This window comes from Callospermophilus lateralis, chromosome 12, assembly GCF_048772815.1.
Source record: "Callospermophilus lateralis isolate mCalLat2 chromosome 12, mCalLat2.hap1, whole genome shotgun sequence".
NCBI lineage: Eukaryota > Metazoa > Chordata > Mammalia > Rodentia > Sciuridae > Callospermophilus > Callospermophilus lateralis.
Window position 1 is genome coordinate 108734429 of NC_135316.1, and position 71657 is coordinate 108806085.

The 71657-nt window shown below is 51.5% G+C and overlaps 1 long non-coding RNA gene across 1 annotated transcript; it reads right to left on the minus strand.

Annotated features, from left to right (window-relative positions):
- Positions 1–34389: 34389 nt before the first annotated feature.
- On the minus strand, positions 34390–35356 carry LOC143411805 (uncharacterized). Its single transcript, XR_013092893.2, has 3 exons — positions 35213–35356; positions 34661–34776; positions 34390–34517 (listed from the first exon to the last, which is right to left on the minus strand). It is a non-coding gene; the product is annotated as an uncharacterized LOC143411805 (long non-coding RNA).
- Between the last annotated feature and the right edge of the window lie 36301 nt (positions 35357–71657).

The following is a 71657-nucleotide window of genomic DNA, read 5'->3' on the forward strand; positions in this document are numbered from 1 at the left end:
GACAGGTTTCTCGACTGTGGCAGTTTGAGGGACCTTGAGCACTTGCTCTTCCTGAGCTTTGCCATGCGTGGTAAGAAATGGTTGGAAAGGTCCGTGGAACCAGCCTAGAAGTCGCTAAATGCCCAGCACAAGGCTGGGACTTGATCCTGTAATAAAGAAAGATGCAACAAATTTATATTTATTCTTTAGAACAATATACTTTAAAAGATAAGTAAAGTCTGCGTTTTCACTTTATGTTAACTTCCAGCAAGCTTCTTTTAAAACATCTGTAAGTGGAGCGTCTACTTACAGGTGAGGCTGCGCTAGCTGGTCTTATTTCCAGCCTGTTTCCCTACCCCATTTTAGCAGAGAACGTTTGTACAGAAAGGAATGGCCACTGACCCTTTTCTTCCTCAGCTAGCAGTAGGATCTTCTGGCCAACAAGGGGCAGTCCTTGCCGGCACTCCTCAGGCTGGTGAGGATTTCCCCCCATGCCCGGCTCCAGCGGCTGGAAGAGTCAGGGAGGCTGCATGGAGGCCCACGTGGAGGCCCACATGAATGCGTGAGAGCCAGTGCCACATCCGGCAGCATGAAGGCACGGACCTCAACCAGGGCAACCTGCAGCCCCAGGAGGTCACACCGCCAGGCTTGACCTCTCCGCTTGTCTGAGCACTGTCTGCCCTTCCGCTTATTTATTGCACGTTGAACTCTGTCCACTCCCCCCCCAAAAAAGGGACTCCCCTCAAGGAGATGTGCTGGGCCTTAGATTCAGCTCTATCTGCAGCTCCCAGAAGAGCGCTTGGCTCCTGGCAACCGTGGCAACACCCCTAGCTGGGAGGCTTGTCCCCTGTGTTTCCTAGTCAGTCCCTCTCGCCAGTGGAGGAAGGTCCTGCTACCTGAGTCAGAGCCCTCCCAACGGGATCACAGGAACCCTGGGCCATGTGGTGTCTGGACACCCGTCCTTGGCTCTCCCAACAGTTGTGTCCATTTCTGTTTACAGCACCTGAAATCGCACAGCCACAACTAGGTCCCTCCAGTGCAACCCCCTGCTCCCTGCCTGTCATCTCCCCACCCTCCCCTCCCTCTTCCACCACCTTTCCATGTCCATATATATATATATTTTGGTACCGGGGATTGAACTCAAGGACACTCAACCACTGAACCACATCCCAGCCCTATTTTATATTTTGTTTAGAGACAGAGTCTCACTGAGTTGCTTAGTGCCTCACCTTTGCGAAGGCTGGCTTTGAACTCGTGATCCTCCTGCCTCAGCCTCCTGAGCCACTGGGATGACAGGCGTGTGGCCTGTGTCCACAGCTTCTGTTGCTCTTTGCCCAACAGTTGGCTGCCCCTTGTTACATTTATCACCTTTTCTGCTGCTGGTTTGAGTCCAGCTCCTGGGCTATGCTCTAAGCTCTTGGCCCCGTGCTGTCTCCAGGGACCTGGCAGGAGTGGCACACAGTGGAAGGAACTGAAAGACAAGGAGCTGTGCATGTGGGGCCGGCTCTACCCCAGGATCCAATGTCCAAGACCAGGTGGTGACGCTCAGGAATTCTTTGGTAGAATGGCCTCCTGGGCTGGTTTTCATTTGGGAAATCATTCGCTTTGCCATGAGAATTCAGGGCGAAGGAAGGAGAAGAGGACAGAAGGACCCTGAGGTGCGAAGGCAGCCCCCAGCTGCCCCTCAACGTTTTCCTCTGCAAATGTGAGCACTTGGCCACAGGTAACCCAGGGGTCTCGTGGACATGCCACTTTCCTTCTGGAAGCGTTGACAGCAGCAGCTTCAGCGGGAGGACACCCCCAAGGTGAGCAAGAAGCCACGGAGGCTCAGGGAGTCCATGTGCTCGTGGGTCTAACCAGGGGCCTGCGTCAACAGAACCCGCGGTTCATAGGCGTATGTATCTTTAATAGCCAAGACCACAGGAAGTGTCTCGTGCGGCTGCTACCAGCGATACCGCCATGCACGCCCTCCAGCTCCTTCTAAAGTCCATGTCTTTTAACCCCTGATGTAAAGGACAGTGGTCTAATTGCCAAGGCAGAATGGTCTAGTTAATCAGGAATTATCAGTCAGGAAAAGAGGTGAGCAAAGCCACTACTTGGCACTCACAATGCAAGGATCAGGTCTTCCAAAGAGCCCTGTTCCTCAGCCCCAGAGGTAGGGCACACAGGCATAGGCAGCTGGGGACACCCAGTCTGCAACGTGAAGGGGACGCAGGGACATGGCGGGTCCATTGGAGTCTATTTTCCTGGAGGTTCAGACCTGAAGGCACAACTGAATTCTTCACTTACAGTCACCCAGTGTCCGCTGTGGGTGGGACACCTGCGGAGGCAGAGAGGGGCATTCCTCAGGTAGGTGAGCAAGGGCTGGGGGTTAGAGGTGAACGGGAATGCTTCCTGCTGCCCGGAGCAGTGAGGACAGGAGGAGGACCCCAGGACGTGTGAGCGGGCACATGAGTTTCCATACACAAGCCCTGGTAGCTACTCAGGGGGCGGGAAACGCTCAGGCAGCAGTCGATGCTGGTCCACAAATGACTGGCTGGGTGGGAGCTGCTTGTGGCATGTCCCTTACTCAACGTGTGGACACTCAGCTGCCTCGTTCCCCTGGGCAAGAGTAAAATAGCCCACGTTCAACACTTTCTCCATAACGAGTCTCCTTTGCAGTTAAAATGCACACTGAGGTCACAGCTGTGTCTACACGGGGCGTCTGCAGTAGGCTTTGGTCCCGCCAAACAGTTCACCCGCTACAGTGTGTGCCCCAAAGCCATCAGTGGTCAGTTTCTGTCCCTCAGAATGCAGCGGGAAACACCCCATCCCAGGACCGTCAGCCTCTGCTTGCCTCTGGGGAGCATCCAGATGCCTCAGTGCTTCAAACGGGACATCCCAGAACAGAACCCCGCTGCCCCTACAGGTCAGTCTCCTCCTGCCCCTCACACACTCCCTGCTTCAGCCAGCCTCCGGGCCTCCAAGCACAATTTCCACATTTCCATAATCCCTGCCCTCTCTCAGGCCTGTTCCAACCCCACCTTCCACGAGGAATCAATTTCTGCACGTCCTTCCTCCTTGAACAAACCGTGCCCATGACGTCCCCCTCCGCTGGATTCCCACAGCAGCCATCATCTAAATAATTTATTCCTCAGTTAATCATGTAGGTATTGCATTAAGATAATTGTCTGCCTGGCTGGGAGCTCATCTCCAACTGCACGTGATCGTGCCCTGCTCTCCTGTTGGAGCCCGAGGTCCTGGCACATCTGATGTGCACCCTGGAATCTGTGAGAGAGGGCAGCTCACGACACGGGCATGGCTCAGCCCTGTGATCTCTTCCAGGTCTAAGGCCCCAGGAGGCTGCCTTTGCTCCAGGCCCGGGGAGGTGCACATTCTCCTGTGCCTCCTTTCTGGTCCTCTTTCTGGCAAGTGTTTGCCGTAGTAACAGACTCGCCTGGAGAAGCTGCATCCTCAGTGATGAGTGCAGACGCAGATTTCTTGGCCGAAGCCGAGATGCATATGACGGTGATGGAAAGGCCATATGTCGGGGAAATACACCAAGCGATTGTTTTCCTTTGTTTTCCTTCTGAACCTTTATTTAAAGGTCTCTTCAAAAAGATAAATGTTGTTACTCACTCGCTTTGTATTTCAAATTGCTTGAGGTTTGATTGTCTTCCTCTGCCTGTGTGGTCTTTTTACACAAGTCCCAGGGCGTTGAACAACGGGGGCTACCATGCTGCCAAGAGCACACCAGGGCTGGAACCGATTCTGTTTTCTCTCTTCCAGATGAGAAGGCCAGGATGGGGGGGGGTGGGGACTGCAGACGGGGGCAGGTCGAGGCTGCCTCGCCTTCTAGGTGAATCTTTGGGTTGGAGTGAGAGGGGTTTTCCTCGCCTCTGCTCCCCAACTCCCAGGGATGGGGCAATGGTGTGTATTTGCTAGGTGGCTAGGTGTCCAACACAGAGCTCCCAGGAAGGATTTCAGAAGGTCCCCCAGGTCTTGGTTGGCCCGTCCCTCAACCCTCTTATTGTGCAGAGAGGCATGCCTTCCTCCACACGGTGAGGCCTCATGGACCCTTGCCTGACCCACCCTGCGGTGGTCAACCACGTGAGCTCCAAGGGCAGCTGGGGAAGCACAGACCCTCCAAGGGACCATCCTTTTATCAGTGCCCCGAGGTCAGTCTCCCTGGGCAGGTATGATCGTTCCCCCAAGAAAGTGTGACTTCCAAAGCCTAAGCTTCCTGCGGGGACTTAGCTACAGAAGGCGGCCCCATTCCTCCTGGCACTGCGCTGGAGGAAGAGAGGAGCGCACGGCCTGGCCAGGCGGTTTCCATCCCGGGAGAGCTCGGCCGTGGAGGAAACCCAGGCTCCACTGCGCCAGCTCTGTCCCCACGTTCCCAGGCATCTGTCACCTGGAGCCTGGGCGGAGAGGAGGGCAGAGTCACTGCCACTCCTGCTGCTCTGCCTCCCCTCCGCAGGCTGTGGGATCGAGTTGGGTTTTCCTTTCCTGCCCATCTCGCTCATTTTTCTTAGCTTTACTGTTTGCAAACTTAGGTTTTGCACATTGTGGATGTTGTTTGTCCAGATGGACTGCCCTTCAGGAGAAACTAAGGCCATGTAGGCAGAAATGAGCACTCTTTTTGTTTGGTTTCCATCAGTGTCTCCCTGTGACCCCCTTTCCCTCCACAGTTACCTTTATTTCAATCGATTTGTTTTTATTGTGCCTACTAATTATACAGAATGGTGGGTTTCACGTGGTACACTTTACGTAGGTCAGTATACAACTGGATCAACTTCACTCCCCAGCACCTCCCCACCCTCCCCTCTTCCCTCCCCTGAACCCCATTTTCTTCATCAGCCTTTTCCCTGTTGTGACCACAAGACCCAACGAGAGCAATGTTAAAGAGGAGAAGTTCATGTGGGGCTCACAGTTCAGAGGTCTCAGTCCATTGGGGCGGCAGGTGAGGCAGATGGCAGATAGTGGTGCAGGAAGCAGCTTCAGCTCACATGATGAGCAGAGGGAGACTCCACTATCCAGACACTGAATATACACCAAAGGCTCGGCCCTGATGCCCACCTCCTCCAGCCAGACCCCACCTGCCTTCAATCACTGTCCAGTTAATCCCATCGGGGTAACTCACTGATGGGCTTAAGGCTGTCATAACCCGATCGTTTTCCCTCGGAATGTTCTTGCATTGTCTCACACACGAGCTTTTGGGGATACCTCACATCCAAACCATCACACCCTTCCCTACTCTTCTGGTCTCCCTTCTAATTTCATGGAATTTTTGTTTTGTTTTGCTTGTTTTTTCCTTCTTGCTTCCACATATGAGAGAAAATATATAATACTTTTCTTTTGCATCTGAATTATTTTGCTCAAAATTATGGTCTCCACAAATTTTTATTACACGCACGTCAGATAGAGCACTAAATCTCTAGGATATATGAAGAACTCAAAAATCTTAACACCAAAAAAAAAAAAAAATGAATAACCCAATCAATAAATGGCCAAGGAACTGAACAGACACTTCTCAGAAGAGGATATACAATCAATCAACAAATATATGAAAAAATGTTCAACATCTCTAGCAATTAGAGAAATGCAAATCACAACTACTATATGAGTTCATCTTACTCCAGTCAGAATGGCAGCTATTGAGAATACAAACAACAATAAATGTTGGCGAGGATGTAGGGGGAAAGGCACACTCATACACTGCTGGTGGGACTGCAAATTGGTGCAGCCAATATGGAAAGCAGTATGGAGATTGCTCGGAAAACTGGGAATGGAGCCAGCATTTGACCCAGTAATCCCACTCCTCCATCTATACCCAAAGGACTTAAAAACAGCATACTACAGGGACACAGCCACATCAATGTTTATAGCAGCACAATTCACAATAGCTAAACTGTGGAACCAACCTAGATGCCCTTCAATAGATGAGTGGATAAAGAAACTGTGGTATATATACACAATGGAATATTACTCAGCAATAAAAGAGAATAAAATCATAGCATTTGCAGGTAAATGGATGGAGTTGGAGAATATACTAAGTGAAGTAAGCCAATCCCAAAAAACCAAAGGCCAAATGTTTTCTTTGATATAAGGATGCTGATTCATAATGGGGGTCGGGGGAGCATGGGAGGAAAAGATGAACTCTAGATAGGGCAAAGGGGAGGGAGGGGAAGTGAGGGGGCATGGGAGTAGGAAAGATGGTGGAATGAGATGGACATCATTACCCTAAGTACATGTATGAAAACATGAATGGTGTGACTCTACTTTGTGTACTACCAGAGACGTGAAAAATTGTTCTCTACTAGTGTAATATGAATTGAATCGCATTCTGTTGTCATATATAAAAAATCAGAATAAATAAAATAAAAAATCTAAAAAAAATTTTATGGTTTCCAGTTCCATCCATTTTCCTGCAAATGCCATAATTTCATCCTTCTTTATCATAAAATGAAACTACACTGTGTAGATATACCACTTCCTTTTATCCATTTACCGGTTGATGGGCACCTACTGAGTCCATACATTGAATTGAGCTGTTATAAACATGGTATGCACACATCTCTAACATATTCTGACTCCTATCCTTTGGGATAAAAACCAAGGAGTGGAATGTCTGGATCATATGTAGATCTGTGTTTGGCTTTTGGAGACCTTCCACGATTATTTCCATGCAATTTCCATGGTAGCTGCACTGACGTGCCAACGGTGGATGAGCGCCTCTTCTCCCTGACCCAACATTTGTTGTTATCTGTGTTCTGGGTTACTCCCATTCCAACTGGAGGGAGACGGAGTCTCAACCAAGTTTTCATTTGTATCTCCCCGGACATGTTTTCATGCCGTTTTTGACAATTGGTATTTCTTCTTTTGAGAAGTATCTGTTTGATTCCTCTGACCATTTGTCGGTTGGGTCATTTCTATTTTTAATATCGAGTTTTTTGAGTTCTTTCTATATTCTGGATATTAGTGCTCCTTCAAAGGAGTAGCCGGCAGAGATTGTCTCCAGTTCTGCAGGTTGTCTCTGCGGTCTATTAACTCTTTCCTCTGCTGTGCAGAAGCTTTTTAATTTTGATGCCATCCACTTATTTATTTCCTGAGCTACAGGGTTCGTAGGAAGCTGTTGCCTGATCCTTTATGTTGAAGTGTTCCTTTATTTTTCCTTCTAGCAGTTCCAAGTCTCCAGTCTTATATTTAGGTATGTGGTCCATTTTGAATCTACCTTTGTGCGGGGTGAGAAATAAGGATCTAGTCTCATTCTTCTGCTTACAGGTTTCTAGTTGTTCCCAGCACCACTTGTAAAAACGGCTGTCTTGTCTCTGATGTATGTTTGGGGCCCCTTTGCCAAGGATCAGATGGCTGTCCCATAAGAGCTTGTCTGTGTCTCTATCCCATGCAGACAGCAGTGCTGAAGACATGGCCATGCGTGACTTCAGTTGAGCTGCAGAGCCATGGTAACTAAAAGCATAGGGCATCCTCATCAAAAAAGACATAGAGGCCAGTGGCACAGGACACAGAGCAAACCCCACTCGTCTCTGTGCTGCCGACCTTCCCAACGGCCTGTGCGGTCAGTGCCGAGGACACCAATGGTGCAACCTGCTCCTGCAAACATCAAAAAAATATTTTCTTCTTCTTTTTTTGGATCCATTTGGTTTGATTACGTAACTCAGCACCTGAAAACACGTTCTCCATGTGTCTGTTCCTCCATTTCAAGTCCTTCAGGGCCTCCATGAGCCCCTCCCCATGAGCGAACGAGAGGACCGCTCGAGGCCTGACAGCCACAGCCCTTCTCTGTCTGGGAAAGAGGAATGTGGAAAGGAGACCATGGCCGTCCACACCTCTGCACCTACAGAATGCAAAGTAGTGTTCGGCAGCTCCCGAAAGCTTCCCCTCTAGGGTGCTCTGTTTATGAAAGGGAAGATCCATTAACACTAAAATAACTGTGAATGTAGCTTGTCTTGCCTGACTGTAATCGTATGTCATCAATACATTTCTGGGAAAAATCAATTCATTAGAGACTGTAATCGCTTCCTATTGATTCCACACGGAGGAATCTTGACCATGAGGAGAGGGTCAAACATATCTGTGGGCACTAGGAGGGTCCTGGAAAGACCTTCCGGAGTGTGTCCGCTGCTGAAATCTTGCCACAAGGGCAGCATCCAGGTGACAGGTGGCCCCAAATCAGAGCTCTGTGCAGCAGGAAACGGCCAGACTGCAGACAGAGTCGAGGTTCTGAAACCAGAGTCCCCAGTTTACCTTCCAAAGGCCTCCCCGCCCCCGGGCTGGGATGACGGATGTGGGAAGCGCATGGTGCAGCACAGCAAGTAAAACCTCGCAATCACCCAAAGACACCTCGGGCAGGTTTTCCCCAAGAGAGGAGATTCTGGAGACAGAGAAGCTAAATTAATCTTGTCTTTTGTGGATGAGCATGCAGGGGAGGTGCAGCCCTTCTGCACACAGAGCAGCCTCTGGGGACCCAGGGATACAGAGGCGGCAAGAGCAGGGCTGGCCCCTGGCAGAGGCAGGGGAGTGGTACTGCAGGGCCCTGGAGCCCCTGGGTGTGTCTGTCCCGGCCTGGAGGGAGCCCACTTTCTAAAGCAGGGCCACCTACTGAGTGGACCTCTACCTACATCTGGGGACAGTGAGTTGGTCGTTGCCAGATGTCCCTAAAGGGAAGCACAGAATACATACTGGGTCACTATCTCTGCTGTCACCTGTTTGTCTGCCTGAGCTAAGAATAAGAGAATTGTCCCCAGACTGGACAACCTCACTAAGCCTGTTGGCCCCTGACCAGCCAGCACCCTGGCTCATGCTGGCTGCCACAAACCACTGTGCCCACAGAAGTATGCCTGAACCCTGCAAGCTGTGCCTCACAGCTGGGCCCCATGCCCACCAGGCCCCAGCCCCACAGCCCTCAGTACACCAGACCCTGGCCCCACAGCCCTCGGCACACCAGCCCCAGCCCTGGCCCCACAGCTCTCTGCATACCAGGGCCCAGGACCCCACAGCCCTTTCCATACCAGGCCCCAACCGTGGCCACACAGCCCTCCACACACCAGGCTCCAGCCCTGGCCCCACAGCCCTCTGCACACCAGGACCCAGACCCCACAGCCCTTTCCATACCAGGCCCCAACCATGGCCACAGAGCCCTCCACACACCAGGCCCCAGGCCCCACAGCCCTCCACACACCAGGCCCCAGGCCCCACAGCCCTCTGCACACAAGGCCCCAGCCCTGGCCCCATAGCCCTCGGCACACCAGCCCCAGCCCTGGCCCCACAGCTCTCTGCACACCAGGACCCAGGACCCCACAGCCCTTTCCATACCAGGCCCCAACCGTGGCCACACAGCCCTCCACACACCAGGCCCAGCCATGGCCCCACAGCCCTCTACTCACCAGGCCTCAGCCATGGCCACACAGCCCTCCACACACCAGGCCCAGCCATGGCCCCACAGCCCTCTACTCACCAGGCCTCAGCCATGGCCACACAGCTCTCCACACACCAGGCCCAGCCATGGCCCCACAGCTCTTCACACACCAGGCCTCAGCCATGGCCACACAGCCCTCCGCACACCAGGCCCCAGCCCTGGCCCCACAGCCCTCCACACACCAGGCCCAGCCATGGCCCCACAGCCGTCCACACACCAGGCCGAGCCATGGCCCCACAGCTCTCCACACACCAGGCCCAGCCATAGCCACACAGCTCTTCACACACCAGGCCTCAGCCATGGCCACACAGCCCTCCGCACACCAGGCCCAGCCATGGCCCCACAGCCCTCCACACACCAGGCCCCAGCCATGGCCCCACAGCCCTCCACACACCAGGCCCAGCCATGGCCCCACAGCTCTCCACACACCAGGCCCAGCCATGGCCACACAGCTCTTCACACACCAGGCCTCAGCCATGGCCACACAGCCCTCCGCACACCAGGCCCAGCCATGGCCCCACAGCCGTCCACACACCAGGCCCCAGCCCTGGCCCCACAGCCCTCCACACACCAGGCCCAGCCATGACCCCACAGCTGTCCACACACCAGGCCCAGCCATGGCCCCACAGCCCTCCACACACCAGGCCCCAGGCCCCACAGCCCTCCACACACCAGGCCCAGCCATGGCCCCACAGTCCTCCACACACCAGGCCCAGCCATGGCCCCACAGCCCTCCACACACCAGGCCCAGCCATGGACCCACAGCCCTCCACACACCAGGCCCCAACCGTGGCCACACAGCCGTCCACACACCAGGCCCAGCCCTGGCCCCACAGCCCTCCACACACCAGGCCCAGCCATGACCCCACAGCCGTCCACACACCAGGCCCAGCCATGGCCCCACAGCCCTCTACTCACCAGGCCTCAGCCATGGCCACACAGCCCTCCGCACACCAGGCCCAGCCATGGCCCCACAGCCCTCTACTCACCAGGCCTCAGCCCTGGCCACACAGCCCTCTGCACAGCAGGCTCCAGCCCTGGCCCCACAGCCCTCCACACACCAGGCCCAGCCATGGCCCCACAGCCCTCCTCACACCAGGCCCAGCCATGGCCCCACAGCCCTCCACACACCAGGCCCAGCCATGGCCCCACAGCCCTCTGCACACCAGGCCCAGCCATGGCCCCACAGCCCTCTGCACAGCAGGCTCCAGCCCTGGCCCCACAGCCCTCCGCACACCAGGCCCAGCCCTGGCCACACAGCCGTCCACACACCAGGCCCCAGGCCCCACAGCCCTCTACTCACCAGGCCTCAGCCCTGGCCCCACAGCCCTCCATACACCAGGCCCCAGGCCCCACAGCCCTCCACACACCAGGCCCAGCCATGGCCCCACAGCCCTCCGCACACCAGGCCCAGCCATGGCCCCACAGCCCTCTGCACACCAGGCCCAGCCATGGCCCCACAGCCCTCTGCACACCAGGCTCCAGCCCTGGCCCCACAGCCCTCCGCACACCAGGCCCAGCCCTGGCCCCACAGCCCTCCACACACCAGGCCCCAGGCCCCACAGCCCTCTGCACACCAGGCCCAGCCCTGGCCCCACAGCCCTCTGCACACCAGGCCCCAGGCCCCACAGCCCTCTGCACACCAGGCCCAGCCCTGGCCCCACAGCCCTCTATTCACCAGGCCCAGCCCTGGCCCCACAGCCCTCTGCACATCAGGCCCCAGACCTGGCCCCACAGCCCTCTACGCACCAGGCCCCTGGCCCCACAGCCCTCTACGCACCAGGCCCTGGCCCCATAGCTTGGCTCCACAGACTTAGGCACACCAGACCCCAACCCTGGCCCCACGGCCCTCTACTCACCAGGCCCAGCCCTGGCCCCACAGCTGCTCCTACCCCCTTGCTTCCTACGCCCAGCCCTTTGCCTCTGGTCCCGTGCTCTCCCTCCTCATCTGGTTCCCTGGGGCACCTGGGGGAAAGCCACCCTCCCTTCTGCAGCTCACAGGCCTCGTCTGGGGAGCCACTAGACTCTGTTTCAGTTTCCTGGTGACACAAAGTGCCATCGACTGGGCATCTTCTAGATACCAGAGATCTGCCGTCCAGCAGTGGGCAGGCCGCCTCCCTCCCAGGCCTCATCGTCTCTCCCAGCTGCTGGCCTTGCTCATGGGCCTGCACGCCCCTGGCTTCTGGACACACCACTCCAGCCTCAGCCCCTCTTCTCCCCTCTCCAGTGTCTGTGCCCAGTTTCCCTTTTACACAGTGCCCTGCAGTCCTCTGGCCACACTGGGCCCTGGCAATGCCCACTGCCTTCTCCACCTCCGTGGTACCCTGCAGGCTGCTGTCTTGGCCACCTCCTCGCCCCTCTTTGTCCAACTCAAATGGCACTGCACAGATCCCTGTGTTTTATTAATTGAGGGTTTTCCTGTTGTTTTCTCTCCTTCCCCACCTGGAATAGCTTCTCCGTGGAGCAGACATTCTGTGGGGCTCTGTGCTACAAGGTGTGGCCTGCAGGTGAGGGGCTCCTTCATTTGGTTTGGGGGTCAATCCATGGTTCATACACTTCCAGGCGCCACTGCATCGTGGTTGGCCTGGCAGAGAAGAACCAGGCGGCAGTGCAAGCCGACCTCGTTTGCACAGGAACGTGCTCACGCTTCCATGTTGCCTGGGTGCTCTCTCGGCACCAGGGGCCTCTGGGGAGCCTGTTGAGACATCTCCCACCACCCAGGAAACTTCACCACCTGCACACAAGGCCCCAGCCCTGGCCCCACAACCCTCCTCCCGCCAGGCCCTGGCCCCACAGCCCTCCACACACCAGGCCCCAGATAGACACAGTGTGTGTGCGCACACAGTGGTCATTCAACACGGTGGTTAATCCAAGGGTGTTGCCTCCTGCCAAGAATCATCAGCCTCCTCGGGACAAAATCTCCACTTTCGGGAAAGTGCACTGAACACAGGGAGCAAGCTCCTCACTCTGTGCTTGAGAAAAGGGGCATAAGGTTCAACGTGTCTCGGAAACTCACTTTCCTCTGTCCAGGAGGAGTCCTGACCATGACCTTCTGACCTACAGCTTGTGAAACCCCTGCATGCCCTCCAGTGCCCAGTGCCTTCCTCCCCTAGGGACAGAGGGTTCCGAGTGCTGGCTGCCTGACCGCGTTGCTGTCTGCTCTCTGGCTGGGACTGAACAGAGACACAGAGGACAGGCAGACAGGCTGAATGGGTGCCCAGGACAGGTGACTCCTACATAGAATGCTGGGAAGGAAATTCACCGTGCGACCACATTGATCAAAGAATAATCAAGTACCTTGGGTGTCGTGAGCTAGTGAGTAAAATACACATTAATTTTTACAGACACCCACAGAGTCCCCGCACCTCAGAGGGGAACCTTCCCGGCTTTCTTTTTGCCAAAGAAAGCAGGCCCTGCTCAGTGGTCTGCATGAGGAAGCCAGCCTGGCCGGACAGTGTCCTCCTGCCCGCCCAGCCACCGGTGCTCAGCTGATGTGATGCTCTGCTCTGGGCCTGGCACCAGTGTTCACTCGTGGACAGATGCCAGGCCAGCAGATGGCCGTAACCACAAGCATATGTCCAGTAGCAGGTATGCGCACTGCACGCGATCATTAATCAGAATCGTTGGACTTTGGGGGTCACAGTCGTGGCTCTCACAGCCCATCCTCACGTGAGGGTGATGGGATGCACCATCTTGACCTGTGCCCACGCTGGCCCAGCTCCAGGGGCCAGGTGGAGCCCCTCCCAGCTGTGGAAGCCCTCCCAGCTGCCCTCCCAGTCTGTGGCTCCCAGTCTATGGCTCAGACACGCCCGGCGTGGTGAGGAGGTTCCTCCTGAGACCCCTCTTCCCAGCAGACGCCTGCAGCTCGGGGTGGACACGGCTGCTCTGCCCCTTCCTGGCCACTGCCATGCCCCATGGCCTCGTCCTCCCATGGAGGTGCTCTTTCTGGGCACCCAGGCACTCCCACAGGCTGCCCCCAATCCCACGTAGCCTGGGACACCCCTCACTCTTCCTCGCCACCATCGAGTCTTGTATTTTGAATCCTCCTGTCGTGAAAACAAACTGGCCCAAATGGCAGGTTCCCTTCCTCGGTTGGCCCTGCTCATTCCAGGGGCACTTCAGCTGCTCTGCATGGACACTGACGAGGACCACCAGATCCCAGCCAGACACCATGTGTCTGGACTCTGGCTGGGACTGAACAGGGACACAGAGGACAGGCAGCATCGGGCCCTCCCCCTTTGACTGCGGCAAACCCAGCCCCAGGGAGTCCCACCCCAGTGCTTGTTCAGGAGAAAGAAGACAGAGTCCTGGCTGACCTCGCAGAGCGCAGACCCCTCACTGACCCGTGACCCTCAGCAGTGTCTGTTTCCAGCGCTGGGCACAGAGCTGGGCATGTAGAGGCTGCCCGGTAAACGTTTTCTGGATAAATGAAGGGGTAAAACTTTCAAAGCTACCTGGGTGTCCCTTAGAGTACTCAGGGTGACAGTTTCTACTTGTGTCCAAAACCCAGAAACGGACCAGGGGTTAGGACCTGCCTCATCAGTGGGCTTTCCCACCACTCAATAGGAGACCGATGGCTTCAGAGTTTGACTCCATCGTGTCTCCACAGCTGAACGCTGGGCATCACAAGCCAGGCTGGGCTTACAGAGCAAGGAATTCTGGAGGAACCCACACGTGGGACTCCCTGGGGGAGGGCACAGCCACGGCCTGGGTCGCAGGATGAGGCTGCTGGGCTGGGAGCTGGGGTCGGTAGGACCCTGCTTTCCATCTTCCGAGGCACGGTCTCCCTGGAGGAAGAGTGGAAGGGTCGTGTCTTGGTTCAGAACACCACTGGGGCAGAGGAGGCCTGAGCCACACTGCAGCACAAAGGCTGGCACATGGGGAGACGGTGACGAAGGTCTTAGCAGGACGAGCCTGCACCAGGGCATGGCACCTCTGGGACAGAAAACAGCTACAGTTGAGTGGAAAGGAGCAAAGGGACAGATGGATGATGCTCATTAAGTTCTTGGACAGCAGAACATGGAGCAAAGGAAAATGCTGGAGAAATTCCAAAGATTGCAGCCATCAACGAGCGCAGGCTCGTGGGCCACACTCTGCACGCGGTCCCCGTTCCTCTCTCTGCTCCCGTGTCCCCTTGAGTACTCCTACTCGATGGGTCTTTCCCTGGCCCTTGGAGCCATGAAGACTTTCCCTCCCCACAGAGGCCTGACCACAGGCAGTGAGGCCCTGTGGGGTGGACGAACTCTCCTTCCCTCCACTGCTCACCTTCCCACATCTCTGCTGCTTGGGGTTGGGGACCAGAGCTTCTCAGGCCACAGGTTCCTGTGGACACCACTCATCCTGGCTTTTGCAGCTTTTATGCATAGCAAATGGTGTGGCTGTGTACAATAAAACCTGTGTGCACAGAGGGTGGCTGGCACAGGGAACCACAGTGTGCCGACTCTTGTCGGCATTGAAACAAAAAACGCCCTGGTGCAGAGCTCACGTCCCGAGGCACACCTGAGCAGCACCGCGTGCGCGTACGCACATGCTTTCCAAAACAGGAGTCTGGAGAAGGATTCTAAGGCACAGGTCCGCATTCTGAGGAGCAGGATGTCCTTGAATCCTCCCGTAGTACAAGTAGAATTCTATGTCACTATGGTTTTTTAGGGACTTAATCCGTAATTGCCAGGAGACTCCTGAAGAGTAAAAATATATGTAAGTACTAAAAACCACTCCTTTAAAAGTAAAAATCCGTCCCCAAATGGGCCATTTCACGTTCTTTTCCACAATGATTGTCCCAGTCACTATAAAGCTCCAGATGGGTATGCTACTCCCCCTCCACCGTACTAGCATTTTCTAGTCCACTGGGTGCTCCCAGTCACATCCTGGGTCCCAAAACCTTCAAGGGGAGCAGACAAGAGGAGCCTCCCCCGCAGCCCCACAGTCCTCCCGCTCAGCTCACCTGTGGACCAGACCCCGGCAGGGAGGCCAGGGTGTTCCCAGGAGGATCTGTTCTCCAGCACAGGCCAAGCAGGAAATAAAATGAGATTATTCATAAGTAGGGAATGTTCTTAGAAATTCCTTTTTACTATTGTTTTGCTTTTAACTGAACATGCCAAAAACCACACCTTATAACTCTGGGAAATTCACTTTTCCCAGCTCTGTGCAAATGTTTCTATACCCCAAACCAGACCGTACAGATACCGGGCCATTACGCACTTTCAGAAAGTTTAGAAGAGTAGCATTGTCACCTGGTCACCCCAGTGGGAAAAACAAAACAAAACCCAGGGCTGTGTGAGCACCAAGGAGACTCAGAGGTGAAGAGAAAAATCAGGCCCATAGGAGAAGTAAAGGTCTTCAAGAAAAAAATCTCTGCATATACAAGCATACATACATAATATTTCAATTAAAAGCAATGGGCATTTTCGTTTGACATAGAAGAGAGAGTGGAAAAGTTATATTTCCAAATATTATAAAACTTTTAAGAGATTAACAAAGCCAAAATAATCAATCCAATATTGAAGAACCCAGTTGGAGGATTGGAATTTTCCAAACTCAGATCTATCCTATTACTCTATTTTAATCAAGACAGCAGACTATTGGCAAAAGAACAGAGGCATGGATTGGTGGAGCAGACAGTCAGCCCAGAAGGAGATTCACTCAAGTGGAGCCAGCTGACCCTCCAGGAGGCAGAGCAAGTCCACACAGAGAGGAAAGTCAGCCGAGGGGCTGGACAGCTGGACGGCACATCCCAAACTTGAATCTAGACCCTGCTCGTGAAAACCAGCTCCAAATGGATCACAGGCCTAGATGTGAATTGCAAAACCATAGCACTCCTGGCCCATAACAGGAGAAAACCCAGGTGACTTTGACCTTGGACACACCACCAAAGACCTGGCCCATGAACGAGAGAAACAGTGAGAGCCAATTCATCAAAATCAGAACTTCGTCTCTGGGAAAGAAAAGACCAGAGGGGGAGAAAAAACACAAACTGCTGGGAAATATTCACAAATGACATGTCTGGTAAAGGACTGCAATGCAAACACACAAAGAACTCTTGAATCCAACAACAAGAAAACAAAAAACCCAACTTTAAAAAATGGGCAAAAGAGCTCAAGAAATACAAGAAGACATACAGATGGCAAATAAGTTTATGGAAAGAAGCTCGGTGTCATGTCTCATTAGGGAATTGAAAATTCTTTGAAATAAAAACGTAGACTTTGGGTGATGACGACCTATATAGCCCACGTTTATCACTTGTAACAAATGGACCTTTCTGGTGCAGGTTGGGGATGGCGGGTTCTCAGGGTTCTCTAGAGAAACAGAACCGTTAGTATACAGATAGAGATACATTGGTTTTAAGAAATCGGGTCCTGTGGTCTGGGAGCTGCAGGTCATGAGCTGAAGGTACATCAGCAAGCGCAGACCCAGGAAGGCTGATGGGTGATTGGCAGCCCAAGGCCAGCAGGCCCAAGACCAGAAGGAGCAGACATTTCTGACCCACCAGGAAGGCAGGGGAGGCCACGTCCCTGCTCAGGGACGTGAGCAAGGAAGCTCCTTCTGGGGCACTCAGCTGGTGGCTTCTGTCCTTCCCCTGATCCCAGGGCCCACTTGCCCTCAGGAGGGCAGTCTGCTCTGCCCAGTCAGCTGATTGACACGGCCGCCACATCCAGAAACACCGTCACAGACACACCCAGAATAGCCTCTGATCAGATGTGTGCGGGCCCCATGGCCCAGCGAAGCCGGGGCACCAGCCAGCCCAGCTGGGTTCCCTGAGAGGCAGACAGGGGCTGTGGGGGAACTCTCTGGACCTTCTCCCCAACTTCTCTGTGAATGTGAGCAACTGCTCTAAAAGAATGAAACTTGGAAAGTCTGTATTGTTTTAAAAAGCTTAACTGCTCAAAGAAGTAACCTGTGACAGAGGAATGAATCCGACAGAAGTGAATCTCAGGGGGGTGGCGTTGAGGAGCTCCCCAGAGCAGGCGCCAGCCCACCCCCATCTCATGGTGGTCATCGTAAGGAAGCAAGTCCAGTTTCTCCAAGGACTGTTCAGTACCTTCCATGAGGATTCCTGGGCACAGCTAAAGGCAGTGAGTGAAATCTTTAGTCAGAGGAACCCAGACACCTTCAGTCCACAGCACAGGACAGGTGTCCATCCAGACCTTCAGCACAGAGCCCACTCGGACACAGAGGACACGGTGAAGGACCCCAGACTCGTTGGCAGCAATAAGAGAAGGGAGGTTTTGTGACTGGAAAGTCAGGCTTGCTGCTGATTCACACATCAATGAAGTTAGAGGTCAGCAAACTTGTCTATTGCCCAAGGACAGCCCACCACATGTCTGTATAAATAAAATTTTATTGGAACATGAGCACGCGTGGCAGCTCACTTGCATAATGCCATTGTTTGCACCACAATGGGAGAGGTGAAGACTTGCAACAGAGTCTGTGCACCACAGGCCTGAAACACTTCCTATCCCATCCTTTAGAGTGCTCTTAGGGTCCAAGTGCTCTTAAGGTCCACCAATTGTTATTTCTAAAAAGGATTATTTTCTTTTTTAATTGTATGGGACGGGGGGTGGGTATCTCAACTTGTTCTAATGCAATGTGGCATCCAGAGCTGGATCCTGGACGAGGAGGAAAACATCAGTCACCAACCTGGTGAAACCTGAGTGGCGCCTGCAGCTCCGAGCAACCCAGCAACGTGAATGTCTGGGTTTTGACAAACACACAGTGGTTATTCGCAATGGTGGCAGCAGAAAACCCTCTACTGCCCACGGCTTTTCTATATATCTGAAATTATTCCAGAAGTTTTTGAAAATCTATTTAAAGAAGTTCTCAGAAAACCAGCATTTGAAACAATAATTCAAAATGTGGAATGGAAGCTGTGCCTCTGGTGTGCCCCTGCTGAGCAGGAGGACTGCAAATTTGAGGTCAGAGAGGTTGAGGCCAATGTAGGCATCATAGGAGGACTCTCATCTCAAAAAAATGGAAGGAAGGAAGGGAGGAAGGAAGGAAGGAAGGGAGGGAGGGAGGGAGGGAGGGAAGGAAGGAAGGAAATAGAGCAACAAAAATGTGAGATGAGTCTGTTTCCAGTGCAGTCATGATGTGGCTACAGTCACTCATTCATTCACCCAAAAAGTGTTTAAGAACTTGAAACAACCACACACACACACACACACACACACACACACACACACACAAAACCCTCTTTTACCAAAATAATGGTAAACATCCTGTTGCGATCCTAATTTGAGCAGTCTTATCTCGCTGCATGTTACAAACTATAAAAATATTGCTGATACAGATAATGACATAAAAAAGAAAGTGGGGAGGATTGGAAGCTGACAATGACCTTGCAGAGGGAAAGGGGGGCTGTGGGTGATGCATTTGAATGCGGAGGCCAGAGTGGGGCTCTAATCTGTGACCCCCCCCCAGGCAGTCTGTGGCCCCACCCCCCCAGTCTGTGGGGAGGAGTGTCTTCTAGCATCTGCTCTTTCTTGCTGCCAGATCTGAACCCCAGGGAAGCCTTGACCCAGTGCAAATCCAAATGACCACAGCTCAGGGGCCAGTCCAGGATGAGCCACCATGTGACAGGCGCTCAGAGAACCAGTTTCGACCCTCAGAGACAGAGGTGCTACCGTCTTTGGGTCCAGGGGACGGAAGCCAGGCACTCCAAAAAGCCAAGTGGGAAGGCAGACAAATACACAGCAGGAACAAGGGACAGCGGGGCTCCCACCAGCAGCCCTCCACCATCCAGTGCCAAAGGGAGGAAGCCACGCGCAGGCTTGCCAAGGGGCGGGTCCTTTGTCAGCTGCAGCAGGTCACCTTTCCCTGCCCACCTTTCCCTGCCTGGTGACATCCACACTCTTGGTTTGGGCATGTTAGGTAAGCTGTGGGAGGGGACAGCTGGGAGGAGCAGCTGGTAAGGACAGCCTGTCACCTCACCTGTTCCTCCAGGACTCTAGGACTCAACTCTGCCATGGTCCAGGCAGATGACCACCTTCTCCTTTCTCTGTCTCAGGGTCACTTCCTGCAAACGGGATTAGAATACTAACAGGGAGTGTCCACTTCAAACTTAGATGTAATAGTAGGGGCGAGGCCAGTGCCTTGGAATCCCACCCCTCCCTTGGACCCCAGGAGAATTCCCTCCCTATAGAACTGACAGAGAGAAAAACAGCAGGAAGTTAAGACCCTCGGATCAGTGGGGCGGATGATCTGGTTTACATTTTAAGCGAGTGTCCCGAAACACCAGGGTGCTCATGAACTTCGCCTTTGGAAACCACTGCTGTCAAAGCCAGCCCAGGTCCAGCCAAGGCTCTGGAAGCTCTGAGAGGAAGCTGGAGTTCAGGGGATGTGACAGTTTGAATTGCGTTTCCTGTCATAACCTTGCAGCCACGGTTTTTTTCTCCCAAGCAGGAAATGAATTGTTTCCTTATTGCCAAAGACCTAAGATAAAAGGTTAAGTGTCCCGGAGCGGAATGTCGTCCAGCATGCAGAATTCCACCGGGAAACATGGACCAAGTATTCAACCTGTGACCACAGGCACAGGGTCTTTCTAGTGAGGAAGAGAAGGGCCACCCCAGCTTTAGCCAAGAGGAAAGTGTTCCTTAGGTGAAGTGACTCTCTAAGAAGGACCTGCTCAGCAGAGTGGCAATTTTACCTTCCTCCCAGAAGTGAAATTAGGACTGAGTTGAACCTACGTGTACTCACAACAGCCCTGGAGGGCTGAGGCCTGAGTTCCTGTCCTGGGGGAGCCCTGGAGCACGCAGCCCACAGACCATCTCCAAACACCCAATGTCAGAACTGGAGGTCTCTCTTAAGATTTGACCTCACGAGCAACTGTGTAAAAACTAGGGTTAAATAAATGCTATGAAACTCCACTGCAAGAAAAACTCACATGAGATTTGGTCACAGGAGCTACATTTAAAGTAAACATTGCTCATTTTACACAAGAAAAACAGATCTAGACTTTTCCCCTCAAACCACAGTGTTATGCTCCTGCTCTTTCCATGGTCCTCCCTGTCATCCTTCTGGTCTCCGCTGGCAACACTGCATAAGATTTACAGAGGTTCTTCTCTTGTTCACTAATAGAACTGCCTGCTATGGCCATTTTGCAATTTCTCTCCTAAGGTCTTAAGAATTCAGCACAGTTTCATAGAAGGCATCCTTCCTGGTCCTCCCCGGCTGCTGAGTTCAAGGACACCCTGAGGATGCCAACCCCTGGGGCCACTGGAGTCCAGCACGCCAACCCTCCACATCCATGGGACTGCATCCCGGGATATGCAGGGCCATTCTCCTGTCACTTCACCAAATTCAAAGGTCTGCTCAAATTACAGCCTTTAGTTTTGTCTTTTTCTCCTACAGCCCATGTTTATCTGTGCCATATACACTGGCTTGTTGTGAAACTAAGTGTCCTTGCTCAGAAAGTTCAAGTACTTACAAATTCTTGTTTTTGAAAATTATCATATTTTAATTCGTTAACCTAAAATATGTTAAATTTTTCTCCTTTGTCTTGAGCTAGTTGTCGATGTCTTTTTAAAATGTCAAAAGTTCCTGGGCACACATGTCTATAATCCCAGGGACTGAATCCCAGGAGACTGAAACAGGAGGACTACAAGTTGGAGGCCATCCTCCTCAAAAATTTAGTGAAACCCTGTCTCAAAATAAAGATAAAAAACAGAGCTGGGGTGTAGCTCAGAGGTACAGATCCCTGGGTTAAATCCTGAATACCACAAAAAAAAATTGTCAAAAGTTCATTGGACATTTGTTTTATGTAAAATCACTGTCAGATTTTTTTCTATTTCTTACTGACAGGTAGATATTGAAATATACTTGCATTTAATCTTTTGTTATATATTAGCTTGCCACTTATATTTTAATTTGGTTTATATTATTATCTTTTGAAATAAGCTACAAACTTATCAACTCAAAAAAAAAAAAAAAAAGCCAGACACTTCTTAGAAATTTCCAACAATATAGACTTATATCTAACAAAAAGACTAGTTCATAATACTCAGTCACTTTTAATGACAAAACTGGTAATTGCACACAGGCTTACCTACTTCACACGGATGAGCAAAAGTTGCAAATATTAACTTGAAACTAATGAATGGTGAGCATTATAGTTACATTTCACAAATTTATATCAGTATATTTCCTCCATTCATCCGGGTGGATCTATAGTGACACACTCGACGTGAGCGTGCCCCTGTGTTCCTGCAAGAGGAGTTGGAGCCACACTGGAGCTGTGCATGGGAACTGGCAGCTCTCCTTCTGGGCGAAGGCAGAGATGCGGTGATAGCAATGTTGTAATAGCGTTCTGTGACAGGGTTCACTTGGGACACAGTGTTCTGTTCTTGTCAGTTCCTGTTAATCTAAATGTGACTTTTGCAATGAGGAAGAGAAGCAGCAATCTAAGAAAGCAACTTGTGAGAAAAAAAAAAAAAAAAAAAACACAAAGAAGTAAACATGTGTGGCTTGTGAATGTTGAAGACTCTCACTTCTAAGGAAGTGCTCATCCAATGTTGGAGGGGACCCTGTGACTCCACGTGTGTGTGTGTGTGTGTGTGTGTGTGTGTGTAAGCACACACAAGTGTAAGCAAGTATGCGTTCCCATATTCATAGAAGATGAACCAGAAAGTGCCCGTGGATTCCACGGGAGCTGGTCTGAACTTGGACGCACTGGAATTACATCAAAGGCACCCCAGAGGTTTTGGAGAGGAACGGAGCCAAAGCCTCTGCGTCCAGTTAGGGCGGAATTAACTCTGGGACTGGGTCTGGCGGGCGATCCTGCGAGCAAGAAACTTGATGGACGGTGCTGCTGAGCTAAGCCAGGCTGCAGTTGCGACATAAATGACACGTTCTTTTCCAGTTTCGGGGGAGAGCCAAGCTCAAGCCCAGGATGTCTTCATTTCCCTTCATTCCTCCCTTCCTCTTGAATTTAGAAATAACAGTGCAGTCGACAGACAAGCAAGAGATTTCTCAATGCCTTCTCCCAGGGCACCCGCATACCGCTGGCAGAGGGGTGGGAGCCAGTCCCAGAGTGGCCGCGCAGGAGCCGAGCCTGGCTCTGTGGGAGGCGTCAAACTCCCCGCAGGCCTCCGGGGAAGCCTCTCTCCCGCCACTCTCAGGAGTGCTTCCTGGCCGCTTAGGTGGCGCCTGAAGGCAGGTCTCTCTGGAGGGTCGGGGCACGACGTGGAGTGGCCTGGTGTCCCCTGCCAGCGTGGATGCCCGCACAGCTCCTGGAGGGGCTGAGTCAGCGCCCCGCGGCAAGAAGTGCAGTGCCGTGGGCTCCTGGAGGTGCTCTGCTGTTTGGTGTCGGGTTTGAATCTTGGCTCCCCACCCAAAGAGCCAGGGGACTCTGACCTCTTGGCCCTTGGTGGGGTGAATCCAGCCACTTTTGGAAGGAAGGGTCAAGAGACTGAAGGACGATGCCAGGGGCCAGGCCCAGCTCGCACCTGCACTTCTCCACAGCAGTCGGTGGCCCCGAGGCCTCGTGGGCCAGGCAGGAGGTGCCAACCAGAGGCTGGGGAGAGCTTCTCACAGGGGCCAGAAGGGAGGCGGCGGAGGGCTGTAAGACAGAGCTCCTCTAGGACTTCTCCAAAATCCCCGAAAGGAGAAATGCGAGCCCCAGCTGCCCCCACATCCTCAGAATCCCTCTTCTTCATTTTTTTTTTTTAAACTTTGAAGGTTACAGTGTGTCGGCGAGACTTCTGCTAATCCAGACGACAGGGCAAGAGTGTCATGAGGTTGGCTGCTAGTGACGTTTAAAACGCAAAATTTGCCCTGCCCGTGGGTCCCGTCCCTTGTGCAGGCTTCAGTTAGGAGGGATCTCACGTTTCCACACGCTCCCTGCAGGGTGACCTGCCTGTCACCCAGCAAAGCTCTGCCTGGCAGGGTGCCACCCACTGCCCACTGCCCTGGATTCTACGCGGTTCCTGCTTGAGCCTGTCCCTGCCTCCACCTCCGTCCCCCCACTCTCCATCTTAAGGCACACAGGAGAACATGGCTGCCCGTTCCTGCTAGAGTCAGCTGAACCCCAGGAGCCCGGGTCCGCTGGCTGAGCTTGGGACCAGGGCCTGCACTCCAGGCAGACGGGTCAGGATCCAAACACTGAGCTTCCTCCGTTCCCGACCCTGAGACTTGCAACACGTAGCATTAGGTGTAGAAGGTGATCTTATTTAACTTGAGGGAAGGAGTCTCAGGAGGCTCCGAGGGAGGCAGAACCTGTGCGTCTTGTGCATTCTCTCTGACCTTAAACATATATCCAAGGACTAAAGTGCTTCTTTTTATATTTATGTGCATCCAAGTTGGCAGCGTGGCTATGCTCTGCACATAGTGGTATATGTTTGCTTCCTGGGATAAACTGGATTAAAAACTGTTCATCTTTATGGATGGGCTCTTGTAAGCTGCAAATTTGGAAATCCTAAAAGCAAAGCTTAGCAGAGCAAACACAGCAGTGCCCTCATGGAGGAACACGTGGGGCTTTGGGACCAGAACCCAGTCTTCAGCCAGGACTTGGGAATATCACTTTAAAACAAAAAGTGTGTGTGTGTGTGTGTGTATGTGTGTGTGTATGTGTGTATGCGTGATCAACCTCAAACCCATCTCCAAACTCACACTAGCTCAGTTCTAATTTTGGTAGTCGTGTAAACAGCAGGGGAAAAACATTACCTGTGGGTCAGGTGTTTGTCCCTGGTGAATGTTAACGCAGATAAACAAAACCACTTTTGCAACTGGCTCATGTAATTTCTCAGAACTGCTTAAAATAATGACAGCCATGACTCAGAAATAAGTACTTTTCTCTCAGGCTCACTTTATGAAACATAATTAGGGTTTTACCTGTTTACCAAGGGCATATTAAAAAGAGTAAAATTCCAGAGAAAGTGAAGGAGAATCTAACAAACATGCATAGCTCTGATTTTCCCAAGTGATCAGTCAGTTTTAGGTATCAAATAGCAACTCTGCTAGTCTCACAGTGAGTACTGTGACCTTGAGCTCCAATCATGACTACCATCGACACAGCACATCTTTGGAGAAGAGAATTTTACTACCCCAGAATTAATACAATTCAATTCAGTAACTAAGCTATTTGATAAAAATACAAGAGACATGTGCAAATTGTGTGTGCATTCCATGGCTTTTACATACCATAATTTGTAGCATGTTGTTGTTTTGGGTCTCCAAGCATGTGCCAATTTCAATGAAAATAAATTTATAAAATTAAATATAGATATATACACGTGTATACACACATACAATATATAACTCAAATCTGAAGGTCAGGTATTTACCAAAGATTTGCAGGAGGAGTCTTATAGAGTAGGAGAAATTATAAAATCTTACTATGAACTCCTCTGAAAATAACTAATTTTTAGACATTATCAGTCACTTTCAAGTATTCTCTCTTTTTAAGACAAATGCACATATTCTCACTGCTTACAGGACATGGTGAAGAGCCATCAATTTTTTTCTTTTGCAATCTCTGCTTGCAAGTCCCCGAGCAGACCTGGCCTTGCCTCCAGGTGGCTAAGTCTGATAAAACTTAGGTTGAACATGAGCTCATCAGGGCAGGACATGGATGTCAGAAGGGGACGATCCAGCCCAGGTCAGCCTCCCCTAGAGCACTGGCTTTCACAAGAGCCTCTCTCGAGTCTGCGCTCCAAATCAGAAAAAAATAGCAGGGTACATTTTGGAAGCTCCTCAATTTCTTGTTTATGTTTTTACTTTTTCCTTGATTGGTTGTTTAGTTGGAGAACAACGGTGCTCCGAGCACCCCCTTTTCTTTTAAAATATGATTATTATATGGGTGGCTTAATCCTTCCAAGGTGATGTTCCAGGAAGATGCCAGACCACCAGATCCAATCCAACAGGCAGGAGGGCTGCTGCACCCATGAGCTTCTGACCTCAAAGTGAGGTGTCTGGGGCACTGCACTAATCTCAGGAAGTGGGTTTGAACTTTGCCTTCAGAGCTAGTTGAGAGTGAAACCTGTGCTGAGGCTCCAAGCCTCAGTTTCTCCTTCATAAAAGGATGGTGGTGATGATGATGATAGTGTTGGTGATGGTGGTATGGTGGTGATGATGGTGGTGATGATGATGGTGGTGGTGGTGATGATGATGTTTTTTGGTGGTGGTGGTGATGATGATGGTGGTGGTGGTGATGATAATGTTGTTGTTGGTGGTGGTGATGATGGTGCTGATGGTGATGATGTTGGTGATGATGATGATGATGGTGATGATGGTGGTGGTGATGATGATGTTGGTGGTGGTGGTGGTGATGATGGTGGTGATGATGATGATGGTGATGATGGTGGTGATGATGATGATGGTGATGATGATGGTGGTGGTGGTGGTGATGATGGTGGTGATGATGATGATGGTGATGATGGTGGTGATGATGGTGGTGGTGATGATAATGTTGGTGGTGGTGGTGGTGGTGATGATGGTGGTGATGATGATGATGGTGATGATGGTGGTGATGATGATGATGGTGATGATGGTGATGATGATGGTGGTGGTGGTGATGATAATGTTGGTGGTGGTGGTGATGATGATGACAATAATGGTAGTGGTGGTGGTGGTGATGGTGATGATGATGGTGGTGATGGTGGTGATGGTGATGATGATGGTGGTGATGGTGGTGATGGTGATGATAATGTTGGTGGTGGTGATGATGGTGATGATGATGGTGGTGGTGGTGATGATAATGTTGGTGGTGGTGGTGGTGATGATGGTGGTGATGGTGATGATGTTGGTGATGATGGTGGTGATGGTGATGATGGTGGTGGTGATGATGATGTTGGTGGTGGTGGTGGTGATAATGTTGTTGGTGGTGGTGGTGATGATGGTGGTGATGGTGATGATGTTGGTGATGATGGTGGTGATGGTGATGATGGTGGTGGTGATGATGATGTTGGTGGTGGTGGTGATGATAATGTTGGTGGTGGTGGTGGTGATTATGGTGGTGGTGATGATGATGGTGATGATGGTGGTGATGATGATGGTGGTGGTGATGATGATCATGGTGGTGGTGATGGTGATGATGATGACAATAATGGTAGTGGTGGTGGTGGTGATGGTGGTAATGGTGATGATGACAATAGTTGTGGTGGTTGTGGTGGTGACAGTAATGATAATGGTGGTGGCGACAGTGATGATGACAGTGGTGGTAGTAGTCATGATGTTGGTGGTGATGATGGTGGTGATGATGATGATGGTGGTGATGATGACAATAATGACAGCAACAATGATGATGGTGGTATGACAATGGCTAACTCAGAGGCTTTTATGATACTTAAGTGAATTGCAGATACATTACACTGTGCCTGAGATGCACTTGATATGTGTTAGCAAGTATCATTTTTATGATCTTTGTATTTTTAGTAGAAGTATGACTTAATGAGAGCACCCTGGGGTGGAAAACCAATTGGAAAAATTTATGACAATTTTACACCAAAACAAGTTAAGTATGGTCAGGAGATGAAATGAAAGTCAGGCTCCACAGTAGGGTTCTGGTGGCACCCACATCCCCCCCACTGGAGCTTGGTGACACAAGATAGAACACAGGAACATTCTGGCCTTTTAGTTTTTGCAGTTGTCTCTGACCCCTGTGTGTCAGCGATACCAGAGTATTCGCAGCCCTCCGCGGCAACCTTAGGGCCCTCCGAGGCGAAGGCTCTCCAGCTTGGTCCTCTGTCCTCGGCTCAGGTTGAGCACAGCTCACCCAGGCCATTCTCAACTGAGTCTTGTTGTTCCTCTGCTTGGAAGGGTTAGGGTTAGGGGTAGGGGTAGGGGTAGGACATTCTAAGTTAGAGTTAGGGTTAGGGTTAGGGGTAGGGGTAGGGGTAGGGTTAGAGTTAGGGTTAGGGTTGGAAGTTCTCACTTCTGCAGCAGCCGTCCCCACATTCATGAAGGGTAAAAGGCTGACGCACTTAAAGGCGCCTACATTGGCCAAAAATATTATAAATATTTACCCTTTTGTGTTTGTCTTTTAACTTTGTTCCTGCTTTTAGTTTTTAGTTCATTTAAATTCTGAATTTCATTTTTACATGTTTCTGTAGTTTCTTCACCTAGCTGTGGTCTTAGAAATCATCCTCCCCAGGTTAGATAGGTTTTAACTTAGATCTTCATTTTCTTTTTCCTCTTTTGACATTTGATTCTCTATTTTCTCTTTGACATTTGGTTCTTTTAAATTTAGTTTGAAACAAAAATCTAAGTATTTTGGTTTTGCTTTAGGTTTTGGTTTTACAAATATTATATGAGATCTGGGAATTATTTATCAAATTAAACTCAGGCAGCGCACTCTGATGGTACCACCTCCGGTGATTGCCAGTATCTGCAGATCTTGAGGAGAAACAGCTGCCTGCTGCCTGAACCAATCTCTCCGGGAGCCCTTTCCTGCTGGTCCCTGCCCTGCAGCTACGGCATGTCATAGCCAACAGCTCAAGGTGCCTTCAGCTGGTTCATTGACATTTCCTGTGGGACCCACAATCCTAACTGCATTGTTCTAAGCAGGTGAGTGCCTGCTAAAGGGTGTGGCAAACCCCAAATCTGGCTGAGAGCAAGCACTGAGTGCCCAGCCTGTAGATATACCTTACTCCTGAAGGTCACTGAGAAACTTCACTTGCATCAGCCCTGGGCCCTGACCATGCTGGGGAAGGGGCCAGCACTGTGGCCTCACCTGCCCAGCTGGATTTCCAAAGTACACAGACTGAGGCACCTGGATCTCACCCTCCGCTGACTTCTGTCCGGGCAGGGTCCCATAGTGAGTGTGAAGCATCTGGGCAACCGCTTGAAGCTGGGTCATGCCCAGGCAGCCAGAAGAGCACCTGCTCTCAGATGGCCACACCCAGACCCTGAGGATGAGACACTCAAGGAGGACAGACCACGACCCACAGAAGGAAACGGGATCAAGACACCCGCGAAGGAGCGGCCCACTGGATGGAGAGCAGGGGAGCAGGGCTCGGGGTGGCCCCCAGCACTCACCAGTCACCGCAGGAGAAAGGAGACCAGAAGCCACCGACCCCCACCCTCAGGTCACAGGGGGCACACCGTCAGCCTGGGGCAGGTCGAAATGCTGCCACCTGAGGACGCAGGGGTCGCCCTGGACTCCCCTGCCAGGGAGGCCTGACCTGAGCCAGCCACGGGGAAGCATCAGCAGACCCGGCTGAAGGGCATCCCACCACGCAAGTGACCTGCGGTGCTCAGCCCGGAGAGTCAGAGACCGGTGGACTGCTCCAGGTTGGCGGAGACTGATGCAACGCGGCAACTAAGTGCCGCGCCCTCGGGAGGGGACCCTTTTGATTTACAGGGCATTGGGGGCAGACCCGAGTGGAGGGCCTGAGAAGTGGGAAGCCGTGCCCGGGAGGTTCTCTGACTCTGCCGGCTCACGTTGATCATGCTGTGGAAGAGGTACCCCGAAGCCTTCACAGCTGCTTTGGGTGCCCACGAGCCCTTCTAGGCTGGGGGGAAATGGGTGAGTTACCCTCAGAGGGTCCAGGGCTTGCAATGGCTCTGCAAGTAGTTTACACTTGTTGGAAAAAAAAAAAAAAAACAACTCAGACGTTCTAAAGCAGGTTCCTTCATAGGTTGCAGAGGGAGGAAAACTCCGGACACCTCGGTAGCCTCTGCGCCCACTGGCGGCATGCCCCCTTCTCCTGCTCTGTGGCTCTGGCCTGGAGTGTTCCAGAACACATGAGCCCCAGCTGCCACGAGCCAGGCAGCCCCACAAGGTCAGTGCATTGCCAGGCGACAAAAAGCCTCATGGTTTGCCAGTATCCTAAATAAAGGACAATGAGACCAACAGATGACCTCCACCAGCTGCAACCCAGGAGGATGGCAGAAGGCATGCTGACTCCACCAGAGAGGGGCAAGAGGCTTCTGTCCACACCAGCCAATGAGGAGAGGTCACAACTCTTAGGCCAGGGATGGTAGCAACACTAAAAATAGCCCCAGCAACCATGTCCAATGCGTGCTATGTCCTCCATGCTCCCGACCCATGAGGTCATCGCAACAACCCTGAAACATGAGTTCCATCAGCCTCCCACGTGGGAGAGGAGGACTGACAGCCCAGGAAGCTCACGTAACTGGAGCAGTGTCACGGGGCTGCCTGTGATCATCGGGACACAATCCCTCACAGCGGAGGAACCTGAGACAAAGAAACGTCCCCGGGCTGGCCTACAGTGTCATGGCCCGCAGAGACCAGTGCACCTAGCTCTCATTCTCGACCTGCTCTCCACACCTGCACTCTCCTGCCTCCCAGGTTCTTCTCTTGATTCTGAAATCTTTGTAATGTTTTGAATAACCAATAAAAAAATAAAATTAGAAACAAAAAAAAATTTAAAAAAATAAATAAATAAAATTATTTTTAATTGACACCTAATAACTGAACATATTTATGGGGTACAATGTGACTTTTCAGCACACAGACAACGCGGAGTGATCCAAACAGGGTAATCAGAACTTCCCAACAGTCGCCTCTTCTTTGCATTGGTATTATGCAGGACTCCTTCTTGTAGCTCTTCTGCAACGCCCAGCAGATGATGGCTACGGTGGCCGTGGTGACGTGCTAGGGAGCGCCGGCACTTGCTCCTTCTAACTCCCATGCTCGTGCCCCTCCTCCCAGAACCACCGTTCCCTTCTCTGCCTCTTGGGTCCTGCTTTCTCAGCTTGGTATTGACCCTTGAGGGTTTGCCCTCGCCAGCACCATGGGGTGGTGCCAGGACCTTGAAGCGAAAGTGAAGGGGACGCACTTCATGCAGCGTGCTTGAAGCAGCCTGAGGCAGCAGCAAAGCGTTCCTGTCCGGCCTTCGCACCTTCGGGCTGAGGTTGCCGGGACAACCTCCTCACTCTTTCTGGAGATGGAGCATCTTTCCCTTTGCCTGCCTCCAGCGATGGGAGCTGAGTTTTGATCAACAGGCAGAGGCAGTTTACGTCCCAGCCCAAACCCTGCCCGTGGTAAGGGGCTCCCCTGTAGGTGTCCTGTTCTGACGGGGCTTTCTTTCGAATATTTGGGTAACGACAGTGTCCAGGGATAACCACAAAGCCACTGAGTCATCAGGACCACTTCCTTGACTGTGCCACAGAGCAGCACCTGGGAGACATCGCCATGGAGACGAGATGCATGGCGCTGGCCGGGGGGGGGGCGGGCACAGGCCCAGGCTGGGGCCGCTGCACAGGAGTCCGTCTGGTTTCACTTGGGTGCAACATTCTGTGGCCTCTCGGCTCCGCGTGCCCAGGGTGGTCTCTGTCATATAGCTGAGTGGAGACAGGGCCGAAGTGAGGCTCGGGGTCCGGCCTGTGCCCTATGGCACTCCTCCTTCACCCACCAGCCACTCCTTCCTCAGCAGGGGCTCCAGGGTACCCAGAAGTCACCGGGGGAGCTTTCAGGAGCTGCCACCACCCTTCCAAGTGCTCAAAGATACAGGCTCAGAGCAAGTCAGCGCAGGAGGTGGAAGGCTGAAGTGAGAAGAGAGGTCTGGATAGCAAGCTCAGCAAGTGGCCGGCCACGGGGCAGAGCACAGTCCCTCTCCACTCTTGGAGCTCCTGTTCCTTGTTGTGTCCAGCCCTCCTTGTGGTACTGCACTGGGCCGATCCCCTCTCTTCCCTGGTAGACAGCGGAGTCACTCTAGCTCACCGGAGCGGCACGGGCCTGTCCACACTCACTTCCTTTATCTCACATTTAGGCTCGAAGGGTTAAAGTAGAGGAGGTGGAGAAGGGACCAGCGACTGTGACAGGCATGTGACACAGGCACCAAGGTCCCAGCCTCTTCAGGAGGGCAGGCAGATGACCACCTAGGAACAGGCAGAAAGTCTTTGCTCTCTGTGTGGCCACTTCCAACAATCCTGCCTTGCATGCCAACCCTCTCTAGACCCAGGGGTCCCTCCTGGAGTCCCCACAGGTCAAAGGCACTGTTGGAATCAGACAGTAATCCTGTTCTTGTTATGATAATGGTAATAACAATCTGCATTAATGACCATTTTAAGAGTTTTTAGAAATCAGTTTATGGAGCCAGTGACCTAGAGCGGGTGTCCTTGCCGTGCTGCGTTGGAGTCCCCTCTTGACAGGGCTCTGCTGGAGCCGCAGCAGCATCCCTGTCCTGTAGTTGGGGAAAGAAACCCGCCCACAACCACAGCAAGCAGAGTCTTTTCCTGACCTGGGAACATGCTCCGTGTCACACAGCAGGTGGGACATCTAAGTGGTCCTCAGAGTCCACAGGTGGCAGAAGCCTTCAGCTACTTAATGGCACCGTGCAGTCTGTCCCACTAAGGACAGTTGTTAAGCCCTACCAGCCCCCACAAAACTTCTGGGAAATCCAGAGGCCTGGGCTGCAGCCCAGGGTTCCAATCCAGCTCGCCCAGCAGCCCAGCAGGGTCCCCAACTGTCTGGCTCAAAGCTGGGCAGGTGAACCCCTCCACTGCAGCGGCAGGGCTGGAGCATCCCGCTCATCTCCGCCCGTCTCTTGGTCAGAGTGCCGTTTCCTCCTCTTATAGAAGGCGCAAGGTCCCTTTGCATGAGTGGCTTCGGCCATGGCTCTAGAAGGACACAGCACAGCAGCACAGGAAGTGGAGCTGGGCACCTGATCAATGTCAACAGGAAGTCCACCCTGGGGGCGGGAGAGCAGTCCTGAGGAACCGGGCGCTTGTCAGAGATGGAGTGCTTTCGGTTTCTTTAAAGCACAAAGTCCCTCTGTCCGGCTCCGTGCTTGCAGCCCAGGCAGTACTGTCACAAAGGTCATCTGCCTTCCTCGCGCTCGGCTCCACCAGCCTGTCTGGCCTGGCGGTAAACTGTCACGAACCACAGGCTCTGGTGTCCCTCTCCACCCTTTCCCCCTCTCTCTTTCCACCTAAGGAAGACTTTAAAATGAGGACAATCCCTCGTAACTCATTAGAAAATCTACTCCTGGGTAAATATTTTTCTAAAGTCATGGAACAGGCTCGTGTTTCCTTCTTATCAAAGACTTCAGTGAAATATTGGCTGCCCTTGTGAGCCTTCCTGCCTGGTTCACCGCGGCCCTGACGTGTTTCACTGACTCTGCAGCGTGGAGTTGAAATCACTGTGGTAGGCATTGTGCAGAGGACGGCTTTTTATTTTCTGTGCTTAAGTGCAGGGCAGCCAAAACAAGAACATAATTATATCGTCAGAGTCAATAAGAGCATCAGCCCCATCAGATCTTGCTGGGCTCAGCACTGTGGCACAGGAACTGCTGGGGAGCTCTTCCGCCACCAAATCCATTTGGCTCCATTTAGGAACTAAGTACAGGAAGGTAGTCATTGTGCAAGATTAGTTTCCTGTAGGCCGTAAATTGGCAGCAGCAGAAAAATACAGGATGAATTTATTAGCACACGGGGTCAGCTAAGAGGAAGATAGGGCGGAGCGACCGGCTCCTTTCCTTTAATTCAGCCACCTCCCGGCCTCAGCCTGAGCCCCTGCAACTGAAAAAAAAAAAAAAAAAAAGACCCTTAAACTGCTTAATTACTCCTTAATAGTTCTAAGCAAATTCAAAAGGCTGGTGTTGCTCCTGCCTGGAGGGAAGAGCTGCTGATGGGCAGGAAGGCCTGTTTGGACCCAGCTGCTGAAACCTGATTAGAGGCCCTGACAGTCTGAGGCTTTGTGCTGCGCGTGGCCTTATTTGGTGCTCGTTGGTAGGTATTTACTTCGAAGCTGGACTTTTCACATTTGGGAGTAAAGAAGCAGCTTCTGGGGAGAAGAGTGTCCATTGAGTCAAAACATAACTGTTTCCACCCCCCCACCCCCGTGGGCACAGTAACATGGTGAACGTCTCTGTGGACACCTGCCTTCTCGAGACCCGGACCCACAGTGTCCGAAATCAAGTGACCCGCCCCCCCCCCCAAGACACCTTGAGCTAAAGGGTGGCTGAAGGATGGGCAGTGCCCCTCCGGAAGCCGCGTGCGCATTCCAGGAGAGTCGGGAGACAACCCGGCACCTGAGCCTGTTAGAAACTTTAACTCTCCTTTTTTTTTCTTTTGATAATTTTCCAAATGGCTTAAAGTCAAGTCCCAGGAAAGCAGGCCCCGCTGGTAGGAGATGAAGTGTTTGGATCCGGTTCTCGAGTGCACTAGCGCGAAAGGCTGTAATTCAAACTTTAATGATACCGGAATCTGCAGTGAGTTACAGGAGATCCTGCTCCTGCTTCCCAAGCCCGGTTCCCCCACCCTAGCTCCTCCAGCCGTGCGCGCGTGGAGCAGGCAGGGTTGGGGTCAAGCACGCGGCCGCAGCGGTCTGCCTGCTCTCAGAAGAGATCCTGGTCTGAATATGCTTTACCCTATTCGTGGACTGCGGAGCTCCCTGGAGAAGGGGCGCTGTGCGAACTGGGCACCAACCCCGGATGTTGTTTGCACAGAAAGGGGATCAGCCGCCCTGCCCCTCCCCCGCCGCCTGCCTGGGAGCCTCAGGACAGCTGCTGCCTTAGAGCAGACCCAGGCCAAGGCTCCAGCTCCAGTTGCTGTTCAGACACAGGGATGACACCCCTCTGGGCTGTGCTCCTGTGGGCCAGGGAAGGTCAGGGCTTCTCCGTTGTGTCCACCCGTCCAAGCTGTGCAGCCCGGATAGTCTTGGGACACTCCTTACAGACAGGTCTGGAGTAGATTGGCAGGGGGTGCTCGGGCACCCTCCTCCCCCATGCCCAGGTGAGGGCACAGAGCAAGGCAGGCCAACGTCCTGCCCCAGGGCGAGGGGAGTGTACTGCAGTGTGTCTATGTCACTTTTAGCCCTCCACAGTGGCAGTGTGGGGACCTTGGGTCCTCTGTGACGCCCCCAAGGAGGAGGAGTGTCAGTGGCACAGACACCCATGGTGTCTCTGGCATTGGCTGGAGTCTCAATGACAGGCCAGACTCAACCTCTTGTGACCTTTCTAAACCGTCATCCCAATAAATCCAGGAAAGGAGGGGGAAGTTCACCACTTACCTCAGGCCAGGAGAGCCCCAGCAGGACACCCTGTGCCCAGGCTCTCCAGCGCCTGCAGCCACCCCTGGGTGTCTCAGTCCCTGTTCTCTGCTGAGCACAAGACAAGTGGGTGGGGATGACCCCAGGATCCACCTCCTGGACTCTGAGTCCTCTTCAGAGACCTCCTGAGGGAAAGGGGACAAGTGCAGCTCCAGGTAGCAGGACCAGCTTCCCCTGTGGACGACAGAAGTCGGGCTCTCACCAGGTCCCCCGTGGTCCCTGTGTCAGGGACGCGCAGCCTGTACTGAGAACTGCCTCCCTCTGCCTACTCTGGGCTCCATGCTGCTCCCTGGAGCCACAGAGGGTCCTCGCCTCACCTGATGGAGCAGCCTCCAAGCGCTGGTCGATGGAGGCCACTGGACCCCACAGGCTTGGGCTCGACCGTCCTCTTGCCAGCGTGATGCCCTGCCCAAGCTCGGCTCACCAGGAGGGCCTGCCGAGGTCAAGGCCGTGAGGTTGGCTGGTTGGTGTTGACGAGTCCCTATTGAGCCCAGGTGGTGTCTTCGTCCCACACATGAGTTAGGGCATGAACCCCCAAGTGTCAACCCAAGACGACCCACGACCGTCACTCCGCAGGTCCAGAGACCGCACGGAAGGAACAGAAACTCAGTGATCCTCTCCGCCCGGAGCCCTAGCCCACAGCCCCACAGCACAGACGAGTGGGGGCGGGAGAGCTGCCCCAACCTGAACTAACACACGCTTCTGCTCCCCTGTGAGTTCAGAAGACCCGCCCTCCCCGCCCAGAGCTGCAGCCCTGCCAGAACCCCGGCCTGATAACACTGGAGCACACTCCAGCCGCCCAGCCACCCATCCCGAGCTCGGTCACAGCCCACGGGCTGGGGATTTAGCTCAGTTGATAGAATGCTTACCTCACATGCACAAGGCCATGGGTTCAATCCCCAGCACCACAAAAGAGAAAAAAAAGTGAAGGAATAAAATGTGGTTAATCTGGGAAATAGAATATCACTCAACCATAAAAAAGAGTGAAGGCCTGACACAGACCTCAGTACAGACCAACCTTGAAACATGAAGGGAAGGAAGCCAGACAGAAAACCGTACCTGATGTTGTTTGATTTCATTTACACGAGATATCCAAAATACCCACATTAATAGAGCAGAGCTATTAGAGGCTGATGACGACATTCTGAAATTAGATTGTCATGAAGATTGCACAACTGCATGGATGTTCTGGGAAGAACTGAGCCGTGTACTCTAGACGGTAGGTTCTGTGATACGTGATCACGTCTTCACAGGACGAATGAAGCCCCTGAGGGGTGGCAGAGGGACCAGGGGTGACGCCTGCACCTTCTTGGGGCCTTCCTCACGCCACTCTTAGGCAACAAGCTTTTGAGGGCAAAAGTCCCCAGAATTTGAACAAGTGCCCAATGTTACAGCAAAACGTTCTAGGGGACCCATCGACCCAGTTTTCTGGCTGATCACAGGCCTCTTTGAGGTGTAGTCTTAATGAACCGGCTAATTCCAGTGGAACTCAGAAATATCTAGAAGGAACTGCCAACTTGGTCAAGATTGGAGGTTTGAATAAAGTTGGCCTGGAAGCCGTGCAAGTTGATCTATTTCGTAACAAAACCCCAACTCAATGAAGTGTGCTTTCACTTAACCCGTCTCAGGGAATCTTCATTGTGCTGTCTCCACAGCGGGTGTCCCTGCCAACGGGAGCCTGGCCTCTGGGCCAGCTGATTTCTCAACCTAGGTACGCACACTAACTTCACGTCCCAGTGTGCGCCCTGCCCGGGGCCTGGTGATGCCAGGGCTCAGGTTCCCAAGTGTCCGCCTCCTTGAGTGTTGAGAAAAAACTTGTATTTCCTAATTGTTTAGAAACTAGGGCTAGACATGGGGGACTGGCAGGGCGGCCGCTCAGCCACTGAAGTGACCTGGAGGAAGAGCGAGCGTGAACAAGCCGCAGAGCCTTCTCTGTTCCCGGTGCTGGGCCTCACCAAGGCCTGACCCTCTGCAGTCCACACTAGGGTGGCAAGTGAAGGGACACCCAGTTCACAGGGACTGTCAGAACTGCCCACAATTAACTGTGAAGACACTGACTGTTTCCGGTCTTCCTCTCCCAGGTGTGTGCTCCTCTGTGGACCTCGTCCCTGTCCCCTTCCTTTCCCTGCACACCTGCCTGAATGTGGCTGAGCCCTGGCTGGGCTCTGTGAGGAGAGCTGTACACGGACTTGAGACACGTGACTGCAACTCTCAGCACTGTGCAGCCCTCTCGATCAGAGAAGTCACATGAGGACATTTCACCTAGGAATTGCATTGAGCCACTACTGAGTGACGAAGACCCCAGGACACAGTCGCAGCTCACCCAGAGGAGGGCCACAAGCTCCCAGAAGTCCACGGAAGGCGGCCAAGCTGGGAAAGCACTGTGGTGGCCAGAGCCTGGGGTGCTTCTTTCCCTCGTTCTCCTGCGCAGGTCTGCACCCTCAAACCACCCGCGGTCCAGGCGCTGCTGGAACTCTGCCCGACAAGGTTGGCACCCAGCTGGAAGGAAGAGGAAATGCTGGGGTTGACAAAGGACGCACCTTCTCTCCGAGTCACTCCGGGTCACTGGCCGCCCAAGCACACCTGAGCTCAGCGCGCCTCACACAGGGCGCTCACAGCGTCAGAAAGAAGCGTGAGGAAGGCTGGGAGACACAGCCTCATCCTGGGCAACCACGCGCTCAGGGAGCCGAGATCCTGGACCCCTGGTAGACCCCCAGCTTGCTCTGCCACACAGATTGTGGACAGGTTGTTTGTTAAGAAATCAGGCCATGAATGAGCAGGAAGGGATTAGTGGTAACCTTGGAGGATGGGTCATTCCAGTATCTCCTGTTTTCTTTTTGCTTTTTATTGTTTTGTCTTTTCTTATTTGGGGGTATATCTAAAAATACAGGCAAGACTTAAAAGAAATACAGTAAAAAGCCAATTGAGTAGATTCTGAAACAGATAAGGAGAGGAGTTGCCCAGATTGCGATCCTGTGGAGAACTTACCTGTGTCTTCAGAAGACATAGGAGAGGAAGTGTTGCTTTGATGGACTCCTGAGAAATCTACTTTAAAGTCTTTCCTGGGTACCAGACAGCATAGGTCTCCTGGGCCTGACCTGATTCAGTACCAACAACTGAAGCCTGTGGCCTCCCAGCTCGGGAGGGTGAAGTCTGAGGCCAGGGCATTGCTGCCTCCCGAGGACCCACAGCACTGGGGCCAGGCCTCAGCCTTCCCTGGCCTGTAGGTAGCTGTCTTCCCGTCATCGCCTCTTGCACGGGTCTCTGCATCCAAATCTCCACTATTTGTAACGACACTAGCCACAGTGGGTTGAGGCCACTCACTCTAATAACCACATCTTCACCTGGTCATCTGAAAAGGGCCTCCCCAGAAGAAAGGAGGCCATCATACACATCACAGGACAGGACTTCGGCATCCTCTAGGGGATGCAGTCCAACCCCATACACTTAAGAAAAATCGTTATGACAATGTTTCTATCTAAACACAAATTCCAACGTCATACGATTTCCTAACCTATTGCTACACCAAAAAATTTCATTCATTGGTGTTCTCGTTTAATTTTAATGAAAATTAAAAATGTGATTAATTCTTTTGCACCTTATTTATGTCAAACATTTTACACGTTTGGTTTAAAAAGCCTCTTTATGGGGCTGGGAATGTGGCTCAAGCAGTAGCGCGCTCGCCTGGCATGCGTGCCGCCCAAGTTCGATCCTCAGCACCACATACAAAAACAAAGATGTGTCTGCCGAAAACTAAAAAATAAATATTAAAAAATTCTCTCTCTCTCTCTCTCTCTCTCTCTCTCTCTCTCTCTCTCTCAAAAAACAAAGCCTCTTTATTCTTAAGTATTTAAGCACAAATTAGAAGCCAATTTTATTGAAGGGAAATTAAGGACATAGATATTGAGATAAGATTTGAGGTCAATGTTCAAATTCAGAATCCTGGCTAAGTTATCATGAAAAAGTATATGTCACCCCAAACCCTTACATAATAAGCACAGCAGCTTTCTTCATAACCACCCAGGACTTTAGCCAGGGTGTGCGGCGAGAGCTGGATGGTGAGACCAACTCTGGTGCTTCCCTCCAGGGAGCACTGCTCGGGAGTGAAAGGTAACGGGGTATGGAGACAGCAAGTGGATGAAGCACCAGAAAATCAGACTGAGTGAAACAATGATTCCATCCTACCTACATCGGATGCCATTTTTATAGCATCTTTTAAGTGACACGATTTTAGAAATGGTGGGCTTACTGGGATTGCCAGGGGTTAAGGATGGAGGAAGCCCAGTGGGAGGGTGGGTGTGGGATGGTTCAGTGTCTTGACTCCGGTGGTGGATGTGTGAACCCAAGTGAGGAGAGAACCAGACAGGACGTCATCCACCCACACACGCATGTGCACCTGTGTGTCCACACATACACACACTCAAGCAGAAATTCAACTGGGAAATCTGAATAAGATCTGTGGACAGTGTTGACGCCTAGGGAGGAGCTACAGACCCTGTTTATGTAGTTTACGTGTACGTTTGGACACATGCATCACAGTTCTGCAAAAGGTCACCGTCGGGAGAGACATGGTGAAGGACACGTGGTCTCTGTCTTTAATATGTCTTACAACTGCTGTGAATCTACATTACCTAAATGAATTATGGCTTTACATATTTTCAAATGTATTTGTTTTGAAAACAATTTTGGTATGCTTTGAACTACAGAGCTGTGGTGACATGCAATGCAAGTATTATAAATGTTGTTTCTTAATGCATCGATTAGTCACCATGAAGACAAAAAGCAAAGTTAAAAGGATACGTCAGAGAGGAGATTAATGGAACTAGACTAGAAAAACAACATCTAGATGGAGCAGACGGGCGAGAGGGATGACTGGAATGAAGAGAATCTGTCCAGATGCGTTCATTAGATAAATATTAGGTACTCTGCTCCTCGGTTGAAAATTAAGATGGATTCAAAGCCATCGACTGTGGATGTATAAATCTCCCCTTTATAATAAAAACTCTACAGCATTATTCAATTAATTTCTTCATTATCTCGAGGAGAGTTATAATGTAAGGCTAAAGAAAATATATAGTTGAATCGCGTTCAAAACCCACAAAGGCATTATTCATAAAATGCACCCCAAATATTTTTTCCATTGTACCTGAGCAATCGTACATCCAGTGTGACCTCTGTCTCTCGGAACCTCAGTCAGTCCCAGCAGGGCTCACCCTGGCTGCCCAGCTGGCCTGGCCTCATGCTCCTGTGCTCCTCAACGGGCTTCATTTCTTGTCTCTGCACCTTGGTTATGCTCTAACCCACTATATAATGGGTTCATTATGTCTGTAATTTGTTATCTGTCTTCCTCTTCCAGCAAAGACACTAGATGAGGCAGGATTGGGGCTGCGGCATGAGTTGGTGGAACATAGTTGGTGCATAATAAATGCGTGTGGACTGAATGAATGAATTTTAAGACGTCATGGTCTCATGTTCACATCAGACTTTCTGGGTAAAGACTGAAGGGAAGAAGGAAAGGCGGGGTGGCTTCCCAGCTTTGCCCTTGCCACCCACCGTTGCACCAGCACAGCGATGGCCTGAGCCCTTGAAGCGAGGCAGGAGTTCTGGGGTGAACCCTGCCGTCCCTGAAACACCGTGACAGTGCACCACAGTGGGCGGAGCCTTGCAGCGAGTGTAGAAAGTACGTACCCATGGCCAAGACGTCGCGTGTCACGTGTACTTTACAGCTGAGAAGGAACACGAAAACACCACCACAAATAGTGACACCCCAGCTGGAAAACTGTCACTGCCACAGAAGAGAGGCAGCCAGGGCTATGTGATTTTGCAAACAAGAGAGTGGCTGGGTGGGTGTAGCTCAGTGGCAGGGTTCTCAGTGAGGGCATGGGGCCCTGGATTAGGTCCCTAGCCCTAGCACTGCAGAGAGACAGACAGACAGAGAGAGGGAGTGCACTGAGCCCTGAGTGGAGGGCACCCTGGTGGCTTGGAGCCTGACGATGGGGGCAGCTCCTGGAGATGGAGCACTCTCAGGGAGGAGCCCAAGTCACAGGGCCCATGTGAGCAGCTACATTTGATGTAGGAGGCCAAGCTAGGAAGCAAAGGTGCGGAGGTAACGCTGAGTCCAGATGAAGAAGTGCCCAGGCCAAGCAGGAGCCGCTCCTAATGAAGAGCAAGGGCCGCGTGCAGTTAACGAGACGCTCAGACCAAGAAACAGGGTATTACTCACAATGCATGAATAATTCCCAAAGTCCAGGGCCTCTCCTGCTAATCCCAGCACAGCACATGGGTTGACGTGTACCTCCAACCATGGTGAGGGTTTGTGCTGATCCCTTCCTCCAGCCACCTGCCCCTCGTGCCCTCTGAGCCAGGGCACATTCCTGAGCACTGAGCAGCAGTTTGCAGGAGACAACAGGCTCCAGTTACAGGAACCTAACAATGACCTTGACCACATCACCACAGTCCTCCTTTTAACTGCACAATGCAAAAGCACATAAGAATCTTTTTCTGTAAAATATAAGAATTTTTGCTTTCACATGTGGCATGAAACAAATAAAACATTAATATCAATTTGTATTCCAGAGAATCTATTTATTGTGCCATTTTTTGCCAACTTTAAAAAACTCTGATTTCTTTAAATGTATACCTTTATTTTTTTAAAAAAAAAAATTTTTTTTTAGTTGTGGGTGGACACAATGTCTTTATTTATTTATTTTTATGTGGTGCTGAGGATTGAACCAGTGTCTCATACATACAAGGCTGACGCTCTGCCACTGAGCTACAGCCCCAACCCAAATGTATACCTTTCTTTTTATAAATAATCATAGCTGATTACCATGTGCATATCTAAAGCTTAGGAATTTTTAAAAATTCAAGAGGCCACTTTAATTTGGAAAGAATGTCAAAATTGCTTCTTTATAATAAATCTAGATATAACATGGAAAACACATTTACAGTCCAATAATTCTTTGTTTTGAGTTTTCACTGGGGGATGGAAAGGACTTGTTATTTTTCATAATCAAGTCGTATCATTAGCATCTTCTGAACTAGACAGGAGCCCACATTGGTCATTTCATTGAGTCCTCACAGGAATCCAAGCTGAGGGTGTTTACCTATTTTCCAAGTTCAGAGAGGTCAAAGAAGGACTCTGGTCACACAGGTGACCAGTCCAAACGCCTGCTGTCCAGAGCCTCACTTTCTCTGCGAGCAGCCAATCCGGGGAACTTCTGAGCACCAAGCCTTTCACTTAGCCACTCCTCTCTTTCCACCACAAAGTTGCTTTTTCTCCCCAAAACAGATGCACAGAGGGTGCTTCAGGATTAAAGCTCCCTGTGGAACGCGCCGCCACGCTCAAAGGCTTCCACTTCCTCCTGGAATCCCTGTGAAAACACAGGAAAGGGTAAAAACAACAGCTCAGAAAGCCCGGCTGCCGATCAGCCCCCTGCCAGAGCCCGGGAGCCGCGCCAGTGCCAGCGCCGGAGGACAATAGGACCCTATTGAGAAAACCCAGGGCTGCGAGGCCTGCAACCCACCGGGCGCCTGCAGGCCCCTGCGCCCTCTGCCCGCCTCGCGGGCGCTGGTCAGCTGCCCCTGGAGCTCAACAGCGGTTTGCTTGTGTTTTGTTTTTTTAAGAAACCAGAGAGAGAGAAACAATAAGACACCATTTCTACCAAAGAACCAAGGAACAGAGAAGCCTGGGCCCCCCTTGATGCTGCCCATCCTCAGATGTCAGCTCCTCAGCTCTCCAGGGACAGCGGGATCTGAGGCGCGGTGCCTGAACCTGACCTTCCCCTGCCTCCACCAGGCCTGCGCGTTCCCTCACCTGGCTCTTTGGAAAGGCTTTGCCCCATCGTCCCTTCCCACCCACCCTGTGCCTGGAGGCCAGGAGGGCTTCAGGGGAGCCAGGGCTCCGCCCCAGGTGCACCCTCGCTCCCCCCCTGCAGGCATCTTGACCTTCCTTAACTCCTTCCTTAACTCTATCCCACTAAAAAGCCGGATGCTACCAGAGCTCATGCTCAGCCCCTCACATGGAGCCTCCTGCTACCCCCCGGTCTAGAACCTTCTGTCCCTCTGGCCCTTTACTTGACTCACTTCTGTTCATCCTCTGGGGTAGATATGGCGAAGGGCAAACCTCCCTACCCCTCCTGGCCAAGTCAGGGTGATTGAGGCACACCCCGCAGAGGGTGTCTCAAGTCCTGGAGAGAGCTTGGGTCCTGGGAGCCCAATCTGAGTACAGAGCCCTGTACACAGCAGGCACTCCCTAGGTGCACAGGAGCCAAGGCAAGCCTTCTGAGTCTTGATGCTCACAAATGAGGAGATAACTTCTGGGAATGATGATGCTCTTTCCTTTTCTATCTCCCAAGATCCAACACAGTTTTTAATTTTAAAAAAATGCTCAATAAATGTGCTGAGAGGATCAAATGTTAAGATTTGACGTGTGAGTATAGAAAGTGCTGGATGAACTGCAGGAGGGGAGAGTAGAGACATGGTGGGGGGGGGAACCTCGGCTGGAGGGGTGTGAAGACTGTGTTGAGAAGGTGGCGACCAGGCGGGTGGGGGGGGGGGAAGCAGGGTCCAGGCTTCCTGGAGAGTGGGAGGTGTGACTTCCCTGATGTGAGCAAAAGAGGCTTGCACTGGGGAGTTGCACCAGTGGGGAACAGATCGCAAGCCGAGGACTTGCCTGCAAGATTCTGCCTCCTTGGGCAGTCCAGGTCGGGCTAGGAGCTCAGCGTGGGGACTGGAGAAGGATGGGGAAAGACAGGGAGTTGGAGGAAGTGTGCTGTTGCTCCCACCCCGGCAGCATCAGTGCCTGGCTCTCTGGAGTGGTCAGATTCAGCAACACCCCTGAGGGACTGTGCCACTTTCTGGGAGGGGCTCTACCAGCTTCAGGGCAGGAGGAGAACAGGGAGGTGCAGAGGGAATGCCACCACCCGGGGTAGCTGGAGCTCCTTGAATTCCAGTGTGAGGCCTTGAGTTCACAAAAGAGCACACGCACCAGGCCCCATGGCCTCAGAGGAGGGCCTGCACCCAGTGCCCAAAGGCCACCAGTAATAATGCAGTTGGAAGGCAGGCTTCGTAATTGCAAAGAAGGTCCACTCATGGACACTGCATGAAGTCAGGTGAGTGTATGAACTAGTTGGACGCGGCTGGCAGTCGGCTCTGGTGGGCTTCGATGGCACGCCAGCATGACTTTCTGCAGTGTTCCGGGCAGAGCTAACCCACCATCCAGCCCTTCCACATCTCAGGAACAGAACTGCCAGTGTCTGCAATAGGCCACTCCAGGACCATTCCACTGCCCAGAGGTTGAACGCACATGGGGTCTGCAGCACCCAAGAGCATGCCAAGGACTGCAGATTTGCATCAGCCCTCAAGATTGTGTGGCTGGAATGGAGGATGTGGTTGGAGAACCAACAAGTTTTTTTGTTTTTGTTTTTGTTTTTTTGTTTTTGTTTTTGTTTTTTAATGGGACACATAAGGAATGACCCTCCAGTTGCTTTTCCCATATTAAAATTCACTTAAAGTAAGTATTCTGTGGCTTTCTGCAGTCCAGAAGAGAAAAGGCCAGGGTTGCTGCCCCCCAGTGAGTGAGGTGGGGCAGCTGCTCCGGTGTGAACAGCAGCTGGGCACTCGGTCAAGTCCAAGTTTGTCATCAGAGCAGGAAGGGGTGGGAGTGTTCTTGGAGCAGGCAGGTCAGCTAGGGGAAGGGTAATGTTTACTCCAACTGGAAACTTGAATTCCCTGCATCCCAGAGACGGCTCCAGCACGTCTAGGCTAAAGGAGAGAGCTAGGCAACCATCCGACAGAGGCCAGGGAGAAAAACCCAGAGCCCGCAGAGCCTGGGCCAGCAGGCACACAGGAAGCCGAGGGCCAAGAAGATGAGCTGGCCAAGGTGGGCCTGCAGTCGGCCGTGGGAGAGCCCAGCAGGGGCCAGGGTGGCCTGTATGGGTGGAGTATGGTAGAAATCCATCAGAGTGAACACTTGAGCAGTCTGTCTGGACTTGGGAGAGGGAGACAGAGGGAAGGAAGGGGCTACCTAATGTGCATAAATCCACATGCTGTCATCTAGGGTATCAATGTGCTTCTACATTCATTTGAGCTCCTGAAATTTGCTCATTTGCTTATTAACTCCAAACACATTTCTTTGGGGGCTCTTATTACAAATCTTTTGGGACCATTTATGCCTTTTGAGACCAAGTAGAAAGATGTTCAACCAAAGGTGCAGGTGCACTTCTGGATTCATTGCCCTTGAGGTGTGATGCTATGGCTGACATGGGTGGGTGCAACCGGATGCCCCCCAATATGTGCCACATTGGAAATTACTCCAGGCAGTTTGATCAAGGAAACGAGCTCAACTTCAGTGTAGGAAGAGCAAAGAGCAAAGCGATGCCTGCTTAGTTTCCCCGGCACATTTCTGTGCCTTGGTTGCCTGGACAATGCCTGCATGCATGTTTTGAAGGTCCAGTGAAGACATTGTGTCCCACAGGGGTTCTTGGCTATTTAGGGAATAAAACCTCAAGAAGTTATGAAACACCATAAGATATCAATGTTCACCCCTATTTTCTAAACTAGATTTTCTTTAGTGCCAGGAAGCCTGGCGATATTGCCGGCACACCATCCCAGCTGTGAGCATAGCTGTCGGTGAAAACCCGGCTGTCAGACGTCCTCAGCTCCTTTTCCCAGGGTGTGCTGTGAAGGGCCAAGAGCCTACTCTGGCTTTTTCTTATCAGCTTAAGTACTTTATGGCAGATAAGCAATAGAATGTGCCAAAGACTTAAGAAAAAGTTACTGGGAACTTTTTAAATTTAACAAAGAAAAAAGCCTATCCATTTGCTCAGCCTGGCATGTGTGCCTGGGAAAGCTCATTTTTCTAGGTTAATGGTAAATCCTCTGTTTAGCCGGGGGACTCGTCCTCCATAGGAATACAGCCTGAGAACCACTGTCTCAGACGCCTGCTGCTTCCTGTGTTCTGTCTTGGAATACTCTAAAAAGCTATTTTTAAAAATGCATGTTTCCTGCCTACAAGAATGAAGCCAACCTGGCTTTTCTCCTTGCTCTGATGTCAGTGTCTGCTTTCCTATTATTTCATGTACATTTTGTAAGACACCCCGTGTCCCTTTTGGAACAGTCATAAATAAGTTACTTAAATACAACAGAAACAAACACAGAACCTCCTGGAAACAAGCTCTGAGCCCAGGGACTTCAGGTTTTAAGACTCTGCTTGACCATCCCTTCACCCCTTGGGCACACGATGAACACTCTGTGTAGGCCAGACGCCCCGCAGGCCTGGTGGCACCGCAGCCCTGCGAAGTCCCTGCCTGGCACCTGCCTCACTGCAGGTACATTCTGGAAGGGAACAGGAGACACACTCTGGTGTCCAGGAGGTAACACGGCCTGTCAGGGGCACCAGCAGGCCAATGGGGACAGAGAGAGAGGGACAGCCCTGCAGGCTAAGTGACATTTCAGCAGGGAACTGGAGGAGAAATCCAGGGCAAGGCTCTCCCCAACAAGGGCCTTCCAGGAAGAGGCAGCAGGCATCCTGTCTGTGGGCGGGACTTGCTCCTTAACCCTCCTGGAATGGATTTGTCCACAAGTCCTTTGTAGCTTTACACATTTAAATAGCCTGCAAATAGCTTCTTTTATGGCAGAGCATAATGTCAAAGTCCTCTGGGCTGGACTTTTCTGTCTTTTCAGGATTCCAGTATCACCTGCACCAGAACCTGCAGTGACCCGACCCAAGATTTAAAGCATTCTTTTAATGGTTGCCACTAATTGGATTCTTGTTTGCTTTCCCTGCACCAGGGGCGAGGGGGAAGGAGTGCCTGCCACGTGACTGCAGCAGGGGGGCTTTGACAAGGCCCTGACTCCTGCAGAGGTGTTCTCAGGTCACCCTGAAAGCTGTTGGAGAGTCTCCTCATTTGACCTGAATTTCCAAGAAACAAACAGCCAGGAAAAACAAGTACACCAGCAGGAGTGTCCTCCCCGCCCCTGCAGCGTGCGTGGGGTCCCAGTGTGACGGGCACAGGGGCGCATCCTCCCTGGTAGAGGCCTGGGTGCGAGGGCCATGTCCGAGCTCCCACAGACTCACAGTGGAACGCGTTCGCAGCCTGTCCCACAGGCCTGTGTGTCGACGTGTCTTTCACCTGTCACTCTCTAGAGCACTTTCTCCAGGATGTTTCTCACCCCTCACCACAAAGGAAAAGGAAAGTCCCCTACAATCAAAACTAGTCACAGAAATGTGGAGCATGGGGTCCGACACTGTGAGCGTGGTGAGCAACCTAGGAATTCCGGCAGACCAGTCCGGGCACGCTGTTTCTATCTCACGATTGCCTTCCCGCACCCCCTGGGCCAGAGCACCTGTGATCAGGGCAGAGACTGCATCCGAGCAGTAGCAAATGGATCTTTCCTGTCACAAAACCCAAACTCATGCTGGACACAGAAAGGATGCAGTTTGAAACCCAGCTGGCCCCCGAGACCGCCCCGCATCTCGGGTCCACTGACTGCGTTCCCTGGTTGGAGGGAGGTCTACCAGGCAGGGGCTTCTTTAGGTGCTTTATCAGAAAAAATAAATCATATTTTAGAAGGGATAGCAAGAAGTGCCGTGGCTTCCACAGAACCTATTGTTTTAATTCTTTAAAAATGTCTGGAGCAAGTGCGGCAGGAGTGCAGCACAGGCCCGCGGTGGACGTGCATGTTCGTTGCAGCGGCCATCCGTGTGCACCTGTGAACAGCCAATAGCCAGGAAAATGGGTGCCTGTCAGTAATTCACCCCAACAAGTCATCCTCGGTGCTGCGACTTCACTCACCAAGAGAGCTAGAGGTGCCTGTGGTCTTCCATGTGCAGCCGTGGCGGGAACCACTTGGACTCCGCCCTCCTCCCCGAGGTTCCCGAATGGAAGACTCACTTCACATTATACATCTACTCTTGTTAATTGATGGTATCATAGGAAGATGTAATTAAAACTCCAGCACACTGCAGCTCTCAGTTACCCTCTCATGACAAGACATCTCCTCCTGCTGTGCCTGCTGTGTGGGACTCACAGGCTGTGAAGTCAGTGCCCGTCTCAGCTCCCAGGAGCAGGCAGCAGCCACATTCTGGGTGAAGGCCCTCAGCTCTGGCAGATGGCGGAGCCCGGCTGGGATGGGGCTGGGCAGGCGCTGAAGGCTTGCCCCAGGGCTTCCTGCTTCTCCCTTCAGTTCCCAGCAGCCCCAGGTGGACCTTCCTGAGAGAACACTTCAGACTCAGCCACAGCAGGATGTTCTGCTTGTCTCCAGCCAGCCCCAGCACCATGACTGCAGAGTCCTGCTCGGGCTGGGGAGCATGCCACCCAACATCAGGATTTCTCTGCCTTTAGCACTGACCAAGCATGGCTCCTGCCCACGGCTCAGATCCCGGTGCTCTGCCTGCTCCTGAGCCCCATTAGAACCACAAGGTTGTCCTGCTGCCCACGGCATCCCAGCTCCTGCCCACGACAGAGAAAAATGCCTCCACTCTGCACAGGTGCCCCCTCCCTCAAGGCACACAGAGCTCTCCCACCTCCCCGTCTCAGGAAAGTGGAGACACTGCCGTTAGGACAGGGCCAGAGGTGGCACCCACACCTGATGTGACTTCAGAGGACATGCTCTGCAAGGAAGGAAATGTCAGAGGTCCTCCAGTTTGGGCCACATACAGACAGCCATTTTATGTCCCCATTGCTCTTCTTTCCAGAACCCAGCAGCCGAGGCAGAACTGAGTCTCTCAGCAGGGAGCGAGGGGACAGTGGGAAGATGGGTCAGACGCACCATTCCCGATGGTGAGGAAGAGTTGGAAATGGCACTGCCCACCCATCGGAAAGGCGGGGAGGAGGAGAGCATCTGCCGCCAGGGCCAGGGGCTTAGCAGACACAGTCAGGACTGAGCGGGATACTGGGACGGTTCGAAGCAGGTGGGGACAGTGGAAGTCAGTGGTCTGTGACCTGGCTGCAGGAAGGGGGCTTTCTAAAGGATGACCCCTGGTCAGAGGCCGGCACGTGGGTTTTTTCATAAATAACACCCATAAAGCACAACCTGAAATTCTAGTTGGGATTTCTTTAAATAACATAAGGAGCTCTTGGGAATCAACTGGATGCAAAACCTTTCTAGATTATTTGGCCTCTCTCTTCTCACAACGTCACACCTACATGTGACTTAAAAGAACTTAGTGACTGACTAATGTTCCTTCCAAAGCTTCAACTTTCTTTCCCACTAGCAGTTCTGTATCATGAAGCGCGGCACACTGGGTCGCACATCCCTAGAGTAAGCACCCAACATTCACAAAAGCCTGTGTGTCCCCAAGACCACCCCGGTGACGTGCCGCGCAGACCTAACATAACCAGGAGGACCTCTTATTTCAAATGCAGGTCTTGACCCATTAAATTGACTGAATGATCTGCGACCAGTCAGAACCCAGCTTGAGAAGCCCTTTTCTGGGAGCTTTCCTGTTAGGCCACAAGGGAAGCCGGGGGAAGCGCCTTGTCCCCCTTGACACCCCGCTGCCCACCTCATCTCAGGCAAGCCCCACCCTCCAAGAGGACAGAGAGATGGAAAATGCTCCAAGTAGCAACTATCGACTCCGCTGTAGGAGCTGTGAACTCAGGAGTATAAACACCTCCCGTTTTACATCAGAAAGAAGTGAACATGCAGAAAACGTCAGGCTTCTCCCTGCCCTGCCCGGTGCCCATTGCTCTTCCAAATGCTGCCTCCTCTAAGAGGCCAGGGGCTGGCCATCGCTGTGGCTGGAGCCGGCCTGTGCCCATTCCTGTGGGTTGGGTTGGGACATAATGGGGTTCGCCTGCCTCTGCTGCCCGCCCTGGGCTGTGCTGGAGCCGGCCTGTGCCCATTCCTGTGGGTTGGGTTGGCACATAATGGGGTTCGCCTGCCTCTGCTGCCCGCCCTGGGCTGTGCTCAGGCCCCAGTGGCAAAGGTGAGGATCTTGGTCCGAGGTCTGACCCACACGCCCACGGCAGCGACTGGCTGCTCCAGAAGAGACTGGCCCACCCTGCACCACGTCGCCTCCCAGGCTCCTCGGGAACCACAAGCTCAGTCCTACTAAGCTGCCTGCTTACCACCTCCTTTGCTCAGATGGCAAGGAGATGCCACATCTGCACTAGAGCCAAAAAATGACACAATCCACTTAGAGATGCTGTATCTCACCCTCTGGAGAAGGACCCTTTCCTCTAAGGTGTGGTTTGTTTGTTTTTGTTTGTTTAACATAATAACAGAGGAACAAAACTTTGGGGCTCTGTAATTAGGGTCCTTTTGCTGTCACATATTTAATTCTGAAGTTATCTGTACCGTTTGCATGCAGCTTCACGCTGTCACTGTGTTTACATACAGTGTTCTCGGTGGCTTCCCGTCCAGCACAGGAAGCTTCCCACAGATCCCGCCTCCTGGAACACCGAGGAGTCTGTCACCCAGGACAGTGGCCTTTCTCTTCAGGTGCTTGCTCCTATCTGAAGGCAAGGCTGTGGGGGAAGGATCCACACCACGAACCCGAGGGCTTGCATCACAGATCCCAAACACTGGGCTGGGAGTCAGTCTGGCAAACAGGCTTCAAGTTCTGTCCACGGGGACTTCAAACGCAGTCACAAGCCAAGACTGGCCTTCATTTGTTGTCACTACAGCGACCCTTTCCAAACCTGGCTAATAAGAAAACACTCGTACACTTAAGAAAAGACATTGCCTTGATGGGAGCCGCACGTAGTCATCGCAGCTGCAGCTGAATCTTAAGGGTATATGTGGATATGTCCATTGAAGGCTGAACTGTGTCCCCCAAAACAACCGTGTGGAAGTCCTAACACAGGTGCTCATCAACATCCCCTGACTTGGACACAGGGTCTTGGCACAACTAATCAAGTAAGGATGGCATCATACCAACGAACAGGGGCCCTACGCCAAATTGATGGTGTCCTTGTAAGAGCCAGAAAATAGAGACCCACGCAGGGAAGGAGCCACGTGAAGACAGAGGCAGAGATTGGGGGATGCGTCTGCAAGCCAGGAGCACCAAGGATTGTGGCCACCACCAGAGAGAGGCAGATGAACGAAGCAGAGTCCCCTCCCGCCTCCTGGGGCCTGCTGCCTCCAGAGACAGAGAGAAAAGGTCTGCTGCTCTGAGCCACCAGACCGGCACTTTGTCCCAGCAGCCCTAGGGGACTAACACAGATGGTTACGTTTCAGTCAGTCCACTTGTGTGTTTCGTCATTTTGTAACTGTTTATTCTAATTATTCTGGAAAACCCAAAGTTATACGATTGTCCCCAGCATGCAGGCACTCAATCCCACCTGCACATGGGAGGGAGTCACCTAATGGTATAGATGCCTCATACTTGTTCCGGGGGCTTCTCATGACAGCAGATGTCCTTGCAATGAAACCTTAGATTCCAAATTGAAAGTGAAGCTCCAGGGGAACATTTGGAGCTTTGATTTGTGCTTAGATACTGAAATGGTGAGCCAGACAGTGAACTGCAAGACACAATGACATTATTTGCTAAATGTGAGTTTTCGTTTTACTAGATTTGAAAAATATGTAAAATAGAAAAGCACGATTTTAACTGCTTTTTATTTGTTTTAAAACTAAAGAACAAATCAAGAAAGTCACCAGTATTGCTGGCTTTGCATGATCATCTCCAAATGCAATCTTTGTGTTGTGGGCAAGAGGAGAGTGTCAGGCATGATCTGTCCTGACGCTCTGATGTTGGGAACAGGCAGGCCAGTTTTGACCCCACCCCCAGGAGGACATGTCCACTGGCAGCTGTTCATCTGTACCCCCACAGAGCTAGGCTTTGGGGTGTGGACTCAGCAGAATAAATGTTCTGTCCCTTCCCTGGAGCTGCGGGTAGGGGAGAGTAGCAAGTACATGGCTGCCTGCAGCCAGCATTTCAAACCTGGCCGGGCATCAGGATCAACTCATCTCTTTCCAAGAACATCTAGGCATCCTCTGGATGGCCATCTCGCAGGTTTGTGTGAAGTCAGGCACCCCCTCTGCAGCCTGGGGACTGGCTCTGGAGCAGCTCCACACCTGCTCACCCTGGAGAAGCAGAGCTCTGTGCCCAAGGGAGAGCTGTGCTTGACTGCTTAGGGCAGCTCTATGCAAAACTGCCCCAAGCTGGGTGCCACCAAAGAGCCCTCAACAGGTGAGCAAAGCATGGGCCTCAGTCCAAGGAAACAAGCTGAGTCAGGAAAAGGCAGATTCCTCACCAAGCAACGGGGACTCTGAAAGGCACGGTGGTGACAGAAAGAAGCCATCCAAGGTTCTGCTCTGTGGTCATATTCGATGACATTACTGAGAAGACAAACCTACAATGAGGTAGACTGACAGCACAGAATAGCAGCTACCTGGACAGGTGTGAGGATGAGGGGACAGCAGGAGGCTGGAGAATAGAACTGGGTCCTGGCGTGGTCGGGTGTGCCCAGTCTGTCCAGGCACCAGATTGTTAGAACTGGGTACCCCAAAGAGGAGGGTGGGAAGCAAGCCTTTCCGTGCAGCGGAAGATCTTGCATGCTGGGACAAAGACGTGAGAAGAAGTGACAGGCTGAGAAGGGCTACGGGAGCTTTCAAATGAATCCCGAGCACAGGAGGGAAGGACAGTTTTAATCATGGGAGAGGCATGATTAGATTTGGGTTTTAGTAGGATCACTCTGTTGACAGATGGAAGATAGATTGGAGAGGGTTTCGGTGGAGGGAAGGAAATCAATTAGTATCCTATTGCAAGGGAGATCAATTAGGGGTAAGGGGTAATGAATTCAGCTCCTTACATCCTGAGTCAGAGACGCTCCCCGGGCACTGAAGCAAAGATGTCAACGGGGGTTGAATATATGAGTCTGAAACTCCGGAAAGAGGTCTGAGCTAATAATAACAATTTGATAATTGAACTTGCCTTTGATAAATTGTGTATAAGGTCAGGGAAGAAAAAAGCACTTTGGGATTGGGACCGCCGGGAACTGCAGCATTAAAAAGAACAGAGAAAAAGAGGGAACTGAGAGTGTGCAGCAGAAGAGACCCGGACTTGGCCCAGGTGGAAGTCACGTTCCCAGACCTGAGGGAGGTGAGTGAACGTGCCGCCCCTCGCACCCGCGCTCTGGGATGTCACTCCGTGGCCTGGAATGAGCCACCATGAGGCATGGCCGCCTGTCAGAAGAGATCTCGGTGGTCACCAGTCCGGATCCTTACTCCACCATGAGGAAACTGAGGCTGACTGAGAGGGCAGCCACTCCATGGGAAGATGGAGACCATGACCAAAATGTCCAGTTGCTGCAAAGGGCAGCAGGCTCTTCAGCAGTCTTCAGTCAGTGTTGTCTTGGGGGGACTTGCCAGCCTTCTTCACACATTGGGACGAGGAAATGTGGGCGGGGTTCCATCCACGCTGGAACCTCCTGTCTGGAACAGCTTGGACGCGGTAAAGTGTGACTGGTCAACAACGTGCACACTCCCCACCAAGTGGCTGAGAGCTAGCTGGACCCTTTGTGGCCTCTTTCCTCCCTGAGTCTCCTTGTATTAATTCTTAAGAGATTGCTTCTTCTTCATGCCACTGTGTTTCCCGATTAGTGTGTGTTGGGCTTCTGCTCCTCCAGGCCACCTACCCCCCCTGGCCCCGCCTCATAATGGATCGCACTCTTCTTCCACACGGGTACTGGCTCCTAGCAGGACGGGCAATTCTATGTGCTCCGTTTTCACTTGGAAACTGAATTCATCGTAGGGGAAACCTGTTCTCCGTGGGTCTGATTCAGTCAATCTCATCCCAGGAAAGAATTCCCCACATTGTTTCTCTGTGACTTCTGGATATAGTGAATAGTTGGCTAACTTTGAACATCAAGTTTTTACATAAAAAATGCAGAAACTATGACAGTTTGACGATTTTTTATGCACTAAGATTCAAGTGGAGCTAAACAACAAGTAAGAGAATAAAATGTGAAATACAAAAAAAAGTCACTAGGATTCCAAACCCACTGTTCTAATTCAGATGAAATGTTAAGAATGAAGCTGATGACCAGCAGTGGGACTCTCGGGAGAATTCAGCCTGTCTGCTGAGAAGAAGGCTCTGTTTTTTCTATTTCCCAACTTTCCGTTTTTTAAAAAAGAATAGGAACATAAATGAGAAATCAACAGTACCGGAAAAGGAGAAAACGGGACGGTAGCAGTGGAATAGAAAAGGCGAAAACGTTCGGCTTCGCAGCCAAGCCTGGAGCTCAGCGAAGGACACACCGTGAGGACAGGGAGGGTGGGAAGTGGAATTGCCAGTCAGATCCCCTCAGCAGCCCCAGATAAAGTTCATGAGGTGCTTCTCCCAGACATGAAGCCCAGGCACTACTTTCTAAAGAGCACAGATTTCCAGGGGACGTTCAGGAGCCCGGCAGAAGCAGAACGGCCCTGCATGTTAGTCCAAGAGAAGAAGAGGTGGACGCAGACACTGCGGCCTCAACCTGACTCGGGGCCCAATCCCAGCACATTCTCCGGGGTCCAGTGTGGCGTGCGTGTGGTCCAGGGAAGCACAGCCTTCATGCACACCCATGAGATGGCACAGAGGCGGTGAGCACCAACAGCGCCAGGTGCAGCACTCAGGGCCACTGCAGTCCACTCCACCACAGGGAGTCTGCAAAGCCGTTTTCATGCAATCGCTGTCATAAAAGCACATTCCACAGAAAAGCAGAGCAGACAGGAAATACAGACAGGTGGCCAAGGCTTGAGAAGCGGCCTAGCTCCTACAACCCCTCAGTAAACAGCATTGATTTAAAAATGAAAGAGAAAGCCAGGTGCAGTGACACATGTCCATTAATCCTAGTGACTCAGGAGGCCAAGGCAGGAAGATGGTAAGTTCAAAGCCAACCTAGGTGACTTAGCAAGACCCTGTCTCAAAATAAAAAGTAAAATGGGTCAGGGTGTAACTCATCAGTAAAGTGTCCCTGGGCTTAATCCCCAATATCAAAAATATATACATACATATATAAAATGAAAATGAAAGGAAATACCCATTTGCCTGCAATGTACATGAATTAGGTTTTCAAACAGCTACACGTTGTTAAACGTACATAGTGATTTAGTGTCTGAATCTACCTACTTATGAACAGCACCGTTGAAAAGTTCTCGTGGCCTATGAGTGCTCTGAAAAAATTTCTGAGACAGTGAGAGAGCCTGAGTCCAGAAAACCCATAAGCCTCCATCCTAGAATTATCAACTCTCCTGGGAAAAGCCTCTCCCAGGTTGGCACCTGGCCCAGGAGGGCAAGGGGGGTCCCAGACTTCCTGACTGTCTTCCTGCTCCACGAGCCTGTAGTTGGCCATTCACAGGAGAGGCCTGTGCAGGAAACAGATGTGCATACTACAGAGGGAAGCCACAGCTCCCCGCCCCACCCGCCGCCTGGCAATCCACCCGGCTTCCATTCATAAAAACCAGCCAAACTGAGGTCCACCCAAGAGAGAAGAATATCAGCACGGAAGATCCTGATAATGGTGAACAAACAGAACAGCTCACCTGAGAGGAAACAATAATAATAATAAAATCCAATCTGCTCCAGAGAGATTAGTGAGGAAATTGCACCCATAAAATTAGAGTGGCCACAATTGGAAGGAGGAGGGGGAGGGGAAGGAAGAAGAAGGGAGGAAGAGAAAAGGGCTCACAGAAGGGAAGAGATGCTGGCCATTACCCCGCGACTGATGAAGGACCGCGCTGACTGCTGGCTGCCGAGAGCCTCCTGCCCTGACTGCAGGGACCAGAGGCCAGAGGGTGGACGCAGAGGAATAGCAAGGTTTAAAAGCAAAAATAAACAGGCAAATGAATAACTTAAAAGCCTTGCAAGATATACCCAGGAGGGCCAAGCTGTCCAACAGAGATTTTTTTTAATAGAGAACAGGAATGCTAGAAAGCAAAAGATAACGAGAGAAATGATGGAAGCTGAGCTGCATTTACCAAGGACTCTGGGGGCACATATCTGCCCCTGGACCCTGCTGCCCACAGTCAAGGAAGAGGGGAATGAAGGAAGAGTGTACAAGCTCTCTTGGGGGTCTTGGGCCCCTCTTCTCCAACTGGCTGGGTGACATGGGCTGACATTCCCTGTGCTGTGGTTTGTTCCCTCACCCTATCCAAAGAGAATAGCACATGCATGATTATCAATGTGAAAAACAAGTCACAAAACAAATGGGTAACCTTATCCAGCTGAGTTAAATATGCACAAAGGTGAGGACAGACAGACAGCCACAGAGGTAAACAGAAACTTAAACTACTTACAAGGACACACGGCAACAGATGGGGTAGAGAGGAGGTTTGCCCCTTGACACTCTGTTTTGTAATGAGAACTGTGGATTACTTTCGAAATTAAAAAAGAAAAAAAAAAAAAAAGAACTGGAGAAAAATCCCCTCCACAGGAATGACAGCAGCCAGAGCCCCACACACAGTGGTAACCAAGCAACCTGCGTCAAATGATTCAATGGATGTAAAATATAAATAAATACGTCTTTCTGCAAGCAGAAGTTTAGCTCTATCCAAAGATTTATTTTAGTGTCTTCCGTAGCATTAATAAATTCAAGTCGCCTGTCTCTTCATGGGTCTTACGTGGTAAATATGTTTTCTTAGAAATGCATTTATTCAACAAGATTTCGAGAAGTGTTATGATATGGCTACACATTATATTGTCTTAACTTTTTAGGCCTCCATTCATAATTTAACTTTACAAACACATGATTTTCTTTTTAACATTCTGTTCTAAGTACTTTACAAGCCATAGATCTCTGCTTTTCCCAACAGTGCACCTGAGCTCTGGGAAGCATGAGGTCCAGCCTCAGGCCAGGCAGGTGCAGGGGGTTACCAGAACCCAGGTTGTAGGACGGAGACCTGCTGTGCAGCCCGGCAGCTCTGGCCACGCCCAAGTGCCCATCTAGCACCCAGCACCTGCGCCTGCTCCACTGACCTCTTGGCCTGGCCAGGTTTTGGCGCTGCATTCCCAACAGTCAGATTTTCAATTCCCATGCTTATTATAGTTCCCAAGGCTCGACTCATTAACTTCTCCTGTTAACTGTATTCCTTTCTCACAATGCTGTCAGCGCTCCTGAAGTTTTGCTTTTGGGGTGGAATGGCTACCTCGTATTCGCTTCAATCTAACAATAAAAACCTTTGAAACATACAACCTCCCTCCTGGCCTACCCTCCACATCCCTGTGTTCTGACATCCTTATCTGGTAACTATCTTTTCATGCTGTTTCACTTTTCTATACCTCAAGGAGTATTTAAGGAGCACTTTAACTTTCACATAGTTTCAGTTTTTGTGTTATAAGTTAGTGTTTTGATCATTGTCCAAGAACTTGTCCTGGGATTGATGGTATTAGGCTCTTTTTGAGGCTTAGGATGCAAGCAATATAACTGCATCATGGACATTGGAAGAACACAGGTTTTTTGGATTTTGTTTATTCTGTTTTTAGCAAATACTGAGTAAATAAAACATTAAATCATTCAATTCTTCTTTTTCAAACTTATCTTTTCAACATATATGAAGAACAGAGACATTATTAATGTATTCTTCTAAGACTGTACCAATTTCTTATTGTATTTCTAACATATTTTATTTGCTATCTATCTTAGTCAGCTCTTCATTGCTGTGACAAAATGCCTGAGAAAATCAGCTTAGAGGAGGAAAGACTTACGTAGGCTCATGGATTCAGTGGTTTCAGGTTATGGTGGTATAACCCATTGCTTTGATCCTTAGGGAGACAGAACATCATGATGGAGGGCCTGCTCACCTCATGGCAGTCAAAAAGCAGGAGATCAAGGAAGGGGCCAGGGACAAGATAGAATCCCTGACGGCACAACCCCAAGGACCCATTCCCTTCTTGTGGGTCTCACCTCCTACAGTTCTATCACATTCAAATAGTCCATTCAGTTATAAACCCCTCAAATGGACTAATCTACTGTTGAGGTCAGAACCCTCACGATCCCAAAGCCCCACCTCTGAACACAGCTATTCGGGGAAAAGTTTTCAACTCTGGTGATTTTGTGGGACATTCAGATCCAATGACAATGTCACCTGCTGCTCTGTCACTTGGCTCTTAAACATCTTGCCTACTCCTCTCATTATGAATTGTACTTTAAGAAATCAACGTGGGCTGGGGATGTGGCTCAAGCGGTAGCGCGCTCGCCTGGCATGCCGCGTGCGGCCCAGGTTCGATCCTCAGCACCACATACAAAGATGTTGTGTCTGCTGAAAAAACTAAAAAATAAATATTAAAAAAAATTCTCTCTCTCTCTCTCTCTCTCCCTCCCTCACTCCTCTGTCTCTTTAAAAAAAAAAGAAAGAAAGAAAGAAATCAACGTAAAGTAGTTCAGTTTACCCCTTTTGCTTATTTTTCCTTGAATTCTTCTTTATCTGATAATATTTGCTCATTGGGTCTTTTATCTATTCATTTTCCTTCTCAGTCTATTTGTACATTCTTTGTGGCATTGTGCTTCAGCTTACTTGTGTACTTGGTTTTCTTTGTTTATTTATCTATTTGTTTTGCAGTATTAGAGTGAAACCCAAGGGATCCTCTACCACTAAGCTACATCTCCAGCCCTTTGTATTTTTTATTCTAAGACAGGGCTTCACTAAGTTGACCAGGCTGGTCTCACACATGTGATCCTCCTTCCTCAGCTTCCTAGTTTTCTGGAATTACAGGCGTACACCGCCCATCTGGCTATTGTACATACATATGTATCATATTTAATGTGAGTCTCTTCATATTAATAAGGAGGCTTAATCTACTTGTATTTGTTGTATATTGTTCATATATAGTTTTTTTTTTCTTTTTGATTATGATTCCCTGCTATTAACACAGATATATTGCATTTTTAAGAGAATCGCTCTGTTCTGGCTGAAGCTCCCATTCGTTCCTTCGCCTGCCCCCAGACACTGCTGCTGCCCAGCATGTGCACAGCATTGCTGTGGCCACTGGTGAAAGGCCGTGGGCTGTTCTGGTGGCTGCCTTATTAAGCACTGCCAGCACGCCACACGCTCTGGCCCAAGGGTGCCATTCTCCCGGCTTTCCTTGCTTTAACTTACCAAATTTTTTCAACAACAAAATACAAGTGAGCAGCTAAAACGGGGCTTAGGTAACATGCTCACTGTTCTCTGTTTTGAGAAGGACGCAGGAGTGAATATAGCCCTACCCCTGAACCAGAGTCAATTCTGTGAACACACTAGCCACCAACACGTGCCTTCTCTGGCCTCGGGCTGCGAGCCTCAGCCATGCTCTGGGCTGGGAACCTTTGTCCCCGCAGTCCCATCCCACGGGCCCATTCTCATGTCTCCCTGCAGGTCAGAAGTTCATGGCTAGTGAACAACTGACCTCTTTGGCCTCTGGCCATTTTCCCCAGGAAACACCAGCCACTGCCCTTACTTTCTGGCCCACAGACCCCCCACAATTGTCAGTGACTCCCACTAGGTCCAGGCCCAGTAAATCTTTGACACAGAGCTGAACCCGGGATTTCTCAGCTTCCCTCTGCCCCTCCACGCAACTGTGGGAACACGGCGATACACTGAGCGCCCAGCCTGGCCCTGTCCTTCTGAGCTGGGCTGCCAGGGCACAGGAGCTGCCCAACTTGGAAATCATTTCTGTTCTCCACAAAGCTCAGCCTTGGGCCTGTGAGCTTGGGAAACTCAAATGTCCTGATTAGCATGTCAGGAGCCGCCGCCCCCACACCAGAGCAAACCTATCCTGATGGTTTAGTTTGATCACACACACACACACACAGAGGCGCACACACACACACTCACACACACACACAGGCACAGGCACACACATACACACATACATACACACACACACACGCACACAGACACACAGGCACACACACACGCACACACATACACACATACATACACACACGCACAGGCACACACATACACACACACAACACAAACACATACATACACACACACTCACAGGCACACACATACACACACACACATACACATACATACACACACACACTCACAGGCACACACACAGGCATACACACAGCAACCACCACCACCTCTGTCCCGGAGGCAGCCTTGTATCAGGAAATGCCAAGCCAAAGACTTGCCCTCCTGCATAACAACTGACCAGGCACAGGCCCCTGTCACTGAGAAAGCATGGGCCTACTCCAGGGGACTGGAGGGCAGTGTCCTCAGGGAGATATTGGTGAGTTTTGAAGGACGGCAGGGAGTTCCTTGGTCAACAGGAAGTGAGAAGTGTTAGGGGCAAAGGGAAAAACACCTGCAGACCCCGGGAGGCCAGAGGAAGGGGCGAGCAAGGTGCAGACAAGGGGAAGAGAAAGAGTGGGGAATGCTGGACGGGCTGGGGCTCAGCTCCTGGCAGGCGCTTGTCTGGTGTGTGTGAGGGGCTGGTTTGACCCTCAGCACCACATAAAAAATAAACTAAAACGAAGATTGTGTGTCCCTCTGAAACCGCTGTTGACCGGTGACGAGTCCTTGCTTCCCCAGTGTTGAAGAATAACACCAAAGAAGCACGCCGAGGCAAGGTCAGAATAGAAATCAGAAGTTTATTAAAGGACAGCAGAAAAGACTTCTCCCGGAGGAAGAAGGGGACCCAAGAGGTGGAATCCGTGGAAGGGCTGTTCTTTCCCCTTTTTATAGTTCTTTCAGTGATGGAATGTAGGTTGGAGGGGTGGGACACAGGTGGGCTTGATTATCACCTTTTGGGATGGGCTATCTCCAAGTCTGTTGGGGCTGTTTCCTGGGCTCCATTAACATTTCTTTGAGGTGGACTTTGGCCTAGGGCCTTTTCAGGACTTCATTAACATTCCATGAGTTGTCCTGCGTTTTCCCTGAGTCATTCCCAGCATGGCCTCCATTTTAGATTTCACTCGATATTAGACCCAATTTATCTAACTACACTGACTACCTAACTTTAAATCTGGCTTCACCTCTACAACTAAAAATATATTAAAAGAAGAAAAAGAAAGAAAGTGCTGTATTACTTGAGAGCACAGGCACGAGAACCCCAGCCCCTCCCCTTCCTGCCTGTCTTTGTCCCCAGGGTCTTCTCAGGGCCTGGAGAAGGGGGAGACGGCTCCTTAGATCTCGGGTGGTTTCCCAGGCAGTAGAAAAATTATAGGCGGAAAAGGAACTGCACTCGCTTTGTCTTGTTCATTCTTACACTAGAAACGTGAGTCAGAGTGGGCTCACGATGTTGCGTGCCCGGTGCTGACCTTCCTGCCCCCAGCACGCCAGCTCCCTGCTGTAGACCATGCCCCATGGCAGGGACAGGCTCCGGTCTCTGGAGCCCTTCAGGCAGTGCCTTGTCCTCTGAGAAGGGCCTTGGCCAGCTCACGGGAGGCCTGGTCCTCAATGGTCTCACCTTAGTATTTGGAGGAAGGTCCATGGGGAAAGGCAATGTCAATACGTGTTAGAAGCCTTTTTGTGAAATTTAATGGAAGATCACATGGAAAAAAAATCATCATAAAAAATGAATAACCTTAGTACCACAAAAAGTAGAATGATCCTAAAGTCATATTGAACCTGCGATTTAAACAACTCTAACATTTAACTTGACATATACACTTTTATTTAAAACATTTGATCCCAGGAAATCTTTCACGACTCACAAGCTTTTAGCAAACGAGGACAGCGGTCAGTGGGACCTCCTTCCAGGGGGTCCCCACAGGGACTGGCGGGTGTGTGAATCTCTAACCCTGGGTCACAGTGGAAACAAGCTCAAGCTGGCTGCTGAAGGTCGCCCATTAGTGAAAGAGCCACGAAGAAGCCCTGAACAGGACAGAGCTCCTAGGGACCTTGAATGTGCACGAATCAAACTCCACTTCCGCGTAGGGAAGGCAGCCTGAGAGCCCAGAGAAGCCCAGGCAGCCTGGCTCTCCTGGAAACCCAAGCCGGGCCTCCCAGCTCTCCTGTGTTGTCCAGGGCCCCTCCCTGGGGAGGCACTTTGTTTTCTTCCAGCCTCCAGGGCATATGATGCAAGGTGATGCAAGGCCACAGGCATCTGTCACAGGAGACCTTTGCAGGAGGAGGAGCCACTGCAGCTGGACAGTCTCAGGAGGAGCAGGGGCGGGGGAGGGAGCCTGGGGGAGAGGGAAGCCAGAACCTCCTGGGATGTTCACGGAAACACAGTGGTTCCCAAGGAAGGCTCCAGAGATGACAGTGAAGAGCGGGATTGTGCAGGCAGCACCCGGCACCGAGGCCATGCTCCTGGGGTGCAGAGGCTGTGATCCTGGGGTGCAGAGGCCGTGATCCTGGGGTGCAATGGCCGTGATCCTGGGGTGCAGAGGCCGTGCTCCTGGGGTGCAGAGGCCGTGATCCTGGGGGGCAGAGGCCGTGATCCTGGGGTGCAGAGGCTGTGATCCTGGGGTGCAGAGGCTGTGATCCTGGGGGCAGAGGCCGTGATCCTGGGGTGCAGAGGCCGTGATCCTGGGGTGCAGAGGCCGTGATCCTGGGGGGCAGAGGCCGTGATCCTGGGGTGCAGAGGCTGTGATCCTAGGTGCAGAGGCTGTGCTCCTGGGGTGCAGAGGCCGTGCTTCTGGGGTGTAGAGGTGTGATTCTGGGGGGCAGAGGCTGTGATCCTGGGTGCAGAGGCCGTGCTCCTGGGGTGCAGAGGCCGTGATCCTGGGTGCAGAGGCCGTGATCCTGGGGTGCAGAGGCCGTGATCCTGGGGTGCAGAGACTGTGATCCTGGGGTGCAGAGGCTGTGATCCTGGGGTGCAGAGGCTGTGATCCTGGGGTGCAGAGGCCGTGATCCTGGGGGGCAGAGGCCGTGATCCTGGGGTGCAGAGGCTGTGATCCTGGGTGCAGAGGCCGTGCTCCTGGGGTGCAGAGGCCGTGATCCTGGGTGCAGAGGCTGTGCTCCTGGGGTGCAGAGGCCATGCTCCTGGGGTGCAGAGGTGTGATTCTGGGGGGCAGAGGCTGTGATCCTGGGTGCAGAGGCTGTGATCCTGGGGTGCAGAGGCTGTGATCCTGGGTGCAGAGGCCGTGCTCCTGGGGTGCAGAGGCCGTGATCCTGGGTGCAGAGGCTGTGATCCTGGGGTACAGAGGCCGTGCTCCTGGGGTGCAGAGGTGTGATTCTGGGGGGCAGAGGCTGTGATCCTGGGGTGCAGAGGCTGTGATCCTGGGGTGCAGAGGCCATGCTCCTGGGGTGCAGAGGCCGTGCTCCTGGGGTGCAGAGGCTGTGCTCCTGGGGGCAGAGGCCATGCTCCTGGGGTGCAGAGGTGTGATTCTGGGGTGCAGAGGCCATGCTCGTGGAAGGAAAGGCTGCGTGTGCTGGGAAGCCAGGTGGGGTGGAGGGAAGAGCAGCCTCCTGAGGGACCCCAAGGGCTTCAGTGCCTCTTGCTGGGCTGAGGCCAGCCCCATGAAGGCTGCCCCAGTGAGCGCCTACTCACCCAGCGGGGGCCACTGCCTGGACGGGGCGCAAGGCTTCCTCTGCAGGCCCCTGGGGGAAGGCTAGGTGGGAATGAAGTGCAAGAGGCTCCTGCCGCCTGCAGAGCCAGATGGGGAGAGCTGCTGTGTGCATAGTACCCTGAGCACGGAGCACCTAGCACTTAGCACCTGCCCTTTTGTAGTAGGTGCTCCGTGGGTATCCATGGATACCCAGGGGAGAAGGGGTGGCACAGCGCTCACTGCTCACTTCATCTTTGGTCTGATGAGAGATTGCAGACAGGGGAGAATTGCCAGGTCACCGTCTCTTGGTAGTCAGCAAACACCACGCTGGCCATGTGTGCCCACCAGAGCCTCCTGCCCTCCCTGCCCCACAGGGAAGAACCTTGAGGGGGGCTGGGCAGCATCCCTGAGGCGTGGGGTGGTCTGCTCCTCGCTGGTCTTCCATGAGCTGCTCTGGCCGTGAGCAGCCAGGGTGGGTCTGGGGGTCCCTCTCTTGGGCATCCTGCTTGCTCCCACCTATCTTGTCCCGAGAACCTAGGCCCCTGAGCTGCTCAGGCCTTAAGCTGCATGGCCAGGAGCTCACGGAGGGCCCGGATGTTGGCTTGCTCATTCAGCACCAGGAGGATGGTGCTCCAGCTGATTTCCTCATCAATGACTGTGACAGAACCCAGGCTGGAGCCCTGCATCTCGCTGCTGACTCTAAGTCCAGGGAAAACAGCTCCTCAGAGGCCTTCCACGGGCCGAACCAGGACTCCATCAGCTAAGGTTCTAAAGAAGATGTTTAAAAGAAAAGGAGGAGGAGGAGAAGCAGAGTAGAATAGAATCCCAGTTATAATACTATCAAACAAAAGACAACCAAAGGGGGAAAAAAAGGCTTAATTTGGCGGAAGCAAAGGAATTAGTAAGAGAAAATAATTTGAATTTTTATTTTTGAGAACTTTCAAATGAAATTGTAAAACTTCATAAAATAAATTGTAAATATATACTAAGGATATCCAGGTATTTCCAAATATCTGAACAGTTGAAATAGAATGTAATTAATAATCATCATAAAACACATTTCCATGATCTGCAAAACCTTTAGCCTCTGCTCAAGTGATGTTTAAAACTTGATGGTTCTTGAGAAAGGCCAGGAGGTCTGCTGCACGGGTTGAGAGTGGCCCAGGTGCTGGCTCTGGTCTCCTGTTCCGTCACGCTTGGCGTCATGAAGAATCCAGGGCTGTGTGGTGCCCTTTCCCACACCGGCCAGGCACATTCCACAGAGAAGGGGACGGCAGCAGCCACTGCCCACACAGTAGCCTGGCCATTCTCACAGGGCCAAGCCTTGCTTTAGCCACTGGTTTGCAAGGCAAATGAGGCTAGTTTCTGTCCCACAAGCTCACTTCCTGCAGATTGGCCTTTGCAGGTGGGTCCAAGGCAGTGAGGAAGGGGCAGGGCATGGGGGCGGGGGCAGCTTTGGGCAAGCTCTCAAGGGCTAGGTCTCCTGCTGTGGGTCTCAGGCAAGAGCCAATGCTTAGGAAAAGAAAAGTCAAATAACTAATTAAAAACCTGCCTCCAGAACTGGATGTGGCCTTGGGGAAGACACCCCCTCCACTTCCACCCCTGCAGACAGGAGCCTTGGTGTGGAGGGAAATGGACCACTGTGCCCATGTTGTTCACAGCCACGTGTGGCTCAGGAAGCAAATGAGAGATGAGGAAGTACAGACAGACGTGATCTAGCCACATGTCCTTGTCCTTGTCTCTCCAGCCCTGCACAGGACAACAAGGGGAAGGAGACGGTCTGGAGCTGAGGGGTAGGTGTGTGGCTACCCATTATATCATGTTCTGTACCTTTGCTTATCTTTAACTGCCCATCAAAAAGTTCTTACATTGAAAGCCAAAAATCAATATGCATTAACAAATAAATGTGTCCTTCAAAATCGGCTTATAGAGTGACGTTTAGAAGATAGCTGCTCCAAAGAGAGAGAGGCAGGTTCTTCCAAGTCGTTCTGCAGGTGGCTGCAGGTGTCCAGGAGAAGAGAGGTGGAGGCCAGTCCCTGGAAGGAAGGTCTCTACTGTACCTCTGTCTCTGGCAGTGCCTTGTGCTGAAGGACAGCTGCCTTATTGTTTCAGGGAGAAAGCCCCAACCCCATTTTAACCCCAAATGTTAAAAAAAAAAAAAAAAAAAAAGTCAGTATCATTGTTTAGAAAAGATTAGAAGAATTTCTAGTGGTATCAGATCTGAAACCTAAATGACCAGCAATCATCCACCAAACTTTACACATTCAAGGCTACTGATTTTATTTCTGCTTTGTCTCAAAACAGATCTTCACCAGGGCTTCTGATGGCTGCCAGCAGGCACAGGCTGGAGGAACATGGTGCTGTGAACGCCCCCCACACTGGTAAGATCCATGGCACCTCCTACCTCTGGTTGTCCGCATCCTATGCGTGAGTATAAAGTGCAGCTTCCTTAGCTAAAACGCAAGACGAAGCCACTGTCAGGAGAACATCTGGTATAGTTGGCTGCAGTCCTTGGCCACCCTAAACAAAAAGTAGGCAGCTCTAGTCATAGGCACTAAAGAAACCCAGGGTGAAGCGATTCTCTGCACTGTGAGCCCAGCTGGTGTCCTCATATCTTCAGAAAGACTGAAACGGGATAAGATGTGAGAAGGAATACCCCTAGTATTTTAAAGTACTATATATTGCATTCAGAGGTGCACATCCAGTGTCTTGTGGTAGATGATCATGGAAAGAAGTCAAGAAATTTTCATTCTGGAACATAGAAATGGTTGTGGCTCAGTGGTAGAGCACCTGCCCAGCATGTCTGAGGCACTGGATTGGATTCTCAGCGCCACATAAAAATAAATAAAAGTCCACCAACCACTAATAAAATATTTTTTAAAAAAGAAATCTCACTATTATGATAATTCTTGTACTATGAGAATAAATTGAAAATACTGGCATAACCTGTATACAAATGTAAGTCTAAGTCACATGTATCTTGTTCAGAATTTCAGCAGAATAAAACCTTAGTGAGCAACCCTGATACTCTGCTTGACTCATATCAATGTGTGTCCAAATATCTGTGGAAACAGAGAACAGAAATAGTGTTTTGAGTCCAAAGAATCAAAATTGTGGCCCAGTCAACTTGCAGCAGGTGCAGGGACCTGGAAATCCAAATTCTGCCTCTCACACACTATTTAAGATGTCAAGCAGGAGTTGAAGAGTTTTCATGTTTCTGTCCTGGATGAAATCAACCATGGCTAGAGAGCTAAGATCTGTAGCTAAAACACAGGTGAATACACTGAGTTCTGGGCTGAGATGATTGTGATGAGCTGCTTCCCTGGGGAGGAAATGGCACTCAGAGTCACTGGCTCTCGGAGCCCAGGGAATGAGGTGCTGGGGGCGCTCGGCAGGGACTCTAACTGCAGATGGGGTTAAAGGGCCTGGAACCAGTTTAAAAGTAGGTTAAAACATAACAGCCTCCCCCTCCTCCAGCTCCTTGCTCCAGCCACGTCTGTCTCCCAGGCCTCTTTGGAAATGAATACTCCTGGGAGGGTCCCACCTTAAGTTATCAGCTAACACTTTCAGTGTGATCAGCAGGAAGCCCGGAGAGAAAGAAGTGGGATTTAGGCCCAAAGCCTGGGGGCGGAGGGGAGGCCCTGCAGGGGAGAGCGCTGACTAGTCAGCACGTCTGCTGATCCCTGACAAACAGACAGATTTCACCTGCTCCAGAGCCTTTGGGTCCACAAGGGAGACTCCCAACCCCTGGATTCTGTAACTGGACCACAGAGAGGAGGAAAGAAGTTCTGGAGCTTTCTGGGTGAGACATACGGCACGGTTTCCCACAGCATTGCTAAGGCAGCTCAAAGGACGGACCTCATGAGCCAACCACTGGCCTATGTGTAATTGAAAATATTAACCTTTCACCCAGAACGAATTCAGACGTCTCTGAGGGGTGTCTGGGTTATGAGGCCTGACTTTGAGAGCCGTATGTGCATTTGGGGGAAAAGGGCACAGTGGACAGAAGGGCAAGTCGGAATAATCCGTCTACTGGGCGCTCACCAGATTCTCCCAGGGTTGCAACCCAGAAGCCCTCAGGAAACGCCGGTGCTGAGGGACACGGACAGAGGGGTGCCCTTCTGTTTCAGGAATCCCTTCTCCGGTGGCCTCCTGCTCTCAGGCAGTGCATTCCACTCTCAAAGGCTTCGCTCCTTACCTCTGTTGATTTAGGGCCGGAGCCTGTCAGGGTGCTGTCTCGAAACCACACTGCACACAGGGCCCTTAGCACCCAGATGATTCCAGGATGCCTGGCCCACCCCAATCAAGTGTGTAATGGCACCGAGTTCACACAGAGCCTGGGAGCCGCCCTCCTCTTCTTTAAATCCCTTCCAGGTTACTTACAACACCTAGTGCAACTTAAATGCAACCCAAACTGTTGTTACAGAGCATCTATTTATGTTATTTTTATTGTTGTGCTTTTATTTTTAACATTTAAAACATTTTAAAGTCTTTTCAGCCTGCACTCTGGCTCTGGGACAATAGGCCTGGTGTCTGAGAATCACCAGCAGACCCTGAGCATGGGGGTGTCAATGTCACCTCTGCTGCTGTGTTGTGAACGCACAGAAAGCGTACAACCAGGTGGGAGACTCCACACCAATCCCCCAACTCCATTCCCCCATTGGTTTTCATTGTCTTTTGCCATAAAACGTTTTATCATCACTAACAACAGGTGAACAAGCACAGGTGGACTGAGTCCTTCCCCTCAGTGCAAGTCCCAGCAACTGTCGTGTTCATGAGCATCAGAGGGGCCAAGGCCATTAGCACTCTTAATGAATATTAGTGATCATTGAGAGAAAATGTGTTTATTCTTTGGTGCTTTAATTTGAAAAACATACTTGTACCCCAGGTGCCGTCCTGGGCTCTGGGTCAGGTGATAAGGATGGGGACAAAGCCAGCCTCAGCCTCTGAAGACACATAGTCCAGTTCCAGCTGAGAAGTAGCCGGGAGCCCTGGCTTCTGTTCAAAAATCACTGACCCAGGGTTCATCAGCTGGGCTTACGATCTTGCTTGCTGGACAGGTCAGTGTGTCTCCTCAGCTCTGGGTTTCTCTCCCATAGAATGGGATGACTCTGCAATATGATGATTCCTTTCTATTCCAAAAATCCTAGGATTCCCTGGGAAGAGGGAAGTCCAGCCAGGCAGGAAACAACAGGCACAGATAGGGGCAGCACTGGACCTTGTCCCTTCACCTGGCTCCTGTGGGTGGGTTGAAGCACAGGGCTCTGCCACTGCCCATCCTCCCCTGGGTCTTCCCTCTGCCGAGACGAGACGCAATGCTACTTGCGGCTTCACCTGGTAACTGTGGGGAAAGTGTAATTGTTCAAATGTCCAGGCCAACAGTCAAACCAGGCATGCCTTCAGAAGGAAAAAAGGTGTGTGTGTGTGTGTGTGTGTGTGTGTGTGTGTGTAGGCTCAGGTTTTTCTCACTAAGTAAAACATCCAAACTATCAAGTCAAATGGCAAAAAATATATACTGAAGGCAAATGCAACCTTCAGACTAGTTTCCTTCGTTACTAGCAGAATCTCACAGGACCAACAGCAATAGTAATTCCGTTAATCCAATTCAGTTAAGGTACTAAAACTAAGATGCCCTGCTATTCAGTATTTTACTTTGAACTTTCAGGGAAAGTTCTATTCATTCACTGCAGAGACACTAACATCTGCCCTGATTTCCCTGAAATCTTTGTATGAAAGAAAGATCAGAGTCGGTAAAGGCAGTAAATGTTGAACAATAAGATGAGAGAAACCCACAAAGACCACCCAGGTGGAGCTACTTGACAGGAAGATGGCTGACATGGGTTCATTAAGCCCAGAAGTGGCCATCCATAATGACCGCTTTCCAAACCCCGAGTCCATGTCGTCCAAGGCTGCTGAGGGGAAAACATCTTCAGCTGACTCAGGGAGGGGCTGGCACAGAGAGGAGCCCCATGCCCATCTCCACAGATGCCCCCAGAGACCTGCCACATACAACTCTCCTGCCAACACCCCTGTCCCAACACGGAGGAGCCAGGCTGGCTGGGGCGGCTCTCGGCTGTGGGTTGGAACAGTGAGCTATTCACGGAGAGCCCTCCACAGGCTGGCTATGCCAAGATCAGTCCCCTCCTCTGCCAGAGGCAGGGTGGTGGTGGCACTTCTGTCCCCAGGTAACAGCTTACTAATGAGATCACCTTCTTCATCCTCACAGATTTTTCTGCTACGTGGTGACCGGGAACACAGAAGCCCCACTTAACTTACTGTCACACCAACTTGAAAAAATCCTGTTGTCCTGGCAATGTTGTTGACATGTGAGATGCTGGGGGTGGTGCACAGCAGCTTCTGTCCGGAGCTGGGGACTTCAGGAAACCTGCTCTGGAGTGCAAGGGGCCATGGATCCTGGATTCTCCCCACCAGCTGTGCAGCCCGGCAGGCTTCCCCATCTCTGGTCTCCCTGGTAACACTGAGGTTGGAGTTTTCGCTGTGCCTGCATTGAAACGTTTTGCACATCATCTGGAGTACATTCAAGGCATGGAGCAAGTGGTATAGATTTCAAAGTCATGGCTGTTTTTATTATGCTGCCAGGCTACCATAAAGAACACCACAGACTGGGTAGCTTGAACCAATATCTCAAGGCTCCAGATGTCCAAGCAGCGCTGGCTCCTTCTGAGACGAGGCAAGGTCTGCCTAGGCCCTGCTCCTCGTCTGTGGATGGTGCTCTCGTCCCTGCATCTCTACCTCAGCTACCCTCCTTGCATGCATCTTTGTCCAAATTGCCCCTTTCTTCTTTTTTTTTTTTTAATTTTTTTTAGTTGTTGATTGACCTTTATTTATTTACCTATATGTGGTGCTGAGAATCAAACCCAGGGCCTCACACATGCCAGGCAAGCGCTCTACCAACTGAGCCACAATCCCAGCCCCTTTATTGAAGAACACCAGTCATATTGGATTAGAGCCCACCCAGTGACCCCGTTTTACATCCATCACCTTTGTGAATCTCCCATCCCAAGACAGCGCCTTCTGAGCTACGGGAGATTAGTCACTTCAACACCAGAATTTGGAGGGGACGAAATTCAACCCATATAATAATAAAACCAAGTGTGAGCACCATTATCATGATTTCTAGAGCAGAGGTGGCTCACTCCAGGATGTCTGTGAAACTGGGAATTCTTACCTGGTGCCTTCAAGGTACTGAATGGCTTGTTGGGGGAGTGAGCTCACAAGTGAATGAATTGGCGGAGGGTGAATGGTGGGCAGGACTGGGCCTCTTTACCTGAGCCCCAAGATCTGGGGAATGCACAGCAGATGTGTCAGGAGCCCGTCAGTTCTGTCACCACGGGAACAAGGGGACGATGCAAGGATTGTGTCACAGAACCAAGGTCAGAAGACAGTCCTGCAAGGCAGGCTCCGTCTGACCCAGCCCACGCCCACTCCCCACCCACCATCTGTGACTGGGCAATCATTGCACCTTTGGAAACCTGAGTCTGCCAAGGGGGATGTCCCAGGTGAACGCAGGCTTCTGAGATAATGAGCAGAAAACACTGAGCTCACAGGCTCACATAATAGGCTCACGGCAAAGTCAGAGAGCTCCTTCCTGCAGCTGCGAGGACCACCAGGACCGCGGGCCCTGCAAGACAGCGGCAGCCAGCACGCGGATCAGGGCCACAAGTCCCAGAGAGAGGCCCTCCTGCTCCCAGGGATGTGCTGACTAGCTGTGGGGACCCAAGAGGGCCAAGGAAGAGGCAAGCCATCCATCCTTATCTCTGGGAACCTCCTGAAGGAAGTCACTTCCTTTGGAAGTGATCAGAAGAAACAGCCTTACTCCTAATTAGGTCACATAGTAGCTAAACTGAGAGCAGGTCTGGAGAAATGGACACTTCTGGGGACGTAGAGGCACAATTTGGAAATAATTTGAGATTTTGTTTTAGTTTTGCTTGCTTTTACCATGAAAGGGAATCTATTTTATCTTAGAGGCCAAATTTATTTTCCTACGAAGCCATAATATCATAGTACCTAAGATATACCTAGGCAGGCATGGTGGCACACACCTGTAATCCCAGCTGCTCGGGAGACTGAGGCAAGAGGATTGCAGGTTTGAAGCCAGCCTCAGCAACTTAACAAGGAGGCTATAAGCAACATAGTATGACTCTGTCTCTTAAAACACACACACACACACACACACACACACACACATAAACAGGGCTGAGGATGATGCTCAGTGGTTAAGCATCTTGGGTTAAATCTCCAGTACCAAAGGGGAAAAACTTACCCCTATTGCCTGGGCTTGGTGGCCATGCTGTAGTCCCAGGAGGCTGAGGTGGGAGGAGCCCAAGTTGGAAGCCAGCCTACATAACTTAGTGATAGTCTGCCTCAAAATAACAAATAAAAAGAAGCTAAAGCAAATAAAAGGAACAAATAAAAAGAAATAAGGAGAAGCTCAGTGGTACTGAACCCTTGGGTTCAATTTCTAGCACCAAAAGAAAAAAAAAGTACAGAACCTATTAGACAAAATGGTTCAATTACAGCTACAGAGAAGCACATGCTTCTGTGGGGCCAGTGGGCACTCACACTCTCATTCAGAAGCCCACTCACACTCATGGAGTCTCTGGCCTGCGGCCTGGGTGCTACCTCTATGTTCTATGTGAAATCTGCTGTTCTCTTTTGAAAGGAATTCTTGGAATTCTTTTGAAACAGGGCAAGTTCAGTGAACAGGGGCCAGACCCAGGCTGATAAGGGACTCTGGCTGATGAATGGGGAAAGGGTCCTAAGACAGCAGAACTTTGGAAGCCAGACAGTAAAGACACCCTGGGGACACTGCGGCAGTGCAGTTCTCCTGCAGATGTGGCAGGGCAGCCTCCACGCCCCTGGGACTGGACTCCAGGCACGGCGAGCTGTGGAACAGAGAGAGAATCCTTGACCTGCAGCTCCCCAGCTCAGGAAGGAG